Source organism: Tauraco erythrolophus, chromosome 1, assembly GCF_009769465.1.
Source record: "Tauraco erythrolophus isolate bTauEry1 chromosome 1, bTauEry1.pri, whole genome shotgun sequence".
NCBI classification, from domain to species: domain Eukaryota; kingdom Metazoa; phylum Chordata; class Aves; order Musophagiformes; family Musophagidae; genus Tauraco; species Tauraco erythrolophus.
This window is the reverse complement of record NC_141465.1, coordinates 34,165,765-34,237,853: the sequence shown is the minus strand read 5'-3', so window position 1 is coordinate 34,237,853 and position 72,089 is coordinate 34,165,765. Positions and strand designations below refer to the sequence as shown.

Here is a 72,089-nt window from a genome sequence, read left to right as displayed (position 1 = left end):
ACTAGAATTCTACTTCCTTGCCATGTAGCAAGGCTTGTTATATTTCTCTCCCTGCCTGCCAATGGAATTATACTAATTCTTAGAAAAATCCTTCAGTAAGTTATTTTGACTTTAAAATGACTTATTGACTACACTTGTGGATATTTCTTTTATTCTAATTTACTTCTAAATATATGCAGGTCCACTTTTTATTATTAATTTCTAATGTGCTGTTCACATATCTGGGAGAAAAAGTTTATGTATTTGATAAAGGACAGGAGAATCTTTGTGGTTTCTAAGGCTTGAAAGAGTATGGATATACTGATTAAAGCAGTATATAGTGGCATTTTTTTTTTGGTGAGGAATTTTAGTTTGTGCTTCTCTGTATATTATTACTTTTCTCTCAATTTCTTTTAGAAAATCTAAGTAGTCACTCAAATATTTCTAAATCCAAGGAAAGCTAGAGACAGTTTAAAAAAATCTGTTCTTGGCATATGGAAATGTTTAAGTCTTTGTTGAGAGGACTGCATCTGCGCTGAATTCAATAGAACTAATACAGTAATTTGTACTTCTGTTCCTTGCATTAAAAAAAATTACAAAGATTATTCTTTGTTCTCATCTCAATTGGCAAATGATCCAATGGTATATTTAACTTTAAGCCTGTAAATACTTCCATTGGCTTTGGTGATATGACACAACCCTCTTAAAGCTAAGTACACACCTGAGTGCTCTGATGAATCAGAAGCAAGAACAACAAAAGTGTAAGGCACTTAGCCTGATCTTGTGCTCCTTAATTCAAAGTTTCCACCAGTTTCATGAAGATTTTGTTCCAATAAAGGCAGAAGAATCAGACTTATAATTATTTACAGGTAAAATACAATTCCTGACTCAAATAAAAATGTACAAATTCAAGGAAGAAATAGTTATGTAAGAACAGAAGAAGATATTTTGGGGATTTTTATGTTGTTTTCTTTTGCTTTTAATCAGCAGTCATTTAACTCAATCTGATTTATGGCTACATATGCCAAAATGAAGTCAAATATAAGGATTTTGCTTTCCAGAATTAAGCCCCCAGGCAAGAAACAACAGCTGGAAAATGAGTGTGTTTGTCTGAGTTTGTTTGTTTGTTTGTTTTTTCTTAACAAGAACTATATTACCTCTTAACAAAATGTTTTTCAGCAAGTTCCACCAGTTACAACAGGCCTTTCAGAAATTATGTTAAATGAATCAAGTGGTCTTGGAGAATGACTTGCTCAAAGATAAATACAGAAGTAGATTTGAGAAATGTGAATGCAGAGAAGATATTTATTTTCCAAGTGACAGTTTATAATCCAGTAAAATTATATAATGCTGTTCACTCAAAAAGAGGTAGGCTTCATAATGCAAGTTTCTAAATGAAGCCAACAGAATTATTTGGAAAAGCAGAAAAGTGGAGAAAAGAAAAAGAAAAATCGGGTTTGTATCACTTGTATTATCAATTTTAATAAAGTAGAAGTGATACAGTAGAAAATATAACATGTAGTGCCAAACCTTGTCAAGTTAACAAAAATCTTTTCATTGATTACACTATGGTTTCTATCAAATTCATTGTTAACTATAAAAAATTTATTTCTTTTGATAGATAATTATACAGTAGAGAAATACTCGCAGCTTTTCACGTTGTCAGGAATGAAAAACCAATGGTTGGAAAAAATGACATGTATTCTGCTTGTCATCTTGCTGTCCTTAATATATATTTGTGTATTCTAGAAGAAATGTTGACTGTGTTCAAAACACTGACAACGATACGGAAACTTTGAAGTGCTTATATGAAAAAGGTGTCAATTCTTTCCTTAAAGGATGGATGTGTCTTTATGGTTGAGGGGGTTATTTTAAATGTTGTAACCAAGCCTGACTGAGGTTGCACAGTGCTGTATCCCTCAATTTATTCCCCACCCTCCCTTTGATGAAGGACTGTATAATCCTGTAAACAACTCATCACAGTGAACAGGAGAAGTTGTTTCAGGAAATCTGGTGAGATTCAGGTTGCAAACCTGTATCGCAAGGAAGTTACCTCTGTCCTTGGCATACATCCTTCGGCACCGGGTTGCTGATTTTTACTGTGCACGTAGTCATCCTCTTAGAAACATTAAACATTGCTTTCAGGCAAGGGATATTAGTTGGTAGTAAACAGATAATACCAGTAATGGGTTTTAAGAACTACTGTGTACAAACTAGAGATTACCACTCCTGGTAATTTTCATGTCATAAATCTAATGTGTTTGAAAGTAAAATGAACAAAAATGTCAATTATCATCATAAAAATGTAATTGAACATTAAAAGGAAAAAAACAATGATGAGTAATATTGATTTTTTTAAGGGTAGGCTGAAGGACGCACCAAGCAATCATCCACATACAGTGGACCAGGCAACTGGTCTTTTGGAATGGTGGATTTCAGAAATTAATGAGTGGAAGGAATGCACGTGCTGTGATGTCTTTCTTCACTTGCGATGTATGTTTATTTGGAGTGTGTATCTGTCTGAACTGGTGGATGGGAAATGGTGTCACTAGGCTGGCGTAACCTTTTCACACTAGGAAAAGATCTGACTTGCTTAGTTAAATGTATGTGTTGCCAGGTTAAGCAGTGCCTGATAGATGGGAAGGAAATACAACAAAAATTACAAGGACTGGGTATATGCAAATACCTGCAGGAAGGGATGGTGAATAACTATTTATGGAAAGTGGCAGAACTCTTTAAAATTACCTACCTGACTTTGGAGAGATGAGAGAGAGAGATACAGAGAAACAGTGCTGTGACCGGGAAAAAAGCCACAGGAGACTGGAAATGTTTTGTTTGACAAATCCCTAATTACAGTTGTGATGAGAGAAACAAGTAGCAGCATATTAATTCTACATGGAAGGTTTTGCATAACTGCAATGCTAGCTTGAAAGATTTTTTTAAACCTCATTCTTTAGAGTTGAAAAACATCTTTTTTTAGATGGTATGTTTATTACCTTGATAAACAATAAAATGCTACCACAGCAATTACCTTGATGATAAAGAGTCTGTAGACAGATACTTCCTGCATTCATTTCCTACCCAGATAAGTTGCCAAAATCAGGGACTACCAATACAGGAAATGCTTTCAATAGGAACTTCCTATCTGTTAATATCTAATTCACTGAAAAGATCTAAGCCCTTCTTGTTTGATATAAGGGTAATGTTCTACCTGTCACTATTTAAACATTTAAGCCACAGTATAACACATCTGCTTGTGTAAAAATTTAAGACCAATGCTGTTACACTGGACTATGAAATATCAGGGTTTTTCTCTGCAGTGGTAGGAGAAGTGGTCCTGCATTTTACAATACTGCAAATCAGGATGCTTCAAAATACATTGTCATTCCATCAGATGAAGAGCAAGCAACCTCCTTGCGGTTACTTTTGCCTGCAGCCTATCCTTATTTGTATGCACCACCAAATAAATTATACATTTCACTAGCTCTTGAGGTGGATTTCTCCCACAAGTAGTTCAGAGCATGTTCTGGATATATTAAAGAGTCACGGCCAGCCCTTGCAATCCACAGTGACATACGTATGCCACCAAAATGACTGAAACAGAAATTTTGCCTCACTGTACAGAGAAATAAAACCATGACTAACCTGTATGTTTGAACTTCTGCTAAGAAAAAGAGAAATCTAGAGCAAAAGACAAGTAAACAAAGACAGAAAACCTCCATTGATAATTGTAACTTCAGGGTAATTGCTTTCAGGCACATGAATAGAACGAATGAGGATTTGTGAAATCTGAAATGAAATTGGCCAAAAGGAAGTCAGAAGTATTTGGCCAATGGCTTGACTGGGGCCAGGCTTTCACTCAAGTTATTCAGGAGCCGAGCCCAAATTTTGTGCATTGTTTTGTCAGTGATTCCACTGGATTCATTCCAGGTTTCTGCCACTCTGACTGAGATCAATATCTTGGCCTTTCCCCATAGAGTTGAGTAGCCCTTTGCTATTGTGGCTTCATATATATTGTGCCTTTTCATCTGTGAAGAACAGATCCATGTTCAGTTATCTCCTCAGACTACTGGGGGAAAGGTAGTTGTTTAAGTTCATGTTGTGGTCTAACAGGTTGGGAATCTAAGATTGGATTTACAGACCCCTCTAGAGACCGCGGTGAACGCATCGCTTGGAGCACTGGCTGTCAGATGGGAGAGCCGGTCTTGTGGGGACCTGACTCAAAAACCCCATTACCTGGAGATGTATTCTGCAAGTTGAAGTTTGCTTTGAGAAGTAATTTCCAAAAGACCAGAGGTGAAGAAACTCTGGGAAGTTGCCCCTTGGCTTCGGGTTCACAGGAGTGTTGGGTAAATACACATTCCGTCCTGAAAGCAGTATTCCTGGGACATGGTTAGCCAGCTCTTATCTAGTTACATACATTTTTATTATTGTTAGTCTTTGGCGTATTCACATCAGCTTCCCTCATGCGTAAGGTGTTCCCTTGGAAGTGCTCAAAACTGTTGCTTTTTACTAATCAGATCAACTCACTAAAGTGGTGGCCAGAGACATTTTTCACATTATTTCCATACAGCCATTACCTTTTAAAAAATTCTCCTGTGATTTGTCATCAAGGCACAGTTACATGTACCATTTTCATGGAATTCAGAATCTGATTGTTTAGTCTACGTAAAGGGGGAAAAAAAGAGAGGGATCCTGTGCCTTTAATGTTGTTTATAACAGTTGGACAGAGCTTGTCAGGTGAAGGTTAATTGCTCTCCAGTTAAAGCAGTTCTCTGCACAGATGGGTTATCAGGGCTGAACACTCGTTACAAGATTAATCTCGTTTCCGACAAGACTTCCCTTTCCTTCAACTGATTTTTGCTCAGCCATTGGACCTGTCACCAGCCGTTAAAAGAAGGGTGGGTTACCTCTGGGATATTAATGCTTGTGTGCAGTGAAACAATACAAAGTGTGTGTCATATCGGTAGGGAACATCTTTAGGAGACAGCACATTTCAGTGCTGTTCTGAAGGTCGAGATTCATAAACAACAGAAACAATCAGGAACTTTTGTATTAACCCTCGTAATGAACACAAACTCCAGCCGAGCCATCTGTAGGCTCCTTTTTAATGTCTGTTCTCTTCTCAATGTGGTATTTTTTAGTTCTGAAGGTGTATTTTTGTTGAAAATTTTAGTCAACAAAATAGCCGTTCGAGAGACGTGGAACCTGGGACTACGCTTCTTTCCAGTCAATTAACCGATGGATGTGGCCGCTTCAGTTAATGCTTGTTTCAGCAAGAGGCAATATATCATGATGGCCACTCAAAGAAATTTAAACTTTGGGAGTTTTGTCTTGGGCTCTACAGTTGAATTTTCCTCTTTCTCTGAGTTGGAGTAAATCAGAACTGTATCCACTATAGCCAGTAGGGTACGGAGGTATAAGATGGGTATAAAGTGAGAGGACAACCAGTCATGTCATATTGCCTTATTAGCCAAGACTGCAGCAGATCTGCCAGTCCATGGTGGTCCTGAACAGCTGGATGGGGTGAGTTCAAGGACGCTATGGCCTGAACACAAAAGTGTCGCTGGACTTTTGGGTTTATTTCAGGAGTTCTGATGCGACCAAAATAACACAACTTGGCAAAAAATCTCTGACTGCCAAGTTTCTTCCGTGTAGCTTTAGTCAGTAAATTCCAAAACACTCAACAAATATTCAAGGCAACAAACAGGGTAGATCTTATGTTTCCTTGGAGTTTCCTGTCCTGGCTTCAGATCAGCGCGACCCTGTCAACGGTGCTGAGTCTCTCCATTGACTTCAGTGAACTTTGAATCAGGTTGGGCTGCCCCAGCCAAAAAATCAAGCTCTGTGGAGGGTCGCAGGCAGCACAGTATTCATTGAATGGTTGTTGTAGATGTGATCCATCAACCGTACAGATGTGTGTTGAACTGAAAACAGCTGAGCTGTTCCACTGATGTTTTAGATTAAGGATGTGTTAACGTGCCTCATAGTGCTGGGCTCTGCAATGGCGAGGTGATGGCCCCCGCTTTTTTTTTATTAAACTAGTGAGACAAATCCAGCACATTTTATACACCTGTAAGGACAGAGGTGTCTGCATGTGTGCAGCATAAGACAGGTTAAGTAGTAAGGAGACTTACGTCCAGGGAGACATCAGAAAATCATGTTATTTCTTCTGATTTGAAGAAAAAAATATAGGAAAAGGATGCAGAGAGATAGATCATTGTCCTTGTCTGATAGATACACAGCAAAAAAGGCATCCTTGTTCCCATACATGGGGCTTCTGTATAGTGAGAAGAATAAATTGATATGCATTGTTAGTAATATTGGTCAAAAATCAGGTATTCGCCTGAAAATATTTAAGTGAGGTCGTTACTGAAACTTTATTTTTAATATATGTTTTATAAATGTTTAGCAAAATGAACAAATTATCTGAAAAATAGTTTGTTAGAAAACTTCTGTCTACAAGCTTCTGTCAATTTCTTAATTATTTCTTAATTTTCAGTTTTCTTCTAATTGTCAGAATAGTCTAATAACTTTATTGCTGAATTCTTAAGGTTTTTTAAAATACTGATGAGATTTAAAATAAATTTTCCTTTGATTTAGAATCCACAGGTTTTAAGGAAATGTACTCGCTGCAGTTATAAAGCTGAAATGAAAGGTAGACAGGAATTTAACCTCTGGATGTCATACTCTTCAGCAGTATGCATTCAGAGCCAAAGAAATTCGAGTAAGTGGATTCCATTACTGGTTCTAATAAGATAGGAAAAGTGCATAGTAAATCTTTACAATCCCAACTAAATCATTGGTGCTTTATGCCAAAGAGGCAAGTTCAGTAGAAAGTTTTTAAATGGACCAGGTTGAAATTTTTTTTAAAAAAGGAACCCTCGTGTTAGGTTGTTACATCTCTGCTTAGATACTTGAATAAGGAACTTGATTTTCCAAGCTGCTAATCAACTTGAGAGTTCCCGCTGTTTCTGCTCAGTGAGACCTTGGATGAATTTTTGAAGGCGGACTGCTTACTCACAGTTCTAAGTGTTGTTATGACACTTACTTGCTTTCTCTGAAGTGAAGAAAACCCTACTTCGTCAATACTACCTTTCCAGAGAGTAAGGAAAATTGAAAGTGGTTAGATCTTTTTTTCCCTAGGAAAAGTCTTTGTTTAGTAAAATAATGTAATTGAAATTTGAAGAAAGACAGTCACACAATATGAATTTGGGCAAAGTGGCTTTGCTGTACTTTTCTTTCTTGTACCTTCCTTCCAACCTGTAGTTTTAACCAGATGAAATGCTAGAAAACTGCCGTTTTTCAAAACTTCTCCTATATTTTCTCTCTCACAGAGGCTGGTTTTGTTTTACAAAGTAGTAACCATTCCCTTTTAAACTCTTCAGACCTTTTGTCTGATGCTGTTGTGCTAGATTTTTATGGGTGTCAATGACATGCTTTCAGACAAAAGATTGCCACTAACTATTGCTTCTCATGCAATGCTGTTGCATTTTGTTTTCTCACTTAGGATGGGAAATATCAAACTACATCAAACATTCCATCTACGAATTGAAAAACCGCTTGGTGGGCAAGTGTGTTGCAGATTTGACAACTACAACACCTTTTTTAAAAAAATGCATTTAAATAGATGTCTATAAAATGAATGTGTAAATTGTTGACTTTTAACTCATTCTGCATGAATTCTTTCTCCATAATGTTGCCCAGATTAATTTAACATGAATCTTAGCTGTCTTCAGATTCACTTTTTTTTTTTTTCACACGTCTTCATCACATACTTAATCTAATCTTTTAGAACCCAGACCAGACCAAATTCAGTTCCAAGTATGTTTTTCTTCTGAGCTTGGGCCTTCATAGTGCTGTTTTCCTCTTTTGTAGAGATTTTGTTCGTCTTCAATCTCTGTCAGTCTCAGCTGCTTCTTGGAGGATGAGGTTCTTGCCAACTTTCTCTATTTTTATCAGGAGTCTTGTAATGTTTAGCAATTTTCCTAAAGCACAATTTTTAAAAATTATATGAACATGTGAAGTCTTCAGTTTTCTCTGAGAAAAGACTCTCTAATACTAAAGAACCTACCCTAAAGGCTTAAAAGCCAAGAACCAGACCCAAAGTGCATCACTTTTAAGAACTCTCTATTTCTGAGGCCTGACTTAAAAACTTTGATCACTTCATGTAAGAGGGCTGAACTTATCACAGGACAGAAACTCTGCAGAAGAACTACACGTAACCCCTTGGGCATTGCTTATCTACTTCTTAAGGGGCTGCATGTGGTGTTAGTACCGCTTAGGTCTTGACCTCATCCTATGTGCAGAGGTAGATCTCGCACAAAACGAATACCTTATGTAATGCTCTGATGCAGATGAACACTCAATAACCTGGAATTTTCGGGTGTGCTTTTTAATTAATAAAAATAATGAGTCAAACACATTTCTGGTTATGTTTCTAGCTTGTAAGCTGGGATTCAGATGGATTCTTGCCATCAGATGTCCAGTGTTAAGTACTGCTGAAGCGACAAAGAAATATATCTGGCAGTCTAACTTACTGGAGAAATATATTTTCTGTATAGTAACTGACAAAAGCTTCAGCTCATTTTTTAAAGCCTGAAAATATCCAATGTTTCTAATATCACAAGTAAAGATAACACACCTCTATATAACTTAGTAGCAATTTTCTCTCCAAATATTGCAATTTAGGAGGCTTGAAAGCCTTTATGACTCTGGAGAGGATCAATTAAGGAGGGTGATAGGTTGCTTGAGAAAGATCAGTGTTAAGTGATCTGTGAGCCCCAAGGCAATGTTTTCCTTTTTTTTTTTCTCCCTAACTTCTCTTCTATTCCTTTCTTTAGTGAAAAGAGGAGGACTTAAGGAATTCAGAAGACTGAATTCGAGGGAAAATGTTGCAAAAGGTTCTATATTAAAGTTTCAATGTGGAGAGCAGTGGGATGCAATATTGAAATTAAGGTGACAATAATGTTACGATTTTTGTGAGTAAAAAATATTCTGAATTCAGAATTCACAAGATGATATAAGCTTAAAATAATGGAATTTCAGGGAATAATATATATTATATTGTTCATTTTCTTATTTGCCTTTTAAACCTTGAAATGAATAATTTTTTAGCTGAAATGAAAATTTAGGTTCAGAGGAACCTCAGGTTCAGTAAGATTATGAAAGTTGGCAGCTACTGTTGTTAAAAAGGAATGGATAACTTGATAACTCCTCAGAATTAACTCTTTGTAAATCTTAGTTAGGTAAGATAAGTAAATAGAATTGGAATGATGCTGAAAATGGAACTTCTGAGTTTGATAATGACACTAAAACTAGATGCTGAGCAGAAGCAGGAACAATGCAATTTGCTTCAAAATAATTTGCAAACTACCGCATAAGCAACTGAAGCAATAATAATCAGTGCCAGTCAGTGCTGAAAAAAACTAAGTGAAAGGTGGGAAAACAAAATCTGTCAAGGAAGTACTTTGAGTCATGAAGTATCCTAAGGAGGACAAAGTTTTAGACTTTTTGAAACTGTCAGCTTACTGTACAAGGGACACTAGGAGAAAAGAAAAACAAATTCATTGTGCTCTGAATTTTCATGACAGTGAGTATAAACTGTAATCTCCAGTACTTCAGAGACCATTTGCAATCACCACACTTGTGTAAATACATGAGAATGCAGCCAAGCAAAGGAGAACAGAGACCCAAACTTCCAAAAAACTCTAGCTTTGCAAGCAAAGAAGTCCTATGCGAAACATCACCAAAATTTCCTGATTTTTTCTGTGAATTAGGCAAATGCACAGAGAATCCAACGCCCAGAGTACGAGCTAAAAATTTGCATTTGCTTTTACAGAACAGTGGGAAGTTGTAGAAAACTGTGTTGTGCAAAGACCCTAAGCTTCTTTGACTAAATATGACTGGGCTCAAGCAGTGAGCTCTTCTGCACCCTTCAGCCGCAGCTGGGCAGACATGCTGTGCTGAGCCCACTGTCATCCCCTGGGACATCACCACTGCCGGAGTGGATGTGTTGCCCTCTGCCACAAGGAAATGCCTTACTTTCCAGGCAAGTTGTGTCATGGCAAAGACTTAGCAAATGGCAGGTCAAGTCGTCTTTCGGTTCTAGGGGATGCGATGCCCATGGTGGTCCTTGCACAACTGTGGAAATAACACGTAAGGAGTCATGTATGAACATGTTGATATCTATCCATTCTATTCCAGTCTATTATCCAATGTGCCTGCTAAATACCAAATGCTGATTCTACCTTTTTTTAGGTGACAGAGGAAATTTAATGCTCGTGATAGAAGTGTTCAATTCTCTGACCTTCATTACCCTTTTTCTCTCTTTTCTTTTTTAGTATTCCTTTCTGATTTACTTTCTAAGCTTCCTAGAGCCTGTGGGTTTGCTGATCAAATGTCAAAGCCTATCTCTAAACTAAAATGAATATTTTTTTAAAGTTAGTTTTGTACACTGCTCAAAAAAAACCCCACCTAATTTGTCTCCATATATTGAAGTCTTACAGTGCTAAATGATAGATAGTCTCTCATAAAAATTGTAACCACTGTAGGTATCTTCAGCGCACCAAAGTCCTCATAAATGTCGCCTCGATTGCCTCTGATTTTCTCAGTTTCTCTGGTTGACTTTGTTGTACTCCATGTCTTCCCAATGCTCTAGCCACCAGCAGAATCCTCCAGTCTCGCAGACTTCAGCCTATTTTTTAATCATCCATATTCTTTACTTCTCTAGATTTCTTTGATCTCCTTTAGGACTACTTCATCTCTTCCTGTGTTTTGTTTTTCACTCAGATTGCCCTTTCTCTGCTTTACGTAAAGCTCGGTTGCCCTCAACTTCTAAACACATGTTTCTGAAGGACAGAGCTGATTTCACACTCTTTGTCTCCTGCCTCTTCACACAAACATCTTACACCCCTTTCCACCAGAGACACAGCTCATCTGACTCTGCAAATTTAGGTTTTGTTGAAATGCTTGTAAAATTATCTTGCTCATATCGGAAAATCTTTCTGTCTGAATAATGAAAATAAAGGAGGAAAAAAGTCCAAAACCATCATATTTGTATAATCGGTAGCCTGCTAATTACTTCTGTTGTTGCTGGCTAAGTACAGGACATGTTACCTTTTTTAATTCCCATGTTGTATGCCCATGTATGTGGCAAGAGTTATGTAGCACAGATGAATCAGAGCAAGTTTTGTACAGGCATTATCTGATGGCTAATGACTCGAGCAGAGGACTGGAGGGAGGCTTTTCAGTGACATCCACAGATCCACTAGCATGACTTGAAAAAATCAATGTGTATTTTCAACAACAGGTGCTTTTTTCCAGGTTCCCATCTGAGATGCTTTCATTTTGATTTTCAGAGCTTTTCTGTTTCCCACAGAATTGGCGTCGTTACCAACCTTTCTGCACTTTTAATCTGGCGTGAAATGGGACACTATACTACTCAGATGCTAAAATTTCATAGGCTGCCACAAAGCTCACTTAATGCTGAGGTTGTGCTAGTGCTTTGAGAAATACTTATACATTAAAGGTAGGTAGCTCTTATTTGCAAATAGTTCCATTCATGTCAATAGAAGTGCTCATGCAAAAGATCAGTGTGGTATGCAAAATTTTTAGCTACCAAGTTTTAAAATTGTAGTGTAGTTTTCATTGCAAGAATAGAGGATTTCACTGGCACCTAAAAAATACTATAAGAGCTAGAAAAATATCCTCAGGGATTTCACTAGAAGTACAGAATCAGGAACTCCGAACTTTGAAAACCGCATAAATAAGAACTGAATTTTCGAATAATTGATTAAAAAAATCTTATTTGTGCATAGGACAAATGTAATATTTAGTGTATTCAACATACAAAGCCTATTTGTAGAAAAAGTAGAATACAAGAAGATGGGGCAGGAATTTTAAATGTTTCTAGCAAACTTTTTCTCCACAGTTGTGACTGAAATCTGAAGCTTCAGAGGGTAATAAACAGCTTTAAAACATGCCTGGTCAGTGATGAAATACTCAACATGAGGAAGCAAAAATCTTCCTGCGGCCTTAGATCTGTTTTCCATATTCTTATAAAAGAGTTGGTGTCTGTTTTATATTTCATTCTTACTGGAAGTACCTTATAAGAAAGTTTTTGTATATTTCAAAGGTGTTCAGAAGAGTCAGTATTCTCTTAATAAAACCAATTATGTGTTTCTGTTAACTCTGATGGAGCGAAATTAGTTCACATCGAACAATAACTTTGTTTTGGTAAAATGAGTGTTGGAAATCCTCAGCAATCAGTTTGTATTCGGCTGGCTGCAGAATTACCGTCTTGAGAAATTCATGCTTTGAACAGATGCCTGGTTCAAACATGGGTACCTGGTGCTGGGCACCTGCACGTATGCGCGAATCGTAATTATTTGCTTGACTTGCAAATGTATTGAACACCCACAACTGCAAAAGCCTGTGTTTCAGGTGAATTGAATAATACGTTAAGAAAACTCTTAAGATTTTCCTTGATCAAACTCCAGTCTTCAGTCTCTCAGGCTTTCAGAGGGAAAATGAAACATAAAAAGCCCACCTTCCTGCTCTCATGTCAAGTGCTCTTATCGACTTACTGTTGCCTTTGGCTTACCTCAGCTGTTGGCAGTTCCTGACAGTATCAAAAGCCAAGCCCCAGCGTTGCAATGGGACAGGAGGACTCTGCACACGAGGGATGAGAGCTCTCTTACCTTTGATGGGACACACTGCATAGGGAATTTGCCGAAACAGAGCCTGCAGGGATATTCTCTCTCACCCAGCACGTTACCTATAGTGGGGAGGATGGGAGGATGACGGGAGGGTGCAGGAGGGCACGGTCAGTGCTGCACATTGCAGTTGCTCCTGCATATTCTCCACACTGTGAGGCCCAGGGATGGCTCTGGGCCGTCAAAGGGCATCCAAAAGTGGGGAGATCTCTCCAGTTTCCCCCTTACCACCATGATGTTGACACAGAGAGGGAGATGAGCTAGAGCAGAGCCAGAGAAAGCAGCTGCAGAAGGAGCCCGGACAGGGACAAGTGGTTTGTATGGTTTTAGCTGGACTTGCCTCAGACTGTGCTGAATAGTTCTTTGCTTTTCCTTCCCCCTTCCTCAGTCTTTTCTCTACACTTCCACTCCACTTCTTGTCTGCCTTGCAGAGTATCCTTTCATTTTCTGTTATCTTCTATGTAGCTGATGCAAACCGAAAAATAACCTCTGGCACAACTATGACAGTCACATTGGTCACGCCATGCACTTAACTTGTGCTTTGCATCTATTTTCCTCACCTTGTGTCCCTTCTGTGTTAGCTGCAAGTATTTTGTGACACAGTCTATCTGCTGCTTTGCCTTGGTTCAGTGCCCAAGATAGTGGAGTCCATTTCTTTCTTGCATCTAGCACTGCATAACATTTGTGGTTAGTAAATGCTATTGAGGCATTTTTAAGGTCCTTTTTGCTGCAGTACCATGGCAGTTTTGAAGTTTTGAAGTGAAGACAGTAGGGAGTCAGCACATCGTGACATGAGTGTTGCCCCGTATCTCCTTCTCTGTATAGTACACCTTTCATGGTAATGCCAGGTCTTGCTGACACATGGCACTCTTTTGGACTGTGGATTTTAATTGTAAGTGATTGCAAAGTCTATGTTTTTGTATCTTTTATCAACTGGAAAAAGGAAGAAACCACATTTTTTTTCACTGCAAAAGCAGTGTGTCCCTACCCGAAGATTTCAAAGCTGGTCAGATTCTTGATTTAGGGAAAAGCCTTCCAGTTGTTGTGTTTCTTTCTTACTTGCGTAACTGTCATGGACAGCAAGGCTGAAATAATTTGTTCCGTACTTACTTTTATTCCTTCTTTCTGTCTTTATGTCCTTGTCAAGCCAAATATGGAGACAGGATTTAAAAATGGCACATTGACATTTAACATTGACTTTTATCTTATGTGTCTCAATAAGTGACATGCATTATACCTGTGGGAGTTTAGTGTATGGTTTTTCTCAGTTTACGGAATGCCGGGAGCTTTGGAGATTGCTCAGGGCAGTCAGAACTGAATCAACATGATCTTCTGGTTTTCCCTTCTTACCGAACGACATGTATCATTTTGCTTTATTTAGTTCCTGCTTTCATTTTATTAGATTGCAGAGAAGCATAAATGATGTCTGTTTACATTCCTTACTGATTCAACTTGAAATTATGACCAAGTATGGCTTGACTAGTCTATAAAAAGATATGGTAGTTTCTGGCTCTCAGATGTATAAAGGTGTTCCTGGAAGCTCAAAACCCGGAGTGCAAATCAGTTAGCCTTCTCGATGATTTTGAAACCTCAAATCCTTTGAAATAGTTGGCAACTTGCCGGTTGCATATTTACAGTTACACAACTCTTCCTCTCTGTGACTTTTAAAAGTTCCTCCTTCCTTTTTTCTGTAAGTCCTTTGGCGGCATCAAAACAGCCTCCCTCCCCTCTCTCAGCCTTTCACCTCTCCCCAGCCCTCCCCCCTCTAGCTCTCTCTCCTTGCTATGGCACATTGTTCTGTGGAAATGGGTTGTTTCGAGTTCACACTTTGTTTTCCTGCTGTTTTTCTGGGAAGCTGGACATGGCACAAAAGATATGGGAACAGCTTGTAGGAAATGGGTTTGTTTGGGGAAACAATAAAAGAGAAACAGCCTACATAACTCTCCTGTATATTTGAAGGCATAGCATACAGTATATAAAGACATTTTGGAGGTCATTGAAAAATACAGTCAATATCAGAGCTGCAGGGCACGGTTTTAGTAAGATTAATAATGTTTGGAATCACTAGTTAGAAGAGATATTGCTACAGGGAAAAACTGCAGGCCTTTTCTTGTCACCACATCAAAGATCGCCACATGCATTTTCCTTTTCTTCTTCGCATCTACAATTAAAAATGGGCCACGACCAGTTTCTGCTGTATACTAGATTCAGCAGAAAACATGGTCGCAGAGCCACAAGTTGCATGATAATGTTAAAGGCCAAATTTGTGAGGCAGTTCTCCTAAAGAGGGAAAAAGAATGAAAAAAGTTGAAAATCTGCTAAAATAATTGTCTAAATTCTGTAGTTTTAAATTGATGATTTTGTTTAGAAAGACATTGCTTAAACAAAGTAATAAGAACTCAATTTAAAAGCAAAACCTTAGATGTAATTAGGATTAAATTTTTTTTGAGTGTCACAAAGCAGATTTTTTTGTGTATGTGAGGGTTTCATGTTGTTGTTCTATTTGTTTTGTTTGGGGACAAACAAAGAACATTCACTCCAACCTTTGTCTGTTGTAGATATGAAACAACGTTTTTCTTCTGATCCGTTGATTTGGCTACTTCTTCAGCTGCAATATATCTAAAACCATACCAGTCTCTTTGACTGATCTTGTAGTTAATGTTTGAGTTAAACCAACAATATCCTTACTTGATACTTGTTCAGCAGAGCAGGTTAAAGATGCTTAAACATAAGCACACGCCTAACCTTATTGCTATTTTACTAAGCGCTCTCCTGTGGTAATCTTTGCACACACAGAAGTGACTTAATACTGTGACATTCAACCTCATATTAATTTCATTAGTCATGTTTTGTGGCAAATGACTAAAATAACGTGTGCTGAAGTAGGAATCAAGATATTCATTATAAACAATTATAGGAAAGTATGTTAGGCTATACACTGTAAAGGTTATCATGACAGGAAGTCATATTTTAAATACACAGTGGGCATACTTGGAAAGTTCATTCTGGATTTAGAAAGATTACCCATCTGAGCGATATTCCATACGCTGACAAAATAGGGAATACCATGAGAAGTGTATCATACTATGTATGTATATATTCAATGTATACATGGAAGATCCAGAATAAAAGGTGGCTGAGGAAAAGGAAGCAAAATTAATATAAACAAAGGACTTTCTGTTACAGTATTGTGCAAAGAGGAGGAGCAATTTTTAAAAAGCAATAACAATTTTCATTTTAATTCCAGTTTTCTAATGCTGAGAAGCAAATCAAAAATATCAAGAGAAGTACACTTGGAAGTAAATAAAAACATCCTTACAAATAAAGATGACTTAAGCAGTGTTTGCAAAAGCTATCGAGTAAGGAAATTACTTTAATAAATGTCAAATGCAATAAGTGTTTTTTAAATAGGAAGGTGAGAATTTCAAAAGTGTATGAAGGTGAACATAAGGGAGCATCTGAGACCTTGTCAGCCTGACGCAGCAGGGAAGAGAATCTCCAGCTCTAGAAGGTCCCTGAGGAGGAAGCTGAGCTGCAGGAGAGCAGCTCTGCAGATGCCCGAGAACAGTTCTCCCTCCCTCTCTCTTGGCCGATTGACGTGCCTGGCTGCTGGTTTGAGGGGACCAGCCAGATTTAACGATCACACACTCAGTGGACACCCTTTTGTTTTCCTACGATTTCTTTGGAGTAGCTAAAATTACATTTGTAGCTAAGATCCCCCATAACTGCAGTCTTTCCAACCAGAAAGGGAGCGACCTGGTCGTGGCACACACGTGTGTGCACGTGCACAAACGCCACACGCAGAGGCACGACAGGGAAGTGATGAGTCACCCAAAAGTTCAGCTCATGGCCATTGTCCAAGTGTTATTTCCCTAATGCTGTTAGGCATTCATAAAAACCAAAGGTTCATTGGAAAGGAAACTAATTTGGATGCTTTTTTCAGTTTTACCCCTACTATTTAATTCTTTCATCAATGCAATGGCTGTGAAGGTCTTTTCATTCCTTCCTATACATTTCTCAGCACTTTGCTGATGAGTTTGTGTTTGGTACATAGTATGCCTTAGAGAAATGTATTTTAAAGCCTGAATTATTTTTACTTTAAAATTTGTTCAGAGATTGAGGATGGGATTATCTAAAAATGTATGAGTGTACATATACTTATGTGTATATATATATAATGGGCAAGTGAAACAAATATTAAACTTGGTATAAATGTAATGTATAATCTGGTAGTTTTGGCTAAACGGTAGGAAAAAGAGCTGCAAATGTTACCCTGTTGTGATCTTTTGAATAAGGCAGAAGAAAACCACGTGGTACCTTTACGTTAAGAATTTTCTCAATAAAGTTACCAAAACCAGAGTACCAGGGCAGTTACTGTGTTCAAGCAAAGCCTTTAGTTCTGGACAGATGACTAACTCCAACAAAAACTCAGTAATTCTTGAAGACATCCCATTCAAACAGCTGGGGCTACCCATGAAGTCAAAGATGTTAAGAGGAAACATAGAAAGGACAGGTTTACATGCCTAGAATGGGATTGATGTCTGTTTTTGAGCACCTGTTTTGGCCCCAAGACTCTTTCCCAGTATCGTTTTGATCTATTAGCAGAAGTTCATAGCAGGAGTGGCATGCAGCCTCAGTTCACTTCCGATTGGGCTGTGGGCCACTTTACAAACCTGCCATCTGTTCTGCCAAGCAAATCTTTTCTTATAAGAATGCTGAAAAAAACCCCAAATGTTTATATTTTTTAACAAAGTAGAAGGTTGGCTGCTGCTTCAGATTGATAAAGTCCTATACTAGAAAAGCAGGATAGAAGCAATGGGCTAACCCTTGGCTGAGGCAGAAATGAAAAGGAGTTTTATATCCAAGTTTTCCCAGTTTTCTGTACATTTTGAAGCCCTAGAAGTTAACAGCCGAGCATGAAGGAGGAAAAAACTTAAAGCTTTAGAAGTTCATAATGGACAATACTATCAAGATGAAAAGGAAGAAAAGTCTATTGTATTGACTGAAAAAAATAGTCATTCAAACTTCAGTGTTACAGCTCTTTATATGGATGGAAGTGCTAAAATAAGCATACAAAGCTACAGTTTCGTTTAAAATACGTATACAATATACAATCTGCAGGATACAATTGTATTGTTTTTAACATTGGTGAGTTAAGGTTGACATAATCATTCAGGCATACATATTCTGAGCCCAACCGATCATTGTGCTGCTCCAGCCCTGCAGCCACCTAACCCCGTTCATTCAGCTACTGGTGCAGTACGTAAAACTTGGTGTTCCCTCAGCCATTAAGCAGTTCACCAGCACTCTACTCATGTAGAAGGACAAACGGAACTGGACTCATCAATGTATAGCACTACACTGTCTGCTTTATTCTCTAGGATTTTTGATACAGTCTTGTGAATTTTGAGGTTTGCTTTCATTCAGAAGCCTGGTGCAGTTATTCCATGGTTGTGCCTGGGCAGAGCTGCTTCCAAGCATACACCTCTTGCAATCACTCAGGCATTGAACCTGCACTGGAACGGATGCAGGTCGGAGGTTTTCAACATCACATTTGAACAAGCCCACTGCATTGCTTTGATGGTGGCCAGGGCATGTGTATGAAAGAGTTTCCTATTTCCATTGATTAACTCTTGTTTTGGAGCTAAACTATTCATTTGCACTGTGCTGTCAGATAAAGGCTGCAGGTGAAATAATTGACTGTGAAATGGCAGCTCTTTAAAAGAGATGCTTATGGACACTTCCTGGTCTCTGGAAGTTAGTGGTTCATCAACTCTACTCGGTGTGATAATTTTAGTGTGGGAGATAAAGGGTAGTCCCAAATGTGCTGTGGAGCATGGCGTGAGGGAGGTATGTTTTGTAAGCCGAGACCCATTTTCAGTCATTCTTACCAAACTTTCCCCGTCTGCAATAGTGGAATGGTGATCTTTTTTCTTATTTTATGAAGTACTTGGAGACCTGACGTTGAATGCTTCATACTACAAATATTACTCTATGATGAAAGGAGGTGATAAAAATAGCTTGGGCAAAAATAGGGTTTGCTGACATTTCAGGAATGGTAGTCTATATATTAGAAATGATGATAAAGCACTACAGTGTACATTTGAATTTATAATGTCTCAGAATTTGTTCATTAAGACACAAAATGTTAAACCTTTGGGCTTAGCCATGAGGCCTCTTCACATTACTAGTCCTAGTGAAGCCAGGAGAATAACTTACACAAATATGGCTGCAGGATCAGTCCTTAAACATCTGCTGTTGTTTCCCAGAAATGAATCTAGCTTGCAGTTTCATAACATCATTTTGATGGATGCTTGGTTATTCCTTTTTTCAAGTGGGACTGCAGCAGTGGCTCTCCTTTGGTTCCAAACATCCTTTGTATTTTTCTCAGCAAGAGGTGAAGACACCAGATAAGTGGCAGCACTGAGCCTGTGTTTGGATTAACACGAACTATCCACGTGCTCTCTGCAAATAGGTGGAGGATGTTAGCTGAGCTGGCAATAAGATTCGCATGGGTGGAGGTGAGGACAACATCTGCCTTTCCTATCTTGTACTTGCCAAGGCTTTTTGTTGTTCCTGAACTCTCTCATGAATATAGTATGCGGATTTTTGTCTGATCTAATGAATCCAAGACTCAGAGATTTAGAAGGAAAACGTATTCCAGATGTGGGCTGCAATTCCTGACTCAGGTGACTGCATTTTAAGTAGTAACCTTTTCCAGTATGTTCCACACACCATATTGAATATCTTGTGAAACCGCTTCTTTTGCGAATGGTCAGAAGAGAGTTGTAAGAGCATCATGATTAATAAGCTATAGCAACGCTAAAACATCAATCATTTGTCTTTTATTTCACTGGTTATTGCTGGATGCAATGAATCCATGGCTCAAAGACTTGGCTTTAAAGCAGGACTGCAAATTCAGGCTAGAAGCTATTTAAGCAGTTCAACCACAGCTTGCTTTATCATGCAGCGATGCCTGTTGCAGACATGAATGTTGTGGAGCTTCAGACTGGAAGAATGCCCGCTGCTCTGCAAGGTTCTGATGTCCAGCCTCACGTGTGCTCTCTGTTCCAGCATGGAAATTACGTTCTTGGCCTGCTTGAAATTAGGCTTTCAGTCCAGATAAACAGCTTCCTAGAGTGTCAGTCTAAGGAAGAATAGAAGAGTAGGGAGTGAGAGGAGTGACGGGGTAAAGTCTGGAGCAGCTGTACCAAAGTGCATACTGTGTGCTTAGTTGCGCTTTTACATGTTCTTTCTTTCATTTATGTTTCTATGTAATTCAGGTACACACAATTTCAGTAACAAATGTTACCAAGTATACAAGGGACACTGAGCTCTAAAAAAGCATTGAGAAGCTTAATAGAGCTAATTGCGTGGTCTTAATCAGAACAATCTTCCCTCAGAAAATGCAGGTCCTCTCCAAATGTAACTGTTTATTAGAGTGTTTTAACATCTGCAAAACACACGCCGATGCATTATAATTCACCCTTCTAATAAAAGTTTTGGTGAAAGTGTTCATATAACAGCTTTTTGTCTAATTTAAAATGAAAATAAGTCCCAGTATGTCAGAAATCGTTGTAGAACAGAGAATTAATTTTTCTGACCAACTCTAGACATCTGACAAGTGATAGGAAACAGCCTATGTCTAACTGGATTGTGGCTGTGAGGAGCTCTAAGCTTGTGCTTACATATGTGTTATCATGAAATCAGATTAGAGAAGAAGTAGAAGTTGTTTGCATTAATGAGAAGAAATATCATAAAACCAGTGTAAAAAATATATTATATAAATGCAATGACATATGGCAAAGATAATTAAAAGTTCTCAATGGCAATGTTATTGCAAGTCCCTCATAGTCAAGGGTAACAGGTCAGTTTTGGAGTGTGGGAGTGCTGACTCCACAAGATGAATCCACAAGCAATAAATGCATTTCACTGACTGCAGCGTCTCTCAACATGTGAAGGTTGTTGCTGTATTTGTGTCTCCTCATGCATCCTCCTCTTTACGTGCAGTTCTTGCTCAGTGTGCTACTGGTTTGTGGCCAGTGTTTGTCATTATAGATTCACAGAATCATAGAATCATAGAATCATAGAATGATTTGGTTTGGAAGGGACCTTAAAGATCACCTAATTCAAACCCCCCTGCCATGGCCAGGGACACCTTCCCCTAGCTCAGATTGCTCAAAGCCTGATCCAATCTGGCCTTGAACTCTTCCAGGATGGGGCATCCACAACTCCTCTGGGCAACCTGTTCCAGTGTTACACCACCTTCATTGTTAAAAATTTCTTCCTTAGATCTAAGCTAAATCTCCCCTCTTTCAGTTTAAATCCATTGCCCCTTGTCTTATCACTACATGCCCTTGTAAAAAGTCCCTCTCCAGCGTTCTTGTAGGCCTCCTTTAGATACTGGAGGACTGCCATAAGATCTCCCCAGAGCCTTCTCTTCTCCAAGCTGAACAACCCCAGCTCTCTCAGCCTGTCTTCATAGGAGAAGTGCTCCAGCCCTTGGATCATCTTCGTGGCCCTCCTCTGGACTCGGTCCAGTAGCTCCATGTTCTTCTTCTGTTGGAGGCCTCAGAGCTGAATGCAGTACTCCAGATGGGGTCTCACAAGAGCAGACTAGAGGAGCAGAATCTCCATTGTTGTCTTTAATTACTTCTTAATTATGATCAAGCTTTAGGAAAAAAGTCTTTGTCCTTAGTTCATGACATTGCATATAAAGGACAGGTCAGCTTATGTATACTTCTCATGATGGGAACTACTTAAATCACATTTCCTGTAACTTCATATTTCGAGGCCAAGTAATCTTGCATTTGATTAAGTAAACACCTTTGTCCTGATGACTTTATGCCTACTTTAAAGGCGTTGCTGTACTTATTGTTCTACAAATTTGTCAGTCTGTTCTTTTTTTTTTTTAACTTATCAGTGAAGTATAAGTCAAAACCAAATAGAGAAGACATTTTGTTCTTTTATCATTAGTACAGAAAGTCCAAGTGAGAAGCCAGGTTTTGCATAGTTCAAGCAATTAAAAAATAAGAAAAAAAATCTTAATGAAGGAATAGATTCTTATGTTCATGTTTTGCTGGTAATGTCATGAGAGAAAGTATGTGGAGAAAGGAAGATGAAATAAAGAAAATCAATGGCTGATATTGACCTCAGATAATATTACCAACAGCTTTACTTAACAGACTTGGAGGAAAGACCTTTCCCACCTGCCGCTGTGAGCAGTGTGTGTTGCTTTCCTCATGTTTCATGGTACATTACCCCAGACACTGGTTACTAGGAATGAAAGGTTTCGTTTCTGAGATGTCATGAGAATATGTTATTGTCATGCAAAATCCAGGAAGATGACCTATCCACTACTAAAATTATTACCATAAAGGTACAAAACTTGACAAGATTGAAAGGATCCTTATAATAAATCTAATTTACAATATTTATTACTGTTTACCTTTCTTTACTTTATCCCACTTACTGCTTGATGTTGCCAAACTGCTCCAGAAACATTAATATGGATGAGAAAAAAAGATTAACATGTAAATGAGTAATGAAAAGTGTTTACTAGGAATAGAACTGGCATCCATGTGTAAAAAAGCCTTGCAAAGGGTTGCCATTAATAGTTTTGTCTACGTTTATATGTGGCCAGACCATGCAACTATTCTTTATGATGGTGGATGCTGACAATTTTTATATTACATTTGGTCAAGGAGGTTGAATTTAGAATTATAGCGGAAAGCACGTTTTTCAAGTCCCTGTATTTAAGAAAGAAATACCCATACTGCTTTCTGTCAGCTGTTAAGTACAGTAGTTTGCTGTTAGAGCCTTCCTTTCACAGCTTACATAGGGTTAAGGCTTGAAGACTTTGATTAGTGAAGTGAACTCAAGGAAAGACAAGATGAAACGATGCATGCAAGGAGCAGCTGAAGGACATTTTCTGTCTCTTTTTGGAGATACCTAATTGTGTAAGTTATCAGACATTGTTGTATAGCTGAGAAAGGCTTCATATTTCTTCATGTTGTTTCTATGTTTTCCTGCAGTATGAGTTTCACATGAGATTATATCAGGTTGTATTAGCTCTGATTGTTCAGCATCGTTGTGTCTTGCAAGGTCAGTGGATTCAGAAGTTCTTCAGTTTTTAAGATCACTGAGAGGAGGAAAGGCAGTAGTTGCCATAACTCAACACACAACTCCCACCCATGTGTTGGAGAAAACTTTTCCCTGTGCTTGAGTATATGCAAGGATCACATATATCACTTGTAGCATTTGCTGGTAAATGGACGTCGATGGTCCTGGCTGCGTTTGAGGGAGAGGACGGTCGATATGACTGCCTGAGTCCTGGCCGTCAGGAGGAGTAGCAGAACAGATGCTAAACATAGTTTCCATGTTTCTCACACTGAAACCTCAATCGCTTATGTGTGAGAAGAGAGAAAAGATGGTTAAAGAGGAAGTAAGGCTAATTCTAGTTTAGACCATGCTCTCTAGTTATGCTGATTCCTTAAAATTATGCAAAAGCTTAGATGGCCAGTTCAGCTTTTGTAATGTGCTCAAGGGAGGGGTGATACATGTACTACTGTCCTTCAAGACAGGCCAGCAAAGATCAGTGAGGACTTTGAGTAAAATGTCAGAGATATTCACTATCGTAGAGTACCCATTAATAAGCCTTCCACATAAGGACCGACCCCACAGCGTGCAAGTTGGCAGAAACTCAGTTATTCCTACAGAGCTTTTACAGACCTGTCAGCATGCACTAACTGGTAACTAGCAGGATGGAGTACAGATGAGTGTTTGCTATTAAATCAGAAGAAAACTCTAACTAGCAAATGATGCTTTTTTTGTCCATGAATAACTAGTAGGCATTTTTCCCTGAAATGTGAAGTCTGAGTCTGTCTCTTGGGTTCATTTATGTTTGTCTTGCATTTGCCATAGTCTTTTAGATATTCACACAGCCCTTACTAATTGGGCTCATATTTCCAGCATTTGCTGTCCTCCTCAGGAAGTTAATATGTGTGTACTTACACTCCTTGTGCAGCGTTATAGGCATCCATAGCACAAGGAATATTTACTGTCATTAGTAATGCCAATAAACAGAAAATCCTTTTTTCGTTGTTGTTTACATTTATGCTTACTCCAAGTATTCATGAATTAACTTACATTAGGTGGAGTCATGTTTAATAGAAACCAGAAGAAATTTGCTTTGTTTCACTCGCGTGGAGGAGGATGGGAAATATATCCATTATATAGTGTTCAATGCCTGTTTTGAAAAGGTCTATTAGTAAATGGTTTACAGAGTAAAATAATATGCTGCCTGTTGTATTTGTAATCTTGTATCCGCTTTCTCCTGTATACTTCACACTTTCGTGTATTTACTGGAGCTAGCTCTTCCAAAATTAACATTTCATTACATGTTTTTTGGCTCATGTATTAGCTCTACAGTGGGGCAAAAAAGAGGGAATTGTGCAGTAAATAGTCTCAGGCGTGAGACGTGTTGTGATCACCTGGCCAGGCTGTGCATTTGTATATATATTTTTTTCTTTTCATGAAAAACTCTCATGGATTGTTGAGAAAGAACTTTCTGTTTTCCTTCCAGTGTAACGTTTTCTTTCTTTATAGTTCTTGTGATATGATCATTGCTACTTTACCATCCAAGCACATCAAGTCCCCCTGCTGTCTCTCAGTGCAGTGTAACCAGGGAGTAATATTTTGGGAAGCAAGGGACTAGCAGCCATCTCCTCCCACACCTTGAAAAGCAGGAGCTGTCTGCAGGCTTTCCCAGAAATGGCTCATCAGAAGCTTCAAACCACCACCACCAGCAGTTTTTAGCAGGCCAGAGACCCACAGGAGTCTCAGAGGCATGGCAAAAAGGAGAGGTGTTATTCTGGCATTGCTTCTGTCTTGCAGAAGCATGTTCACACCCCCAGAGCCTCAAAAGGCAGCAGTTCTGTAGCTAGGCGCAGGTTGGGGGAAGAGCACAGAAAGCAGAGGAGCTAACTGGGAAGTTAATATTAGTGATGATAGCCTGATGGTGACCTTTGCACTCAAACAACATCTGAATAGCGGTAATGAAATGGTGCAGATCGCTGTCTGAATTTTGCATCCTGGCCGTGGCGGGAAGCATTAGTGTTAGTGATTCAGTCACGAGTCCTGTGGCATTTGAAGGGCTGCTTGAGATCCCGTTTCCGAAGTCCAGAGATTAAGGAGTGATCTGGGTTTTCATGGGAAGTAATAAGAAGAAAGTGATGTTCCAGCCCTTGTGGTTGCAGAGAAAACTGTGAATATTAACAGAGTGCGCCCCGAGGGCTCACAAACCAGGCAAATAAAAAGAGTGATGACCTCCTTAAAAAGAACAAATACAACTGCTGATCTTTAGGGCAGTCGCGCTTTGGGTTACCATTGATTTATATACCCTTATGGCCTGTGTTCACCCTGAACAGCCTGTGAAGAGAGGGACGTTCCGTGGAGGGCTGGTTTTGGAGTAGCAGCTCCCAGAGGCTGTGCGATGCTTCAGGCCACCTGGAGGGTGGGAGCCCAGAGCGGGTCCTGTGGCCAGGGAGCCTCCGCTCAGGCAGAACGGGTCCCTCTGGCAGCATCAGCCCTTCCCGTGGCTTCCCAATGGGCCCGGTGGGCACACCGCCCATCTGAGCCGGGCACAGGCACCACCCAGCTTCCGTGACTTGGGTCCAGGTAACGTGGGGAAGGAGTCTCTGCCCATACAGGTTTATGGCGGTGGGGAGACTGGGCGGCCTTCGCTCCCTCTGGCGTCTGTCCAGTCTCCAGCTGTCATGGCAGCCACCCCGCCACTGGGGGCCCTGGCGAACCCCGCTGCCCTCGAGAGCCATAACCACAGTGCTGCCGCAGTGAGGGAAGGTGGCTGGGGAGGCCCTTCCCACAGTGCTGGAGTGGGATGCTGGCCAGCTTGCCAGGAAGAGTTGCTGTCAGAAAGCGAGATGCAGCCAGTGGGAGCAGCATCCTCTGAGGGCTCGTGGTGGGCACCTCCGCCAAAGCTGGCTGCGAACGCTAGCAGAAAGAGCAGGGTCCTCGGGTCGGAGGTTGTGCCCAGCTGCGTCTTGGCTCCCTGTCCAGAAAGGACTTGGCCTCAGTCACAGAGGAAGGAAGAGGAGCTCCCAGTGAGTCAGCAAGGCACAGCTTTCAGTCATTTCTTGCAGGCACACGTCAAGTAGCAATGGCAGCTTGCTTACGCCCCCAGCAGATCTCACCCTCCAGATCCCTACTTTGTACATGAGAGGCCGGAGCTTCGCTGCCCATCCTGCCCTCTCCTCCCTCCCAACTCTTCCTAAACGTTTTGAAGCATGTGTTTGTGCATCTTCTCAGTCACTAGTGGGAAAGTCTTCCCAGGGGAGAGGTTGTTCTCCCACCATATGCTGATGGCATGTCTGGCACCATGAGTCCTCACCTCCACCAACAGCAGTGACATGTCTAAAAAGTAATGAGCATTTAAGCAAGCAACCGACTGTTTGTCTTCTTGTGAGATGTACAAACCTTTTTTTCCTCAGGGAATATTGTAATGTTTGCTCTGAAACACAGTCACACTGACTTCTCTGGTTTACAGGAAGCGTTATCAGTGGTGAGTGAAGATCAGTCCTTGTTCGAGTGTGCCTACGGATCGCCGCACCTTGCGAAGACAGAGATGACAGCCTCCTCCTCCAGTGAATATGGGCAGACATCAAAGATGAGTCCGCGTGTTCCCCAGCAAGACTGGTTATCGCAGCCCCCGGCCAGAGTCACCATCAAGATGGAGTGTAACCCAAACCAGGTTAATGGGTCAAGGTAATAAGGCTAGTGTTTACCATGGCTCAAGTACACTTTTTCTTGTCATGGGTATAGCTCAGTTGTCTAAACCTGTGAATCTAGCACCATTTTAGATGCCTCAAGATATTCCATCTTGCCACCAGCTGCTTTCCCAGAAGCCTACAGGTCTCCTGTACATTGTGGGTCACACCTGCCAGCACCGTTCAGGTGTTACAGAGGGTCTCAAACAGTGCTACAAGCACAGTCTTCTCATGAGCTTGTGCAATACCTTTCTGTGTTTCCTCTGACTGTGGATAATTTTAAATGTGAACGTGCATTGCACACTAGGTGAAAGAGCATATATTAAAGTTAGCAAAGTACCACTTTGCTGAAGTCTGGTGCAGCACTATTGATCTATCTAAGGGTGTGACATTTGGGATCTCATACTCAATGGAAGTTGTCAAAATACTGTAATTTGGGCAGTTGCCTTTGCTCTGAATATAACCAAACAGAGAAGCATAGGAAGTAAATTCTTGTAATGGCAGAGGGAGTGAGTTACTGATCTTTACTTTCATATTTACTGTAAACATAGTGCCAAAAAGCATAACCATGGAGTCGGATTTAAGAAGGGCTCACACTGAAGAAAAAGCACATATATGGAGGGAAGCAGGGGACTAGAAAAGAACAGGAAAAGAAATTACTCAGCTCGGCAGTAGCCACAGCATGTCAGTGTATTAATTATCGTCTTGGGACTTTTTTTATGAAAGTCACTATGAAGGAGAATTGTATCGATTAAGCTGAAAGAGTAACGCAGTGGATCTGTGAATATTGACTGGTAGCACTTCGAAGCATAGAAGCACTCTATGGGATTTTTTCCATCTGAAAAAGCACAATGAAGATTTTTTTTTTTTTTCAAGGAAACTATCCAAACAAGTGCTTTCCTGTTTAAAATGCCTGACTGTCAAAACAATTTTCCTTTGGTGTTGCTGAAGGGCAGACGTCCAGAGAGTCAGTTGCTCCCAATTGTTGGTGATGTACCAGGGGGGGAATCTGTGTTTCACATCTCTCTGTCACAAACACCTGCCTACTAATCTCATCTCCCAGCATCAGTTGTTAAGAAAAACCTCAGCCATGGGCACTGTGGTTACTGTTCACACTTGCTGTGCTAACGTGGTGAGCACCACAAGCAGGGCAAAGTGGTTTGACAGCTTATCACACCTACGCTTCTCACTGGTAAGGATGAAAATTGTGCTGAAGTCAAATTAGAATTTCCAGTGAAAACTCAAAGATTTGAGATACGTAGAAATAAATGATGAACTGAAGTTACAAAGAATTAGGGGAAGTCTTCTTGTAAGCCTGCTTATTCAGAATTTATCCACAACCAATTTCAGTGAGCTTTTTCTTTTTTTTTTTTTTTTTGCTAAGCAAATGCACAGATATTATCACAAATGGAGTATTGATTAAAAATCAATTTCACTTTTTTCCTAAAATTACCTCTAAGTATTTGTGCTTGCATTTCTGTAAGAGAACTGATCACAGTTTTTCTCAGTGTAAATTTCATAAAGTGCATTAGAGTACATACTTAGTGTTAATTGTTACTGAGATTAGTGGTAATAATTTGCAACGTTGCACATGACTAAAGTCAGTCATATACAGAGTCCTACTTTTACATACTCGCAGATCTTAAGGAAGAGTCTAGATGATATAGATCCATTTGAAATTGTTGGTCAATCACATTTTTAAAATAATCAAGCCAGAATCCTGAATTTGCTGTCTTGGATTCCTGAAATACGTAACTAGCCTGAATATTATAGTTCAGTTTGTGAATCACAGGTATTTGTCTGTTGCTATGATGGTTGAGGGACTCTTATTAGATGAAACCTTGTCCTGTCTAATCCTTGTTAGCAACTCTGGTAAAGGTTATACTCCGATTTAGGAGGTCAGGACCCTTACCAAGACTGAAATGTGTGCCTGTAGTCAGATTAGCTCAATGGGGTCTCCAGGCAAACCCATATAGCCTGTGGGTGAGAGCACAGTACTTCTACACGCCAGCATGCCCCAAACCAGTGGAGACTGGTAGGAGCCCTGATTTGGGAACATAGACAGCTCTGGGCACTAAAGCCCCTGGCTCTGGCAGGGTCTGCCTTGGTCCAGAGAGGGCCAGACACCCTGAGGCACCCCTGCTATTGTGGAGTGTCTGGGGAGGCAGCCAAGCTCTGCCATGCTATCCAGAGAGGCCTGAAAGTGTCACTGTGAATGGATGTGTGTTTGGGCGTGCAGCTGGGACAGTGCCATCGCTTCTCTCCTGGGGGCTGTGTCGTCGTTGGGTAAACTGCGCTCAGTGCCTTCGCTTCTCTCCTGGGGGCTGTGTCATCATTGGATAAAACCAGAAATAACCCAGGGAGTGAGGAACCACAGTGCGGCCACCAGCACAGTGTGTCCCAGCTGCAGAGCAGGAGTTAGGCTCTCCATCTCTTGCTTGAACCTGCAGTTCAAGTGTTGATGCCTGCCTGGCAGCCTGACTGCAGCAGGCAGGACAGGACAGGCTTGTGTTCAATGTATTTTACGTCCTGATGGATGAGGGCATGCACTCAAGTTGGGAGAGCTCGCTGTCCTATCTCCCAAACCTAGAGTATGTTCACCTTGTATATGTGAACTCAGAATACTTTCCAGGGATGGATGCACATTCAGAAGCCCTGAATTAAACAGGCTGTTTGGACATATCTTCGTAATGGCTATCATTTTTCCTTTCTTAATGCTACTTTATATCAGCATGTGCATGCATTGAATCTCTTAGGGTGATACTTCGGCTACCTGCACAGTTGATAGGCAGAAGCTGATCACTCATTTAGGCTGCCCGAGTTGCTCTTTGCAAAGAGAGGTATCTACCTTTCCTTTGGTGGTAGCCTGGTCTCTGCACTAGCTGCAAAAAATGTTTGTGCATCTAGTCTGCATTATTACTAGCAGAACAGGCATCTACTTTTGCGAGGATATATAATCTGAGCATCAAGGGAATTGTCTTTAATTCAGTCTTTTTTGATTAGTCACAAGGCACATTTTTGATTCATACTTTCCAGCAGAACTACTAATTGTTACAAAGAGGTGGCAGCCAGGAGTTGCCAAGGCATCTGGAACCCCAGTGACACACTTTTGCACCATCCTGACCACGTTTACCAGCATTATAGAAGTAAAGAGACAAAAAGAAGAAATTTTGTGTACCTCCTCTCTAATAAAATAATATTAGCTCTACCTAGTCCATTATTAGGTCTTGGAGTTTAGTGCAAATCAGCTGAGCAGCACATGAAGACTAAGTTCTTCATTGTTCTCTGGACAGCATCACTGAGAGGTGCTTGATGTGGCCGTCATTAGAAAGTGAACAGCTCAACAGTGACCGTTCTTTCCCAATATCAACCAGTGTGTGAGCTGGCACACGGGCCACGCTGCCCAAAGAGGCTTTACAAGTTACTGCTATGAACCACAAAATGTTTTTGATCAGAACACTGGTTTTCTAAAGGGACCATTCTGGATGAAAGTATGGTAAGAAATGCAATACTTTCTACATTGTATTAAAAATAACCTGCAGCATTGGATGCAGGGCTTCATTTATTTATCTTGGATTTGACAGCCTCCCCTATTGACAGAACAATGCAGAGTTGCTAACTGGAAAAAATGAGGAAAATTCATACTTCACTGCAATTCCTAAGATATGACGTTATGCTGAAAAATAAACAAAGAAAAATAATTTATAGACTACCAAAGATAAGAATAGATTAACAGTACAAAAAAAATTTCATACATATATTTCATGCTTGTACGTAACACAAAAATAAAACATTATTATTGTAATTAACATGCACTTTTTATTTCATCAGAAAACTATTGCTTTATAACACATGCCTGAAAAAAGAGATCTTAATATTACACTTTTAATGGAGAATTAATATTGCCAAGTAACAAATATAAGTATGTTATGGCATTTCTCAAACTCAGGTACACGTATGCATAAAATATATGTAGTGTTAATACTCTGGGAATTGTAAATCTTCCTAGCATGTGATATTCCTGTCAGTTGTAGAAAAAATCATGCATCACTCAAGCCCTGCATAAAATGGAATTACTTATCAGTAAGATATTATTGCTAAATAATCATAACAAATATTATTGCTAAATAATAACAAAAACTATTCTGATATATTGACTAGTTCTGTCAATATGGAAGCCACTATAGGTCAGTGGGATATATGCATCTCTTACAAGTTTCAAACCCGTTTTTCCTTACTGAGATCCCACTAGGCCTTTGCCATTTGTATGTTGATGTTTCACTGGTTTCCTGACAGATCACCTGCTGTCTGTCACACACATAGTATCAGGCACAATTTATATGTGCAGATGAGTGGTACTCTGCCGTTCTGCAGGCAACTTTTCATTTTCTGCTCTGCAGAAGCCTTCCCCACCCTGCTCATTTGCAGTCCCTGGATTTATTTCCTTAAATGAAATGCTCAGTTCTTAAAAATGCATCATATGTTAAAAATTAACACATGCATTTGGTATGGAGCTTGGAGCTGCTTTTCATTTTTGGTAAAACCGTGCATTCTCTGTTTGCACCCATTTTAAAATCTGGGTTGGCCCAAAGGAGTCTAAAATACCACAGCCAGGCTGCCGAGCCACAGAAGTGCTACCTCTAGGATGTCCAGAGTATCCTCTGTAATCGTCTTCCGACGGGGGATCCTGGGTCTGAATGGTATGGTGTAAAAGGGATGCAAAACAGGCTGCCAGACCCCACGAAGTGGTGACTAGAGAATAGTTAGCTTTACGGTGTTTTGGTGTCCGGCTCTCCCTTCTCACTGTGTTAGGCTGCTTCCTGGCCATATATTCTGTTGTCTGTAAGGGGGTATAAAATTTTAGGAGCGTACTAGACTTCTTACACATCAACAATTAAGTACGTACTCAGAACAGAAATGCACTCACTCTGCTGGGACTCTCCTTAGATATACTTTGGCTGTAATTGCCCTACATTAAATCTCAAAACATAACAGTCTCAAAACTGGCATTCCTGTGAATAGCAAAGAAAAAACATTAGAATGAAATTAAAGGGTTATTTTCAGTATGCTGCAGAGGGATTAGCTACACAGTTTTCTTTAACAATAACAGTATTTTTAAAGCTAAACCCTGCTGCACAGCACCAGAAAATATAGCCTAAGGGCCTACCTTAAATCAAATAAAGCAAGAAAAGTTTAAATTAAAGCTGTCATTTACCTTGCTGCTGTTGCATATATAATGCAGATTGTCACAGGTGGTATCAAACTGAGTTTCTTGGAATCCATTATGTTGGTACAGCCATTATATTTCTTCCAGGTACATAAATCTAACAAGACCTTTTGTGCCACCATATAGTCAATCTTTTCACCTGAATGTAATAATATTATTCCATGCTATTTATTGCTTTTGAGTCGGACCAAAAGATTCACCCTGTTACAGTAAAGTGCTATAATATAAATCTGCATATGCCATACTGTTACTTACTTTTCTGTTTATTGTTCTCTACATATTTTGTCGAATTAAGTATGAGGAATCCTATTACAATGAATGAATGCGATTCATGTTACGTGTTTAGGGTGAAATTCATTCCTGTGGACATGCTCTCATGAGGCCCTGGGTACTGCTTAAACAACATTTAAATCCTTGGATTTCTAGTGGTCTCTGCATACACTCACCAGTGGGACTCCATCATGCCTATGGGTGAGACGATACAAAGGTAGCTTGGAAGAACTACATTTACTGGTAGGTAATCAGTCTTTTTAAAGGAGACTGAAGTGGAACATAGAGTCTTATTCAGGCCACAGATAAATTTCACTTGCCGTGAGCAGTGTGATGATTTCATTGAAAAAGCATTTTGAAAGTTAGCTGCAGTGGAAGCACAGCAGAAGTTTTCCAACATCAGCTTGGCTAATACAGAAGTTTTAAAGAAATGCCAGAAATAATTAGTTGTCATTAAGATTTAATCGTGTGCAAAATGTTGTTTTAAGTGCTACCAATTGTTGCTCAAAAGCCATTTGAGAATGAAATTATCACTTAATATATCTTTTGTGCTGGGTCTTTTGGGAAATACCGTTTTTCTTTGCATGTTACTGTTCTAAATTTTCATCAAAGAGCCTTTGTACTAACCAAGTTGGGTGCATCTGACACACAGGAGAACTGTTCAGAGTCCAAAGTGACCTAAATCTTTTTTTTTTTTCTTTTCCCCTTGATGTAAACTCTCCAAAGTGGTAGCTGTTTTGTGCTATACAAACCAACAAATTTGAATGGGTAGCACTTGAGGTACTTTGCATGGTCCAGCCATGTGCCAGCTGATGTGCCTAGCCACTAAGGAGGGTGCATTTGTTCATATGGAGCTCTGTATTACCACCACAACAGGACCATCGTGTTCCTAGGGTCCAGGCTGACGTGCTTTATTCAAGATGAGGCACCTCTGCATTATGCTTCAGTCTGTGGTATGATAACCAGTGGATCTAGTTAGAGCATTTGCACACCTTGCTTGTGGCCAACACATGGAGAAACAGAGTTGGTCTGCAGTAATCTCCCTGACATCACTTGTTTTTCAAGGGCATGGCTTTTTCCATTGCTGGAGCACAACCCCGCGGTTGAGGCTCAGTGCCGCCCCTTCCACATCTGGTGGCATACCACCGGCATGCAGCCCTGGTATTCTTGGTAAACCTCAGCTCAGACTAAACAACAAACATGGTCCAAAACCCATAGCAGTCAATGGGACTCTCTCCTCCATCTCCAGCAGGGCTCGAGTCAGCCCCTACGTCAGCAAAGCTGGGAGATCTGTCTGAAGAGGATGGCTTTCCTAATGCACTTACTGGGTCTGCTTATATAAAGTAATGTTAATCTTGGGTAAAAAGTCATGGTGTCAGTTATCTCAGGCTGATAATCTTTTTTCCCACTGGCTGGGTGGTTGGTGGAGTGGCTGCCTACCAAACTGGAAAAACTGCAAATTCAGGATCCTCTCCATGTAGGGCTTTATGTGTGACTGCTTCAAGAAGTTCCTCTTTGCTCTGAAAATCCACCAGCTTAACATTAGTGTGTGCGTGTGTGTGCGTTCATGGTTTGGCTCTGTTCTTGAGGCAAACATGTTGCCAAGGAGAAAAACAAATCCAGCTCACCCCTACCATAGCTACTTTTTGGCACCCTTTTAGGGGGTGCTGAGCTGGCAGGTGCTAGCTAAGAAGCTTTCCACTCTGGGATAACATGTTCATTTGTATTTGGCATGGTTACATTTCAGATTGACCACTGATGCTTAAATTGTGTGCTTAGCTTCAAGGGTTTAAGAGGGAGATGAGTATACCCAGAATTTCAAAAGTGCTAGGCGACGAAAAGCTCTCATATGTGTAGTGAAACATAAAATTAGTCTTCAAATATTGACATAGGACCCCACAAGAGTTACGATCACTGTTATTATTTATGACTGTTACTGCTTTATTTCCAGTACAGTATTTACTGTGTCTAGAGCGTTTAGAGCCGGTGGTTGTGGTGTTCCCCCGGGGCTGGCACGGCACAGACACTGTCGGTAGGTAGGTTGTCTCTGCCCCAGCGTGTTTGGAGAGGAGTCTTCTCCTCCCCTCCTTTATTAGTAGGTGTTTCATTTTGATCGGGGTAGTATCAGTGAAGGTGTTCAGTATTTTAAGTTTGAGAATAGCATTTTAAGATGAAGCAAAAGGTGAGTAGAGAAAAAGAAAAGTGGCTAATCGTTGACTTTACCGTTTCGCACCCGTCGACCTCACAGCCCGATAATGCTAATCATGAAAATCAGCAGACATTCCACAGACACGGGGGATTATGGTTTCCATACAAGATGTCACTTCTGTTTATGCCTGGCATGCTCTACTTTTCTAACTTTCTATACGATCCCTGCCCACAAAAGAAGGCATATGTGGTTTGGGAAGGGCCCTGTCTCCTGGTATTTCATACTTTATGAAACCACAAATACAACAGTCTTACAAGCTCTTGAAATGAAATACAATTTGAGAAATGTAATCCATTACCATTATAATAGAATTTCTATAAAAATAATAAAAGAAAAACAAGAGAAAATAGGTCCTGAAAGTTATAGGCCAACCGGGAAGTCGTTGTGGCTTTGGCCTAGCTATCACCATGTCAGACTTCAGCCTTCTCCCAGGCAGCAATCTAATTGTAAATTATGTATATACAGAACATCATTTCTTAGCTTTGGCTTTTAGTGACCCCCTTCCCTTCTTTCCCTTTCTTCACTCCAGCCTCACACATAAGAAATATTGAAGTGTTTGCACTAATGGAGGAATGACAACGTGCAGTCAAACTTAAACCAGCTGTTTCCCCACACTATGAACACAAAGAGCCAGCCCGGTAATATTTATAGCTTGACTGGCCTCTAGTGAGCCAGACGCTGACTGCCTTAATTTGCCGTGATGGCCTTAAGGCTTGAAGCAGCTGTGGACCACAAGATAGCTGGGGAAAGTTAAGCGTTAAAAAAAGAAACCCAAAAGATTGTTTCAATTAGCAAAAGTTATTGTTTGATTGAAAATGAAGGGCTACTGCGTATACAACTCAATAAACAAGCATCTTTTGTTATGCTTACACAAAGCCAACAGCGTTGCACGTGTTGGCATGTGATGTTTGCTTTCTCCTTTCTCTGGAGGATGGAACTGGAGGCACCTCTGTGTGTCACACCGTGACATCTCTGAGCAATCCTGAGCCAGCCCCAAGCAACCTTGAGCACCTTCTGAGCTCAGGACACCCCGCACAGTGGTGTCTGCCCCTGTTTTGGATGCTGAGGGAGTGCATTATCATGGGGCTTCCCCAAGCCCATCCGCACTGCAGCCCTGGTCTGTTGGGGCTGTTGAAGACCAGTTTGGTTTACTTATGTAGCCCAGCATGAAGCAGTGCACCTCCATGTCTGTATGGCCCAATGAGGACTTTGATTTTCCTTTTTTTCTTTTCTTTTGTCTTCTTAGGACTGCTTTCGACACTCACCTTTGCTGTAGCAAAGATAAACAGACTGTCACTGTGGCTTCAGCATCAGCTTAAGCCAGCTTTAGCCAGCAGCGGAGGTCCCAAGGGGCTTCCCTCCCTTCCACAGACCTCAGCAGCTCGCTCCCACCCTGGCTGTCCGCTTTGCTGTGGGCAAGCATCGCCTTCACACAGCCACCCCATGTGGGTGGTGGAGTGACTCAGGTTATAGCTAAGTGCTGAGTTACTTACCCGCCCACCCATTTATTTACTTGTTTGCTGTACTTGCTGGGAAAGCAGCTCCCCAGCCCAGTTCACTCAGCAGTTGCACGAGAGCCTGTGTGAGCACCCCAGGGATATTGCGACCTATGTGCATTCTCTGGCATTTTAGTGCCTCTTTTATGCTGGAGTCCTCTGCGGGGAATTTTGCACTGCTTTCACAAGAAGCCTTGGAAGGGGCAATAAACCCTCTGTTTTCTTTTCAGCAGGTTAAGCATGGTGGTGCTCACGCAGCAGATGTAAGGGCAGGTTCCTGCAGAGGAGCAGAGCGCTTGGTGTGCTTGTGGGGCTTGGCCTGGTGTACGCACAGAAGAAGCCAGGCAGCCACATCCAACTATGGGTGATGAGCATGTGTGGTGGACACCCAGCTCTATCAAAGCAATTGTTGGGGCCTCTGACATCATCACTGAAAGTGCTTTTCAGGGTCTTGCATGGCACCCATGGAGATCACTGTTGGTCCAGGGGAGCAGCTCCGGGGGCTCTGCAAAGCTGCAGGTGCAGCCACGCTCCTGCTGCAGTGGCTGGGGAGCACAGGCTCCTTCTCACCAGAGAGGGTTGGGCTGTCCCCAGTGATTGCTGCCAAAGGCAAACCCAAAGCGGGATCTGCAGGACCCCTCTTTGCATGTCACTGCTGTGGCAGCTCTCAGCAGATGTGAATCCCACTGATACATGAAGAGGAAGAGAGTGCAGAGAGAGGGGTAGGGAAGAGAGTTTAGGGCTGCAGCTGGGTAACCCTTTGAATTTATATTGTGGACTACAGTGTTAAGAAACAGCAGTGTACCTCAGAGTAAGAAATCTCAGGGAAGTTTTGGTTTTTTCTTCATGGGCCGCTTTCTCAGTGACAAACTGGTTTTGAGGGAGAAGCGCTGACCAAATCCACTACAACTTGAGTTGTTGCAGTGAATGGAGATGAGCCCAAGCATGCTTTGCAATACACTCAATAAGAATTGACCTTTACATGATGTCGTTTTGGCTACATATAAATTTGCATATGCTGGCCCAAATTATCTGAGGGAGCTGGCTTTGCAGAGTTCTCCCTCTTGTATGTAAGGACAAGGTGAGAACATCACAGGCCTGCTGAGGCCGCTTCCCTCTTTCTCAGATCATTGGCATTACAAAATGGGAGAGGAGAGGTAAGGAAAGGAATCTGTATCCTGTAGGACAGTCTTATGGTTTGCTCACTAGAGCATCACAGAAAAGAAGTTCCTGATAGCTCAGCGTGTCCTCTGACCTGACCAGCCATGGGACCATGCATGGAAAACTTATCAAAGATGTCCTTACACTGCTCTACTCTCTTGAAACCCCTTTTCTATAAGTAGCCTCTGTAAAGAAGTTATCCAAGCTGTGGTTATTAAATAAACTTGTGAAGATGAGTAGATATTTGGAGAATACAATTTTTCTTATTTATTTCCCTCTGAAATTCAGAAATATTAAATAGAGGAGTTTATATTATGGGAATGTCACAGAGATCATGTGAAATTTTGCTGATTCCTAATGTGTGTTTCTCTGATACCTTGTGTTTTAACACAACACAGGTGTTTTAGGTCACATGGGGAAAATAGTAGCATAGTGAAGAGGAAAAAATGTGTTTCATACACTTATTTATGAACTTACATGTACTTTCATCAGAGTCAATGGTTGGCAAAACTCCAATCAGCTTCAGTAGGAGTGGGTGCTATATTTAACCATCAAATCAGCTTGATTCTAGGTAACCCTGGATAAAGGTGAAGCTTCCAGGTCCAAGGACCCATGGAGAAATACTTTCTTCAATAGACATTTATCAACAATCAGAGCTGAATCAACTCAGGACTGCTTGAAGTGCTCTTTGCTAGCATGATTGTAGTCTTTCCACTTTTTTTTTTTTTTAATTATTTTTTTTTGTAAATTCCAGGTGTAACACAGTGTATTTACCAAGGGTAAAAATAACATGCAGCTGTGAAGAAAAACATCTTGGGTTTCATTTCAGGCCTGGAGCTGAGGATGAATCACTGCAAAGCTGCACCCTTTACACTGGGCACGCTTTCTGAAAGCTGCTTTTCCACTGCCCCTGCTCCCTTGGTGGTTCAGAAATAAAGCAGACTCACAGAAAGTCCTAAAAAAAGCCTTTGCAGACAATCATTCTCTTGTTGTTCTGGGCACTAAAAATACCATTTTCTAGTGTCTACTTGCATTTTCAGTTTTGCTTTCTATACCGTAGAAGTCCGTTCCAGCCATTTGAATTAAGCTATGATTCAGTGGTATGCATAAGCACACACTCAATTTGAAGTACCTGAGTAGTCCTGTTAGCTCCCATGGAGCTACTTTCATGCTTGAAATTAAGCATGGTCTTAGGTTTGCTGAACTGGGTATTTGCTTGTCCACCCAGTAAGCTAACAGGACAAAACCCTTGACCATCTGCTTCTGGATTTTAATGAAAATTTATGACTTGTTTGTGATCTTCGTCCCCACCCCCGTCTGTTTATATTCAATCAGAAAACCAGCTCAGAAGCCCTGTCAGGTTGCCAAAAGCTGTGTGCTACTACTGCATCTCTCACATCATTTAATGTTCAGTGTTTACTAGAGTGTTTTTAATGCACAATTACCCGCAGAAGTGGTATAGGCTAATGCTGATGTGATATTTCACATCAGCAGCAGGACTTTGATGTCCCTATATCTCAAGTTCCTTTTCACAGAAAAATGAAATAAAATAACTGCGCCAGTTAGGCCAAAGGATGCTACTAGCTCTCTGTTTCCCAAAAACATCCCTAAAAAGTCAGTGAATGGGCCTAATCTTTGTTTCTTTTGTCTTTGTAACATAACCGACCTTGGGGGTCAGGGTGGGCATCTACAGAGGTATAAGGGCAGGAGCTGGATGATGTTTCCAAATATATGTGATTTAGTATGCAGACTCACTTATGCATATACACCATTTGTATTTGTTAAAGGTAAACAGAAAAAGCCACCATTTTAGTCACAAGCATTCATCACAAAAGCTCTTTTTTAACATGTTTACATCCAAAAGAAAAAGTTACTTTGTTTTGCTTAGCTCTGTTTAGACAGAAATAAGCTGCATCCCAGAATTATATTTAGAAGTATGTAGTGGGATAGAAAAGTTAAACCCGAGAGAAAAATGCACAAGTATTCTGGTTCTGAGGGCAAAAGATAAATTCACCACCACTCAATGACAGGCAAGACCATGTGCTGACTGTATCTTCCCTTGTGGTTGTTATTCGGTCTTGTGGCTGACAAAGCAGCTGTAGGACCTTTATAGAGGCAGATTTTATATGTAACATGTTCTGCAGCACCCAAGATATTTTATACCTGAAAAACGTATGCGAAGCCAGCATTTCCCAGGCGACATTCAGAGCCCTGTTCCTTCTCCTAAAGATGACAGTCCCCATTGAATGGTTTCTGTGATATATTTTATTTTTAAACTGAAAGCCATCAGCAGTTAATTTAGTTTTAATACATATATTAACACAACATGGTAAAATTAGTAGTAAAACTGCACAGGAAAAAACTGATATACTTAAAATATATTTTCAGTGTTTAAGATTATTTAAGTGTAAGTGTAAATCTTTTCAGCTTTAAAAGTACTAGTTATTTTTTAAAACACACATTTGAGAATTATAACTGCGTTAGTTCCTGAACCATGGTGGTGCTGAGCAGTCAACACAACCGAGTCACATTGGATAAAATATCTGCCACATCCTTTTGACGTACGTTGAGCAGAGAGTGGTCCAAACTGCGTAGCATTTTTCCTTTTTTGCCCTCAGGCAATAACAAATCTCTTCTGGGAAAGCACCTGTATGGTGACCATTCGTGGGCTTCCAGCCACATTGCTGCCCAACACTTGCAGCAAGAGCTGAGATTTCCAAGCTGGGGAGAGCAAGAGGCACTGGGTGAAACATATTTGGGGAGTGGGGGGCAGATCCTGAAACACGCTTCCAGAAGTCTTAGGTCCTTGGAGGGTCTCTCAGTTCTCCGAACTGCAAATTAGTTGCTTTGCAAGGAACTCAAATGAAGCATTGCAACCTGACTTGCTGCTTGTTTAATAAGACCATAGTACAGTTTCAGGAGTTAAATGGCAGGACTAGAAGAAAGCTTGTTAGTAATGTAGCACCACTAAAGAAACCAAAATGCAACTAACGCCCTCCTTCCCTTGCCAACAGCCTCTATATATTTAAAGGTATTCCCTGTGGTTCTGTTCTTTGTTTTGATTTTTGCAACAATTTTTCTCTCTCTGATGAAACACATTGTAGACATTAAATTAAGGGACAAATATGTCTGCGTCTGCCAGAAAGAAAACTGTGATGCAATTAAAATGCCATTAGGGAACCCCCTGTGGGATGTTAAACCTAAAGACTCCATTCAGAAAGCAAAGCCAAAATTAAAGAGGCGTCTGGTTGCAGATCCTCTGCAGATTTCCATTTCTTGACTACAGTACCATGGAGACTGTGCTAGTCAGGAGCTGAAAGGTTTTTCCAGTCATGTGTGTGGCATTTTGAATCATGGCTTTGGCAAATGTGCCTTTTCTGTAGGCCATACGTAGAAGTGTGTCTACATTGCGTGACATAAAGTGCAACTGAGCGTGGTCCAAATGAAGCAATGACAGCAGTGGAGACGGGAAGCTGTCCAAGCATTGGAAAAGCCTTGTCCAAGGCTTAGACAGTGACAACTAATAATAATTTTCCCTCAGAAAGTTTGCATTAAGAGCACCTCTATGTTTGGAGAGTTGTCTGTGAGATGTTTGGAGAGAGAAGTGCAGCTACTTGCAGCCATCAGGCTCAGCAAGCTCATGAACAAGCCTCCGTTCTAGCCCAGTCTCTGGAAATAAATCGTTAGTGTTTATATGTTTGGAGACATGTAAGAGCCTGATCCTTTGAAAATAAAAATAAGTATATGGTCCGTTGAGGCTGGTCATTTTTTCTGAGGCAACTGAAGAAATGAGCAGAGTCCTTGGGTGGTAGGTACTGAGTTTTCCAGTGACAGCCCAACCCTGGTGCTCGAGTCTTGTTTTTTCCATTTCATTCAGCATGATTCTTTGCTGAGGATATTAGTAGGGACTGGAATAATAATAGAAGCACACCTCTCTTCTCTGTCTAGGAATTCTCCTGATGACTGCAGCGTGGCAAAAGGAGGGAAAATGGTTAGCGGCTCAGACAATGTTGGGATGAACTATGGAAACTACATGGAAGAGAAGCACGTTCCACCCCCAAATATGACTACCAATGAACGAAGAGTCATTGTGCCAGCAGGTTAGACCCTCTACACAAAAGTTCTGAGCAAAATAATGCATTTCCCCTAAGTCTACCGACATTATTTAGGAAGATTTGGAGAAAAGTGGCAATGTGGTACGGGTGGTCAGGAAGAAAAGAACAATTATTTCCCAGGGTTATTAAGAGAACGAGCTGAGAAATATTGTAGCGAAGCCACCTCCTCAACCTATTTTTTGCCATTTCAGCAGCAGAACTGGCTGATTACGGGCCCTCAGATCTTATCTGACTTCTCTAGCTCCTTTTAGAGTATTTTACCTTAAAGTGGGCAAAATGAAGAGCCACTTCCATTTCCTAACATCATGGACTAGCTGGGTGCAGAGTGTGTGGGAGAGAGAAGGGATCACTGTACCACATGATAGCCCTGCAAATACCAAATGCAGTCCGGCCCTCAGCACGCTAAAAACACAATAGCTACTGTGAAATCAAACAGTGCATGAAAAGCATTTATCTAGGTTATCCCCTGAGCCTGGGTGGTATAAAACATTTTAATAAGCAAACTGACAGCTCCACTGCAATATAAGAGCACAATTGAGAAATTCTTGGTTAGCCTTGGCAAGCTTGGTTGTGGAATTCACCAGTTAATTGAAAAAGAAGGCATTCACTCCCGTCCTCCAAACAAACCTCTGCTGGAAGGTTTGTTGCCTTGGTTTGCAAAGAGCTAGCATGCCTGTTTCCGGAGTTGAAGCCTTAGACCATCATGACATATGTGGGTGTTCATAAACCACTGGGTATACACAGCATAGACACAACACCTGCAACCTGCAAACAGAAGGGAATGTTTTGCTGCTAGTTCCTCTCCAGCAGAGATGTGCCTATCTGAAACATTTCTGCTACTGCTATGTTGCTTAATATTCTTACAGTTTTTCAGTTGCTAAGATATGCAAGAGTACTGACTGTGGCCAATTTTGCAAGCTGTGATTATTTCAGTTATTTGTCAAGATACGTGTGGACAAATATGTTGCAGTCTCCTCTGCAATGGTATTGACAGTTCTATTCTGAAGCACAGAAGAGTGATGCACTGAATAAATGAAGTGTCTTGCCAACTGGAAGCAGACCACGCTGAAATTAACGACATTTGAATGTTCTTCTAAAACATTTGGCTTCTTGGTGGTTGTCACTTTTTTTCAGTTGTTTAGTAACCCTTAGTATGATTAGCTCGGCAAGATCTTTTTTTCTCAGTGTATTCCTGGAGGTGTGTTTTGAGGTGGATTTGAGTGACATTTAAGGAACAAGATGGTCACAGTCACAGCCTTGCTATTTCAAGGTCCCTAGAATAAATATAAGGGTAAAAGACAGTTGGTGTTGTTTGACTACCACATAGGCAGTGGCAATGTTTCGGAATAAAAAAGCAAAATTCACATTTCCAGCTGTAGTAACTTTCTGGTTATCATAAATAAGATGACTTAAAAACTATAGGCATAAGCAAAATGTTTTAGTAAATTTCCTGATGTTTGGTTGTTTACTTCAAACAAAAATGAATGTAGTTGTTGGAATTCTCTGCTGCAAGTGTGGGCAACCTCACCCAGACCCTAGATTTACCAACCAGACTTGCACTCCTCTAGTTGGCTGCATATTTCATACCAGATGGAGGGGTTCTTTTAAGTGATTTCTAGTGCACTTCAGAGAACAGAGGAACCCTCTGAAGCTCCAGAGGATTAAATATTCTGACTTGCAAGAGCTTAAAATACCAAAAGAAGCATAAGAAAAGGGGAGGAGCTAATGGGAGGAAGATTGGGAGTGAGCAACAGCATGACAGACTCTGAATAGTTCCTAGCCCATGGGAAGAGGTCCCCACCTCTTTCAGATCAGCCTGAACAACAGTCAAAAGAGAGGGAATGGCACTGAATTAAGCCACAGAAAAGCTATTTAGTCAAGTCCCAGCCCTTCCACAGACTTTTATGTGACCGAGTACAGCCATTTGACCTCTGTGTGTTCCGTTCTCACTCTTCCCGATATCACAGAATCACAGAGTCGTTTAGGTTGTAAGGCACAAACTCTCAAGGAGTTTATTTCCCCTTAGCTTTAATATTTTGTCTTCAAAAAGTATAAATTCATGGTAGGAACTGCCTTATTATGGAGATGTGCACTGCAGGTCCTTAGGCATTTTCATGTTGATGGGTGCTGACTGTAACTCAAGAAGAGGGAAAAGCAGAATGGAAGAGAAATAGAAGAGGAGATGTTTAGAGGCAAAAAAGAAGTTTAAGTTAAAATCAAGGATTCATACACGATTCTCAAAAGCACAAGGTAGTTGACCTTATGTTTTGCTAAAAATCTGGACTAGTTCTTGGGGGTTTTTTCCCCAGATGGTTTTGACAATGCTTCAGGTAGTTCGTAAAAACCCTTGCAGGTTTAGCAATGTACACCAGTACAACACAGCACTCTAGGAAAGGAAGTGCAGAATATTTTAACATGACCCACTCTAGTTTTTGAAATAAATAGCCAAATCCATGAATGCTTACTTAGTCTATGCCTAAGAAACAATACTTGTGACTCGAGTGGAAATTTCACTTGACTAAAGACACAAATTCAACAAGGAACTTTGAAAATTGTGCAGATACAAGTCAGTGCTGTTAGTGTGCTCTCGTAAATACTTTTCTGAATTGTATTCTCTGCATGAGGACAGGAGCCTATATTAACCTGTAGATAATAATTCATAAAAATAGCAAGAGAAAAGAACTAAATGGGAGCAGCAGCTCAACGGCAGAGAATTTGTTGTTAATAATCAAGGCTCACAGCTCTTCCTTAATATTTTTTCAAAGACAATTACTCTCCTTTCCCCGCAATAGGCCAAATTAATTCCTCGTGTATCTCCAGCAGTCAGTAAGCAGTGGATTAAAGTCTCTCCAGTTTGACTGTGGTCTACGTTTATTTTGTACTAGTCCAGTGCATCAGCACTCTCTGCCTAATTTTATGCTTTGTGATACCACCAGATCCTACGTTATGGAGCACAGATCACGTACGCCAGTGGCTGGAATGGGCAGTGAAGGAGTACGGTCTCCCAGATGTGGACATCTTGTTGTTCCAGAACATCGATGGGAAGGAGCTATGTAAAATGACCAAAGACGACTTCCAGAGACTCACCCCAAGCTATAATGCAGATATCCTCCTGTCACACCTACACTACCTCAGAGAGAGTAAGCTAATTTTCTGTTATGGTAGTGGCTATAATCAATCTGTGGTTGATATCAGTCTTAGATTTAACAGTGTGTGTACACTTAGGTGAGTTTTCAAATGTCTGTTGCAAATTTTGCTGTTGCTAAGAATGTAGTAGGGAGCCTGATCCAAAGCCTCTTGAGTTTGATGGAGAGGTTCCCGTTAATTTGAGTTGGCTTTCACACATGTTCATTGAAGAAAAGAGTTAGGGAATATTTCTACATCTCAGAGAAAAATCAAATTGAAACCCAGGATATACATCAGCATACTGTAGGAAGAAAATCATATGGGATTCAGTGCTAATGTTTTTTCTGGTCACATACTCATTTCTTTCCATTTTAATGAGAACGCTAAATGAGAGTGCAAACATTGATTCATAAAGCGAATTCCAGGCATGATTCTAAGGACTGACAGTAGTTTGCTCTACTCTGAATAGGATCAGGAAGATTTCACTGATTTGAATAAAAGTTCTGTAAATTCATGGAAAAAAGGAACAGTCCCTGAAGTCCAAATGCAAGTTACTTGTAGTGCATGGCTAGCATTTCAAAGGGAAAGAAGGGATTAGTGAATTCCTGGCTTGAGGGTTTTCATCTAAGCTTGAGGAAATTTTGCAGGGTTGCCTCAGTTTAAAGAAGTAAAGTGAATACGGTTTTTAAAGAAAAAAACAACAAGCATTGCAACACCAGTGCGGTGCAGTCTTCTCCACACGCACACTGTCCATAATCGGTCAGAAATATTATGCATTCATTATGTTGAATAAACGAATGCCCTTGTTTAAGCTGTAGCACACGTGCCTCTCTCCAAACTGCAGACTGAAGCTTCAGTAGACTTGCATTCATACAATCCTGTCAGGGAAAAATATGGTTTAAAAAGATAATTCACAATTTTTTTCATTTTGGTGTTGCTTTTTGTTTTGTTTTGTAGCTCCTCTTCCACATTTGACTTCAGATGATGTTGATAAGGCCTTACAAAACTCTCCACGGTTAATGCATGCTAGAAACACAGGTAATGCTGGCACTGCTCCCATTGCTATAGGTCATCTAAAAGCAGAGGATTCCTTTTCATGGGTTGCTTACTAAAAATGGAAATGGTAAATTAGGAGGGAGACTAGTATGTCCTCTCCTTGCTGTGTGTGTGAGTTTTATGCACAGACACACAGAAAAAAGGTGAGATCACATAGGGCCAGATGGTGCAAAAATGGTCTCCTTACTGGTAATTTCTTGTGTCCTACAAGAGAATGGAGTCCCTGACACATTGTACTGTCAGATCTACTCCACAGATCCCTAGAATGTTGGTGGAGCTCAAAAATGCTTCAGTACTTGCTTAAGTGCTGTGGGCTCTGAGAGTATGAATGGGGACTGTCTCCTGTCCCACGCACTATATATCATATAATTCAATAAAATTGCTATTTAGGCAGTTAGCTCACCTCATTTGTCAGCTATATGGGACTTAAGCTGGCAGCTCCACTAAGTTTGATGTTGTAATTTCCACTAAGTGTGATTTGAATGAAAAATTGTTTTTGTTAATATTCACTCTTCTGTTAATTCGGATCAGAAAAACATTGAGTGTAGGTAGGACAATACATGCCTCAAAAGCATCTGTCTTTCAGGATATGACAAAATATTTATGAAAATAATTCAGTATAATTTTTATCTTGCTCTAGCAGTTGTGCAACAGAGGATGGCATGGAATTATACATATATTATGGTATACATACTGATTAAAGATGTTTGGAATATTGCATGATCATGCCTGAGGGTATTAGTTACCTACAGTGACCAGAAATAACAATTCTTTATGAGAAATGAAAAAGATAATACAAAGGATAATGCAAAGGTAAAAAAAAAGAAAACCTTGGATTGCAGTGCCTCTTTCATATTTCATTTAGTTTTTCACTGTGGTAAATAACAGTGAGTTTCCTAGCAAAATTAACTAAATGAGAAGATGTCTCCCTGAGATTAGATGTTTGGCACTTGACATAAAGTCCTACTGTGGGCTGTAGGCCTGCTGCAAACCCCACCAAAAGCAACAACAATTTTTCTGTTGACATTGCTGGGGTTTGGAATAAGTCTTAAGTCTTTTTTAAAAACAGATGAACTCGATGGTCTTTTCCGTCTCTGACTTTCCAGATTCTAATTTTCCAAATAGTTTCCACATAAAGTTGTCCAAGTGTTGTTCAGCAGTTCTATGTGTTATCTTTTTCTATATGTGTGCACTGACAATGATATTTTGAAATTCATTTCACCAAAATGAGTTTGTCTGCATTTCTGTCGTAGGGAGTGTGAATAATATCATGCTAATCATCAGTATAAGGAAAATTAGTTGTTCTGGTGGCATAAGAACTTTGGAGTGGGATTTTCAAAGGATCACAGAAGAATTAGAAACAAGATCTTCTTGAAGTCAGCAGTAATTGCACAAATCCTTATGACCCTTTTGCATATTCCTAGAGATGGTCATTAGAAGTCTGTTGATGTAGTTAGAGCCATTTCAATGCCTGAGATAAGTGAGATGTCATTTTCTATGTCAAGGTCAATATTTTTAATTTTCTTACTCTGTGAAGAGAATGAGATTTCTGAGGGTCTGAGGGAAACCCAGTCGAAGTCTGTGAGAAGATTCCCATGGACACTAATAGGCTTCCACCTAGGCTTACAGTCTCTATTGAAATTATGAACCTGTTTGAGAAGTGCATGCAGGAATGAAGAGAAGGCAAAGAAGTTTTATTTCAGAAGATATGAAACCATCTGCCCAGGTGGAGGTGATTGTGGTGAAGGTAGAAGGGATTTGCTGAGCTTTACTGTCTCCTCTCTTAACGCAGATTTTACACAAACCTATATCCAGTAATTTGAATGGTTTTACACAGGTACAAAGGCTATATTGGAGTTTACTTTTATATGTAACGGTGCTAAGATAGAAGATAATTATTCATAGTCTTCATTCAGACACAATACAAGAGGGAAAATATCAGTGGGCTTAGGAACAGTGAAAATGAATCTTTAGGTGTTATGTTTTCTTCTTTCTCTTTAGGAGGTGCCACTTTTATTTTTCCAAATACGTCAGTTTATCCAGAAGCAACACAAAGAATTACAACCAGGCCAGGTATGAACAATGACCGCCTTTTGTATGCTGTGATCTTACTCATTTCATCTCTTGATGTATCTCATTCTTTTTCTCTTTGAACTCTTTTTTGGTAAACATTAGGCTATATTTTGGATACATACACATATTATATACATATATTTTATATATATATGTGTGCATGTATCATTGTGTAGAGTGAGATCATTAAACAGAGCAGTTCAATGTCTGTTTCTTCCACATATCTCTGTCTTTGAAGCAATGTTGTCTAGTGCTTAAAGCCCCAGAGAATCAGAAGATCTAAGCACTATTCACTGGTTCTGTTTCATTGTCCTAACACAATCATTTTTCAATGTGCTTCAGCTCTTTGTCTGTAAAATGAGGCAAGAATACTCTCTTTTATAATGCTATTTGAAGTATATTGGAAAAAAGTACTCTAAAAATGCGAGATATGTGTTTCTCCTGCTACCTACTGTTATTTATGTTTGAGGCAAATAAACCCCACAACATCTGATTGTGAGTTTAAGAGACTAAATAAGTAAAAGGTTCTAAAAAACCACATATCAGACATGGTGAAGTTCTTCATTTCAGCATTTTTATCAAAATCACATTTACAATGACACAAAACAAAATGCTTTATGTCAACATTAAAAACATCTTCCTGTGTTAACACAATTCCTTGTGGGAGTTGTAGTTTGGATATGGGATGTCTCTAGTCTTCTGTGTAAACTGATGTATCCAAAGAAAATATTTCCTACAATGTGATTTTGAAAATATTATTTTATCTTTTACAATTGTAAGTTGACAAACATCTTTAAAGTCAGAATTTTCACTGAGAGAGAAAAAAATGTTTTTCTACAGAAATTCAGTTTTGTCTCAAGACACTATTTTGTTGGCTTATTCCATGGCTTTCCTTTTAGTTAAATGTCACATTTCAACTAGACTGCAAAGAAGCTTTTCCATAACAAAGCGCCCTTCGTGTGAGAGCAATAGCAGACCCTGGGGACAATCACTTGATGACATGGAAAAGGTCAAAAATGAAAGGGGGGAGAAAATAATGTTAAATGGAAATTAGCCCAAATCCTGGGATGCAATTTGAGAGAAAGTAATTAAGCACTGCCATTGTTAAGGCACTACAATAGAAAATAGGAAATGAGCAGGGCTTGTAACAAACTGCAATGACAAAGGCGTATTTCTTCAGTCACCTTTACAACAGAACATGAGGTTTCAGCAAGTAAAGTAATACAATGAAGCTATCCAGAGCTCAGGAAGACCTAATATGGGTTTGTCTACATGTCTCATCAAACACGAGCATTCCCATCGAAGATCTGTCCAAGATAAGGACATGTTGTACTAATAACTCATGAATAAGAACAGATCCGCTTATCTAGGATAGCAACATGTTTATCAAGGCACAACACTGAACTAAGAACGAAGTTGGAATTTTGTGCTATTTCAAGAAAGGCTGATAACTTGATTTTTCTTTTAACAAGAGGGCGTAGTCAGAAAACTATCTTATGATGTGTTGAGTTAAAAGGTGAAACAGTTTTCTCACAGTACTAAATTTGTACCAAATGTATTTTAAGACTGCAAGTGCCATCGAGTACGAGCACAGCCCTCTCAGTGTACAGGTGTCTAATAATAATTTGGAGTCCCACAAATAGATGGAAAGGAGAGGAGAGCACAATGCTGGTAGTGTCAGTCTGTTCCTCAAATAGACTAAATAAATTAAAGGCAATTTGGTTGTGAATGTCACATTACACTTTATTTCCATTCGATACTTCACTTATTGTGCTTGGAAATGGGCAGAGATACATCTATTTTGCACAGAGCCGTTCTGTGACTGTTTCTTTACTTCCTAACTGGTTTCATTTCCAAACATCATTTCTAAAATAAAGCACAAGCACTGTTAGGAATCAAATCATCTGTAGCAACTTAATTGTACTGGGTAGGTACTGCTACCTTCCTGAGAACCTGGGCAGGCTACATAAGTCTCTTGTTTTGGCAGCAATTTTACCTAATGTGTTAAAGCCAGCCATAGAAAAGCATAGGCAACTGCAAAAGATTTCAAAGGGTAAACCAAACATTTGAATTTACTACATATACTTTATGAAGAAAGCTTTTACATTTTAGTTTTTTCACTGTTATATGCTAAAGCATTTAAATCAAATGGAAGTTATGATTAAATAACAGAAAAGGCAAATGAAAATTTAGATATGTAAACTTAAGGAGCTTGTCCCACAAAGCAGAAAGGAATATTTAAATAAATGAAGCAGGAAAAAAGCTCTCCACTTTTTTTGGGAAATACTATATGTATACATATAGATGTTTAACATTTAAGCATGTTCACTGTTTGCACATGTTATGGTTCTAAAGATCTGTGATGATACTTGAGCGTGAAAGGGAAAGTAAAAGAAAAGGAATTATTAATAATTTGAAATGACTAGTAGAAGAGAAACAAGTGAGACTGGCAAAATGCAGCAATCCATTATCCCAAAAGGCTGGATTCTCAGTGATGAGAGTGAAACCAGAGGGTGCATCTGAGGAAGAGAGCACTTGCAAGCGTGAGGAGTAATATCACAGGCAGAGCATAATAAAATGCATGATGGCAATGAGAGCCAGTGCAAACACAAACGCGTAACAGCGGTTTAGAGAAATCTCCAACATACTTTGTTGTCTCACATATCTCTGCCTATGACCAGATGGCAGAAAAGAGAACTCTCAAACTCATCCTATAAGGTTTGATCAATCTCAAGGGATGACAGCAACAGACTAAGAAAGAATGGCGCATTAAAGCAACTAAAGTCTATCTTCTTAAAAGACTTACATGGCGAGATTGGGAGGGAGTGGTACACAGTTTATGCTTAATCTGAGCTCTGACCTCTTGGGGGTCTTTTCCTGCAAGACTCTAGCATAAATTGTTCATGATGTGCAGTGTGTGTCACTTTTTGGTGTCCTGGGCTGAGGAAGACCAAAGGGAGTACTCTGAGCCTTTGGAAATGATAGACTCCATAGAGTATTTGTACCAGCTATTTCTGTGCAGTTCAGACATCTAATAAGATTAGGCACCTCTAAAGAGCAATGCAGAGGGCAATGTGGTACTGTTATTTTTAGATACAATAAAGATGATAAAGGTTTTAAAAATGAGTGTCCTTCCTATTTCAGTAATTTTTCCAGTCCAGTGGGTCCCCTAGAAATGTGTCCCTTATGGGCATAAACACTTTATGCCCTATCTGCATGAATCAATGTATTTTTCCTTCACAGATTTGCCTTATGAGCAAGCAAGGAGATCAGCATGGACGAGTCACACCCACCCCAGTCCTCAGTCAAAAGGTAAAAAACATCGGCATATGTCTAGCCTATGGGCATAATGCACATCTGGTGCAACCTGGGTAGTCTCTGAAGTGAACTGATAGGAGCTACCTCAGCATTCAGCTCTGGAGGATTTTTACCTGTGCCTTGGCTGGAAAGCCTGTTAGCTGTGTATAGGCAATACTGGCTGGAGTCACTGGAGCAGCCACATCCTTCCTTGAACTCAGGCTTCATCAGGTCCACGACCATATAGTTTTATAAAGCTAAATCCTATTGTGACCATCATTGAGTGGTGAGCAGCAGGAGTCCCAGGCCTGTGATCTATCACAGGTTTGGTGGCCAACTTCCAAACTGGAAAAGTAACTGCATGGGTTTTTCCATTTTCAGCTACTCAGCCATCATCCTCAACAGTTCCCAAAACAGAAGACCAGCGTCCTCAGTTAGGTGGGTGTCATTTTGTTTGAATTATGCCTGAGTGTGACGGGGTTTGTTGAACATGATGAGAAGGACAGCTCTTGCCTATCAACCAGAACCAAATTGTAACATCTGATACAATGCACTAATGGGATCTCCAGCTGGTGACTGCTAAATCCTCAGACGTGTATGAGCTGGCTCTACAGCCGGATCTGAGGTGAAGGCTCCCATGGCCATTGAAAATTGCTTTTAGTTTTGTTTAATGGCAGTGATGACCTTGCAGAGTGAAAAAGCTATTAAACAAAGTACCTACATACAGTTTAGGTACAAAGGTGGAAGGTAAGGATGTCAAAAGACACATACGCCACAGTAGTTGAAATGCCAGCAATTGAAAAATGTGTATGAGCAAAGAGATGAAAATGGATCGCAGTATACAGAAACCTACTTGAATTGGGCTCCTGAAATTAAACACGAAAGTTAGAATGATTCTCAGTCTATTGGGAAACGGAGGAGAAAGTAGAAGTTTATGAGTTTGTAGACTAGCGGTTTTGCAAAATGGGTGAATTTTGTGTTTTCAAAGCAGTTGATCCATGGAGTAGGACCTAATCCCTTGCTGTGAATTAGACTGTCTTGGACAGGTGGCTAGAAAGCACTACGGAGAGTCTGAGTCAGTTACGGCTTTTGTTAACAGTAAAAGGGTAGAAGTAGGAAATAAAAGAAACTTGGAGGATATTTGTAGTGCAGAAGCCTCTGAGCCTGTTTTTATCACGTGGATTTCAAATCATTATTCTGTTTTTTGTTATAGCTAAATAAGACTGTGCACATGATTACGTCTCATTAACTGATATGCATACTGCCTGGGAAGTATTTTACTGCTTTTTACCCAAATAGCATTTTATCTAATCTGGCCTTCCAACCATGAGAGTCTTTCAAGAAATATACTGATGATTTACGTAAGTCCTTAGGACTGTTTAATGGCTGTGTGCGCAAGCTGCACAGATTATTTAAGTGTATAAGGAATGTAACCTGATTATCTCCTTGGCTGTAAAACTGGTGGCCGTTTATGAGCAGCCATCCGGAGACAGGGCAGCCCAGAGACAGAGTCGTTCACCAAGGGGCTCTGGGCTGTGCTTGCAGCCCATTGCTTTGGCTTTTGTACTTCTGTCATGGCCTTCCCTTTTTCCTGTCGTACTTCAATTCGGGCCTAAATAAGTTTTCACTTCCAGAGGGAATCCCTTGAGGAAAACATTGAGGTTCTGTGCGTGTTGTGCGGCTGACACAGGCTCTTCTGCAAGGTTAATAGAGGGGATCCCTCTCTGGACTCCAGTGACAAAGAGGCATTGACCCAGCCACATTGCCTGGGTTCAGCCATGCGCTCACAGCCCTCTTCTGGAGTATCTTTTGTCACAGAAAGAGTTAGAAGTGGCCTGGGGAAAAGAAATGTGGCCTCACAAGAAGAGAGGCTGCTGTCCTTTGTGGAGGAGACTCTCACACCGTTACCTGTCTGTGCCTGTGGGCCCTGGCATGCTGCATGGGTCGATAGTACCAAAGGTGCCTGTGTGCTTTATGTGTGCTTTGTTTAAGAAGGAATCGGAATATTTCTGGGCCAAATTTACAGTGTTTCCGAACATGTGCCTGTACACACTAATACAGTGCAAAAGGCAAACGTGTATCCTTGCAGTTGTTCACTTGCACGCCCAATTTTATGGGAAAACATGCAAATGTTGTGATGCAAAGAAAGGAACCACTTTCCCCACTGTTAGACCTCCTGTCCCATCAGGCGGTGTACACTGCCCCTTACAAGGTTAAAAAATAACACCTGAAAGATTTGACCTTGTTGTTACATGATTTTAAATCTTTCTTTCACAATTTTGTAGATCCGTATCAGATTCTTGGACCGACTAGCAGCCGACTTGCAAATCCAGGTGAGAAGGGATTTTGCTGATTTAGGAGGATTTCTCTTCACTGCTAGTGTCCCCACTTCAGCTTTAAGTCCAGACCTGGAAGGTGATGTGACCAATTTTAGCACTCTTCAGTATGACTCAGTGGGAGCTGGTGATACCCAATGTGTTGCAGGATTAGGTTTCTAAAATACACAAGGGTGGGACTGAGGCCACAGATTAAGAGACGTAAACTCGTGTATCTTAATGTAGCTGTCTACATATAAGCTAGGTGTCTTATTTTCCATGATATTCGTTGGAGACTTAGTTAACATAGCTATTTGTAGCAAGCTATTCAAATCATTCAGAGTAGATGGTTACATGCAGTCAGTCAAATACGTTGTTAGAGGTATTTGAACCTCTCGTATCAATAGTTCACTTCAATTGCCTAAACATCAAGATTTTGTTAAGTGCTGTAAGGTATCCCATCTGGCCTCCAGGTACCCTTTCGAAAGGGCATGAGTCTCTTACCAATCTGCGTCATATGTATCCCAGATTCCGTTAATCCACAATACAATGCCATACTGACCTTGACAAATACAAAATTTGGGGATCAATAACCCAAACCAGCAAAAATATATAGGGGAAAAAAAGGCAACCATAATCTATTTACAAAGAATAATTAGGCTAGACACCTCAGAAATGTTTTCTCACTTTAAGAAGGCAGCAGGAGGGCGCATTGTGGACAGGGGCTTGTAGTGTATTTTAGCTAAAGACGAGCAGACTTCTTGGTGAGTTAATAACACTGATTGTGAACTGTGCAGATTTCACTGTTGCTGTTCTTGAGTCCACAGGACACACTGTGGCCATACACCACCATAATCAACATCGTAATCTGCCACAATGGATTGACGTTGTATGTTCCACTTCCTATTACCCTTGCTTTAACAGCCACAGGGCACAGTGTTCCTGGTTCCACATTGCAGGTCTCCTAAACCCCCAGTAGCAATGTTTCTTTTTACGACAATTGTATGGCTTTTCAAGGCATGAAATTGCCAAAATACTGATCCATTTCCTTTCACTTTATCCCAAGTGACATCAAGCACAGTTCTAGATTAGCTTACATTCTGAATAGTTTTGCATGGCATAGGAAAGCAATTAAGTAAGTATTAAGAACAAGATTTTCCAAATGGCTTAAGGCAGTGGGTTTCCAGGTGACACTGATCTTAACCGGAAGCAGGCACCTACCTCCCTTTAATTGGTTCATAAACCTCGGATTTTACAGTTTTGTCAAGCATCTATTTAATAGCCTTCCTTACTTTGGAAGACACTAACATGATCTGGATTGGGAAACTTTTTTAACATTCAGATATGGAATTCCAATACGCCATCATTTCTGTGCTTTAACGTATTTTGTGTGTTTATAAATTGGTGGAATTACTCTCTCATTAAGAGGAAATTGACAGCAACCATTTATTTTCATAGGACTATATATTACATTTGGAAGGCAAGTGTTTATGTTAGAACATATGTTGGATTGCTTATTCAAAAATTTGTGTTTTGTCCAGTGCTGAACTGTTTATTGATTTTCAAAGGCTAATCCTCTTGTTATGTTTTGTGTATTAAAACTTGCATGCCTTGCTCATACCGCGGATTCTTTGGTTGTTTGTTTACTTAATGCATGTTAATGGAACAGAAGAAATTCATTAAGGACAGTTTGGATAAATATAATCTAAATGAACATGGGTTTCAGTTGCACTGAAGTATAAACTGCTAATGGGTTTCAGATGCTACTCTAGCTTGATATTATAATTCGCTACTATAAGCTTTCTAAAGAAAAGCTTGTTTATTATACCCACATATCTGGTTTGGAAAAAAAAAAAAGAAACGCAACCAATTCCTGGTCAGAGAGGTACTTAGAAATTAGCACATACAAGCTGGTTGGCAAATTCTGCTGACATTGTGCTTGTGAAACACATTGCCTTGCAAGCCGCTTCAGCTGTATTTTGCATCATTTCAGTGCTGCTTTATTAAGAAATGCTAAGCTTTTAACATGAATATCAGTGGCAAGGCCCTTTTTGAAATCTACTTTCAATTGCCTAATATGGTAACATTTTGTTCCTATAACTCTGGGCAACACAATTCTGCAGTTGACAGCAGACTAATTATTTTCTTTATAAGATTAAATTGGAAGAGGAGTGAGAAAAAAACTACAACAACTTTTAAAGTCTTAACTTCAATAATTATTTATACTTGTTTGACCCAGAAAAATGACAAAAATGTATTTTATGGACCTTTTCACTGTTCTTGCAAATGTTTTGCCCTATAGTTTTATGCAGTGCAACAGCAAGCTAATAAGTTTCCATTCTGCGTTTCCCCAAATGCTGCAAATGGATGATATGGTTTGGCACAAGCCCAGCTTTCTCTAAACTTCTCCATTTTGTGTAGGCTTATTCCATAGCAGAGAACATTTAGTTGCAGCATAATGCTGTGAGAACAAGCAAAATGTTACACAAATGAAAGCTGTTTGTCCTGAACTTTAAAGATTAGTTTCCTAAATGAGCGCTGTGTTATTTCCCCATCAATTGTCTACGCTGAATGACATTAGGTAACTATTAAATCTCCGTGTAATGGCATTCTGCCACTCAGATGAGGGAAAACATGACACATTACCATTATCTGTGCTCTTTAGAATTTCATGAGACAGGGCTGGGAGAGGGGGGACTAGTTAAAAGTAAGAAGCAGGAACTGACATTGCAACATTTCCTAATAGGGTCCTATGTGAGAGCCTGGAAGAATTGATGTCTTAGCATTATTAGTTACTAGTCCTGACATTTCTATTTCGTTTCCCCCCGCAGGGAGTGGACAGATACAGCTATGGCAGTTCCTGCTGGAGCTCCTCTCGGACAGCTCCAACTCCAACTGCATCACCTGGGAGGGCACCAATGGGGAGTTCAAGATGACCGACCCCGACGAAGTGGCTCGGCGCTGGGGGGAGCGGAAAAGCAAACCTAACATGAACTATGACAAACTCAGCCGTGCGCTTCGCTACTACTATGATAAAAATATTATGACTAAGGTTCACGGTAAGCGCTACGCCTACAAATTTGATTTCCACGGAATCGCTCAGGCTCTCCAGCCTCACCCCCCAGAGTCATCCATGTACAAATACCCGTCAGACCTCCCCTACATGAGCTCCTATCATGCGCACCCTCAGAAGATGAACTTTGTAGCTCCTCACCCTCCTGCTTTGCCCGTAACATCGTCCAGCTTTTTTGCTGCCCCTAATCCGTACTGGAATTCACCAACTGGAGGTATCTACCCCAATACCAGGCTGCCAGCTGCTCATATGCCTTCTCATCTTGGCACCTACTACTAAGTGGGGAAAAAAGGAACACCAGAAAAAGCAAACAAAGACACTTCTCGCTGGGATACAGTCCCTGATGAATTGCAATGAACTCTATTGGAGTACACGAATTGAAAGTGCCTAAAGAGACAAGTGAAGGTTTGGCTGGGAAAAAACACATTAAAAAATAGATGTCAAAAAGACTCTTTTTAGTAGGGATTTAAAGGAGATATTCAAGAAGTATTAAGATACTGAAATGTAATGTATATGGGCATCGACTATGTGGACCAAACAACAATAGACTATTGTAGGTAAAAGCATGAAATGATAAGGAAAACCTATGAAAGCTAGTGGTCTTAAAAAGTTGATAAGCTTATGTGTAAAGTTTGATACCTTGCTAGTGCAAAACTGGGACTATACTACAGCAATATAAGGATAAGTCTATAGTGACCTAACATACAATATATGAACCATTACAAAAGAGGGGGGGGAAGGAAAAAAAAAAAAAAAAAAAGGAAAAACCTACCCGTATTTAAAAAACAGAAACATATCAACAAAAGAGACTGGTTTAGTGTGGAAGCTGATTTGGAATATAACAGCTTTGTTTTAGTTAATCGAATGCGTTCCATTCATCAGAGTGTTATCAGCTACTCAAACTGTGAAGACAACCCAAACTTTGAGATTCCTTGACAGTATTACAGGAACCCTGAGCCAAACATTGGAAATGAGAATGTGCTGAAGGGCAAGTGTATGATTGCAGATCAGAGGCCTGCACCTGACAGAGGAAGCAGAAAGGAGAAAGAGGAGGACAAAGGTGGTGAGAATGGGAGAAGAGAAACTTTACTGGTAGAGACTGAAAAGACTGAAAAATTAGTAGCGTTGGGACTATGAAGAAACACTTGTTTGGACTTGTGAAACATATTGCTCAGTATCATGCCATTCCCAGTATTACAGGAGGAACAGACTTGATTTTATAGTAATAAAAGATGTAGAAAAAGGGAAAAGGAGAAGAATTCAGAAACCAGAACATGCATCTCTTTTTTTTTAAAAAAAGCAAAACTGGAATTGTGTTTGATATTTAAAAGTTACCAGTTAGAACCTCATCATTATTAAGGGAGTTTGTTTTCTATTGGTTAAAGCAAGAGACAACCCCTGACTGCCAAAATCAGAAATCACCTGAGTATTTTTGTTAGGTGGGCGCCAGTTTTTCTTTATCGAGTCGCGAACGCTGTGCGTTTGTCAGAATGAAGTATACAAGTCAATGTTATTTTTTCCTTTTTATATAATTATTATATAACTTATGCATTTATACACTACGAGTTGATCTCGGCCAACCAAAGACACAAAAAAGGGACAATCAAAAATATTGTGGCCTTGAATTTTAACTCTGTATGCTTAATGTTTACATTATGAACATATTAGTACTTAGAATGCAGAATGTATGTAATAAAATAAGCTTGGCCTAGCATGGCAATTCAGATTGACACTGTAGTTTGCATTTGCATTTGCCTCTTTAGTGCCTGACATACCTATCACATCTCCTTCTCACCATGTTAAAATATGCTAGGCATTTTGTTTTAAAATTTTGTTTTGTGAAATCTGGCAATCATGAAAATGCAGGATCGAATAGGAATGGTTAGCCTAAGTTCAAAGTGGACAGGTGCTGTGTATCTTCTTTTCCAGACAGTCCTGCTAAAATACTCGCAGCCCTTCTTTAACACTGCCTCGCCATTCTTGTCCGGAGCTTGTTTTGCCCAGAGATTGCAACCATGCCCAATTCTTTGGCAACTTCATGGCCAAGATGGAAAATTAAGTCTAAAGGAGGCCTCTAAGAAAGAATACTGATACCCAGAAATTATCTTTTGTTGCAATCAGATTATGTGGCATAACCTCAGCCTGAGATGTATCATCTTCATACTGAATCATATGTGGAATTACCATGCCCCCTTGCTATTAATACATACTGTATCATTATTAGCAAATAAATTGAACAATGAATAACTTCCATTATTCCTCACTTTAGAGTGGAGTGTATGGTAGCTTGTTAATTCGTCACTGCAGTCCATCCTGGCTGTTTACAAAGGGCAGGATGTTTTCTTTCTGTTCTAGATTTAGAGGCTTCCCACACTGTACCCTGAGCCCCAAAACTACATCTGGTGCCTAATGGCATGACTCCATTTTTTTGCACCACCAGCTGAAGAACTGGTCTGGAAAATCAGCACTGACATTTATGAGTGGCTCTCCACAGCAGGCAGTATTTACTGCAGAGACCCCAGACAGCTCAGACCTCCGACTGTGTCCCTCATTTTTGCTGTTCTTTTGTCTCTTTTTCAGACAAAACGGGTGTGGTTTCAGGTTTTATAGCAAATGGTCTGCATATGTATTTTGTGGAGCATTAATCGGTGCTGTGCAATGGGAGCCTACTTGCCAGACTCCCGTGTTATGGGGAGTTACAGGATTATATCACTGATGTTTTGAGCAGTGGCATCATAAGCCTTGTGATCGTTTGGGAAACAAGCACTGTAAGTCTGTATCTCTTAAAAAGTAAAAACTCACAGAAAGGTTAGAAAAACTGAACTCTTGGAAAAGGTTAGTCACTCACTATTTTAGAAAGTTACGGCAGGCACACCTACATGCTGACTGTAAGAATAATAGTTTGCCTTTCAGTGGAAATACATCTACAGACTCTTGCTATCTGCTTCATGTGTACTTCCAACACAACTTACCAAATGGTAAGTGTATTGTTGAACCACCTTTTAATTAAACACTTAAAAATCCGGATAAAACAACCGTCTTTGTTTAGATTGGCAAGGACATGCCTGTAGGCCTCCAAAGCATCCCCAGTGCTCACAGAGCTGCCTGCAGGATTTCCAGATTGTGTTGCCTGGCTGCTATCATGTGCAATGGGAACAACATCCTGACATTAAAAGAAAGGGATCAAATCCTGGGATGGAGATGGAGTCAGAGCAGATGGCGTGATGCAGACCCCTCGTGACGAAGAGCAAAATCCTACAGTAGACCACGGGTAGCTCACTGGCAAACCAGTCCAGGACACCCATCTTAGAGCTACATATTTTCTCAAGACAAGCTCACAGCTTTCAAAGAGCTTTGGAAAACCTGGATTGTGCAATCCTGAAGAAGAAAAGGAGAATGAAGGATGGAGACACCTTACTGCTGCTGTATTGGGATGGGTGGCTCTGCTACTTGCAGGGCCTCCCTACCCCAAGGGCAGCAGTCATCCCATGGAGTCTTCCTGCTGGAAGACAAGGACCAGACCACCAGCAGAGGCAAAACAGACAGCGGACCCATGGTAGTGTCTCTGCTGCTTACTGCCTGCTACGTAGTCTGGCCTTGCTACTGGGAACCAGGAAGACCGGAGTGAGGCCAGAGTTTTAGGATCTGGTTCTCAGTTCAGACCATGACAAGGGGTGGGCCCAGTACAACCGAAATGCTCAGGGAAGCTGGGCAACTCTGCGTCCGTACCATGAGAGACATTGATGTGAGGCTCAGCCAGACCTCCAAGGCTTCAGCTGAACGTGCTGTCTGTTTGCCATTTAAGCACCTGAATGCATGGACAAGATGTCCCTGATGAGTCTGTGTATGTACAAGTTGGTGATTTTGGGAACTTTGTCCCTTTGTTCAAATTAGGAGTTCTTTTAAAGTCAGTTATCAGTCAAGTCTCGTTACCTTATTACAGCACTCTGAGGACTGCTCTGAAAGTAGAAGCTTGATTTTTCCTGAAATATAGAGATATACGTGTGCTTATTTTTTACTAAGAAATACACATCTGTCTGAGAAGCTACACTGTAATGTGGGATGTGAGGGTGAGAAAAGTTTTAAAAGTAAAACTAGGAAACTCAAATTTCACTGTTCTTGATCAAGGTATTTCCCCTGATATTAAATTGGTTTTAGTGAGCACATGAAAAATGCTTTTGAAGGATGTGTTTTACAACACTTGTATTGTGAGTCTTAAGGGAAGATTGACAGAGGTTGGGACAGCACAGCACCAACTGTACTGAACTCCTTCATTCCCCACACTTTCCACATTCAGAAAAGTCCATGCTGGATACCTCAAATGCCACATTTTTTAAACAGCCTACAGAAACACAGGGACCATCAGGGATTTAGGCTTTTATCTGCAAACTCTTCTTGCTCAGGCTGTTTCTTACACCAGCTAAGATCTAATTTTAAAATAAATTTTTGGTTACAGATGCATTAAAGAAAGGGAAAAAACACACTCTACCTTATATTATATGCTTGATGATCCCATGATCTTTTTCTGTGCCATCTTCTGAAGTTTTGATCACATCAGGGGAATGGCCCTGAGAATAGCCTCTGCTTACCTAAATTGTGGGTAAGTCAGAATGGCACCTCATCCATCCAAAGGATTCAGTTAACTCATCTCTGAATTTTAAGTGCCTCCTGGTGTAACACAAGTGCTTAGTTTCCTATCTGGTCAGTGGAGGGAGCCTTCAGATATCTTCACAGCAGATCCTGCCTGCCTTTGGGACCTTAAGAAGATTTGGTGCTACCATGGAGGCTCACAGTGGGCTGTGGCTAGTCCTTGGGCTTCACTGGGACCTTGCTGGCCATCAGAAAGATAAGCCCTTTCATGAGTGACAGGCAACCCAGTCAGGGATGCCATCCAGAGGGACCTTGACAGGCTGGAGAGGTGGGCCTGTGAGAACCTCATGAAGTTCAACAAGGCCAAGTGCAAGGTCCTGCACGTGGATCAGGGCAATCCCAAGCACAAGTACAGGCTGGGTGGAGAATGGATTGAGAGCAGCCCTGAGGAAAAGGACTTGGGAGTGCTGGTGGATGAGAAGCTCAACATGAGCCGGCAATGTGCGCTGGCAGCCCAGAAAGCCAACCATATCCTGGGCTGCATCAAAAGGAGCGTGGCCAGCAGGTCGAGGGAAGTGATTCTACCCCTCTACTCTGCTCTCATGAGATCCCACCTGGAATACTGTGTTCAACTCTGGAGTCCCCAACACAAGAAGGACATGGAGCTGCTGGAGTGAGTCCAGAGGAGGGCCACGAAGATGATCCGACGGCTGGAACACCTCTGTTATGAAGACAGGCTGAGAGAGTTGGGGCTGTTCAGCCTGGAGAAGGGAAGGCTCCAGGGTGATCTTATAGCAGCCTTCCAGTACTTAAAGGGGGCCTACAGGAAAGCTGGAGAGGGACTTTTTATAAGGGCATGTAGTGATAGGACAAGGGGCAATGGATTTAAACTGAAAGAGGGCAGATTTAGACTAGATATAAGGAAGAAATTTTTCACTCAGAGGGTGGTGAGGCAGTGGAACAGGTTGCCCAGAGAAGTTGTAGATGCCGCATCCCTGGAAGTGTTCAAGGCCAGGTTGGATGAGGCTTTGGGCAACCTGGTGTAGTGGAGGTTTCCCTGCCCATGACAAGGGGGTTGGAACTAGATGATCTTTGAGGTCCCTTCCAACTCTAACCATTCTATGATTCTATGATTCTATGTGGCAGCAGCACCTGGTGGAAAAAAAAACAGAACTTTCTTATGGTTTCTTGGTAAAGATAATTCTTCTTTTTTTCCTCTCACTAGAGTTGTCACATCCCTCGCTGTGTTGGGCTGTTTGGAGAATCCTTCCTCATCAGAGCTTAGCTAAGAGCTCATAGCCCTTAGGATTCAGAGGAGGCCACCCTCCAGCACCTGGCATTGCACTGAGAGAGGCAAGGGCTAAGGAGTCCATGAAGCCTCTGCCTTGATTAATTAGCACTATGGCCCTCCCTCTGTAATGAGCACTTCATATACACAAAGCTGGTCAAGGCATGAAGCTCTTGGCTATGCACTCCCTCATGCCTCTCACCTTCTGGTTATGTCTTGACCTCTGTGGAGACCACACGAGTGGGTCACACCAGGATTTCAGCAAGAGAAGACATGAAAATGAAGTCTGGGTAAGCCACACCATTTTCAAGAAGCACATGAGGCTGCTCAGAGTCTGTCCTGACTCCCTGCTTGTTTCCAGGCTTCAGCTGCAAACTCAAAATTGGCTTGGCTCCACCACTGCCTCTTGAGAAGTGTGACCACTCCTTCGAGGTACTGGCAGCTGAGAGTACATTAGATGCATGACCCAGTGACAGCCTTGCTTGAAGAAGGGGGACCACTTGTTGAGGTGGTTAATGAGGATATTAGGCCAACTGGGATGTGGAAAATTGTTTCAAAATGTAATGGTCATCATTGTTTAAAAAGGCACATATTTTCAACAAAACTAAATAAAACAACCAGGCTGCTTAGGCTAGGAATTGCCCTGAGATGTACGTTTAGATTACTGGAATGAGGACTTCTCAAAACCAAGCTCAGAAAATTTCTTGGGTTATGTACCAGAATCTTGGGCCATATATGCTTTTTAAAAGAATAAGGGGCAGAATAATTTTCTATGCACTATCCTAGAATATGTAGTGAGAAAATCTACTTGGGAAATATTGTCCATCACCCTCACTATTACAGAACTATTTTATATTGTGTAGTTACTGATGTTTCCTTAACCCTCTTCTCATTTGAAAAGGTCTCAACTTCAGGATATTTCCACCCATTCCCTTAACACAGAGGCTAATACATCTCATTATCAAAGAGTTGGCTTTTTTTCCTGCTATTTTTGTGTTTTGTAATTTCTTCTGATTACGCTCCCCATGCATCACACTCCAGAGTTTCTAGCTTGCCTCAATGTTGACGGCTTTCCAAATATTTGTAGTTTGTTATCACGCTCCCTTTGACTGGATTTTAGCCAAGCTTAGACGTATTCCACTTCACAAACCTATCCCTCTTCCTCTCTGATAATTGTTAATAGGCCTTCTTTTTTTTTTTTTTCTCTTTCTGTCTCTGCACATGAGCAGACCTGATGTCTCCTGCTGTCTAAACCATTTCTGACTATGACTTCTCTGACTGTCACCTCCTTCCTACTGGAGTCTATGCCTCTCCCCAGTCAAGCAGTGCTTTCAGCCTCACCTGGCTAAAAGGTCTTCCTCGAGGAGCTAAAAGACCCTTTACCCCTTCAGCTTGGAATGGACTTCCATGTTCTTTGTTTGGAGCAATTTCTTTCTCATGAACTGAAAAACCTCCCTCCCTCAGATCCCTCTACCAACAGACCACTAGGAAGGTTTTTCCAAACTATTGTTGTGAACTTGCTGCACTGATTCCACCAGCTCATCTCACCCAACTGTGCAGTGTTTATCTTGGCTCTGTTCTGTCTGTGTCCCGGCCAGGCTGAAAGCTGCTTCAGGCAGAAAATGCACATCCACAGAGCACCCAGCAGTGTGTTGTTGCTTAATACAAGATAATAATGTTGCCTAAAAAAGTGTCAATTTTCTTCATGATGAAGGTGTCATTCTTCTCCACTGGAAATTTGAAAGCTGCTCTGCAGAAAATGGATACAGGGTTCTTAAAACAGGCACGAGCACTTGGGCTAAATGATTGCCATGGTCCTTTTAGGCTTCAAAGCAGTCCTAAGAGGATATGAAAGACAAGATTTAAGTTTTAGTCATGTCTCACTCAATTCTTTCATATATTTTTGCAAAATTAGTTACCAGTTTGTATCATCAAACCAGCCATGTAGACCCCTTGGCCACCCGAGACATGAGTGCAGGACTGCCAGGAATGATACAGGGCTTCAAAGACCACCTTCCTGCACCCTCCTGGGGAAGAGCTGGAAGGCTTGTGAAGCTCTTCAGTACATCTGCAACAGCACTGACCACTGAAATGGTCGATTTTTAAAATAATGTCTCTTTTCTCTTGTGGGTGGAAGAGGGGTATGTTCACCTGCAGTACTGTAGCCAAAATACAAGGGGAAGAAAAAAGGGGAAAGTCAAAATATTCATTTGGTTTATGGTTGAAAAATCACCCCATGCTGTCTAGTTCCCAGAAACACTAGTCTGTTACAGCAATATATTTCAGTTTCCTGGGATGAGAATGGCATTCAGATGACCCAGCCATGAGTCGGATCCTATTGTGCTGCATATGGTAAATACAGATCATGACTAACAGATGTTGCTTTGAAGTGCTCATATCTTTAAATACACAAGACTAATAAATGCTGGAAGAGGCTGTATTTCTTACCAAGACTAGCTCAACATTTTCCATTTCAGCTCTTTCTTCAAGGAGGGAGGGTGGGACTTCTTTTCTTCTAACATGCTCTGAGGATAAATCCAGGAAACGTGTAGAAGGTGCTTGGGCATTGCAATGGGCTCATGTCCTGACACAGATAGATGGCTCACAGCCTGGCTCCCCAGGGGACTGAATTGTCTGCTGGTTCCCTGAATGACTGCTGGTTACGACTATGGAAAAGTGGCTCTGTACGGTTGTAAGCAACTTGTAAACCTCCCACCATGAGTTTCTGAGGAAAAGACAGAAAATTAGGACTAAAACAAGTGTCACACAGCCTTTGGAGCAGAACAAGGCTTGATTCTCAGAACAGGTGTGAAAATAAAGGTTGTTACTTCGGCTGTTCCTGGAAGATTAAAGTGGAGGAGGTGGCAGGAAAGGGGGCATACAACCAAGGATGTGTGGAAATGACAGAGCTATTACCAGCTGGGCTTGGAAAGGAGAAGGAAAACTAAGAGAAGGAGGCCAAAATCAAGACGGTAAGAAGAAGAAAAAGAGTTATGAAGTGCTGTCAGAGGGGGTAGCAAAGTGTCATAACACTGGCCCCTTTATTAGCAATGTCTAGAAGGGGATATAAGTGACCTTTAAGACATTCTTGCAAAGATTACTCAGCGCTAAGCGTTAGACCTGATTTGATGATGGTGACATGAGATTAGATCTGAGACATCAATACACAAAGAGCCAACCAGGGGATCAAAACACGGGCTGACAATGTGAAGGCAACAATCAAGGAGGTTGGCTTAGCTCAACCTCCCCTCCCCTCCCCCTTAGGGAAAAGGGAATTGCACGTGGTCGGGGGATCCTGGGAGGCTTCAATACCCAGGGAAAAATAACCAATCAGGTTATTTTCCTGTGCAGACATGGAAAGTGAAAGACAAATCTGAGGGATGTGGGGAAGGAAACAGAAACTGGATATCAAGAAGTTGACAGAAAGACAGGTGGAAGTGGAAGAGAAGGAGACCATAGAACGTAGGGAATTTAGAGGTTCAAGAGAATGAAAAAAGGCTTAAAAAGAAGGTAAGGTCAGGTTTAATTCAAAATACTGAGCCCAAAGGAGATACTGGAGAGCAACCGATGTGCAATTTTGTAAGAGGAGGCAGGTTAGTGCATCTGGGCTAAAGTAATAGCTGTAGCTGCCTGAGCCAAGGAGACAGAGCAGTTTGTAGATGTTATACTTCATTTCTCTGTCTACACTTACCACTTTAGTATATTTTCAGCTGACGTTTCATTACAATTTCCACAAACATTTCATGTCACGACTCCATTACAATGTAGACTGTGCACTGAACAGCTGTAAAATAGCCTTGCCAATGCTGGTAATTTGCACTGGGAATGTAATATCCAGTTCCAATCACTGATGAGTGCTATGCGAAATGAGCTAACCAGCATTTTTCATTTCTTTAACCACTTACCTCAACAATTAAATGTATTGCAATGCTAAATGTATAGTATATAATAAATCATTCCAGACTGTATAAAAGCATCAGACGATACATCTCTTTTGTTTTGTCATAAGCTGTATAAAATGCTGGCTTAACACTCTTGTAAACGACTTTGTTCACTCTTGTTATTTTAATTGCACACCAAAAAACAGTAGAGTTTCATGCATGCAGTGTCTGTCTCCTGCCATGTGCCAAATCCAATATGCTCTTCTTTTCCTTCTAGATGCAGATCACAGTGAAAGGTTTTATCATAGCAGTCTATGATGTTGGAAAGCAGTCACTGCTTTAATATTTTGGATGTTCCACTGTAACTACTGGAATAGCTCTGGAGTTGAGACATGGTAGATGCTCCTAGTTACCGTCGTATTTTCATTTCCCTGCTTTGGCTAAAAGCTGAGACGTTTGGTTTGTGGCTCAGTCATCTATTTCTCAAAAATGTCTGGTGGGCTTTATTGTAATTGTAACTGTGTTATAGAGAGTCATTGGGGTCTAACATGCCTTTTCTTCTTCAATTTTGGCAAAATACAACGTAAAAGTAGAGAAATTGGAAGAGCAGCTTTATTTAGTCAGAATACCTGGCAAAGTGTAGTTAGTTGACTGATTATAAGGTTTCCAAAAGACCTGAAGTAGCTTATGCTCTCAAATCTGATAGACTTGCAATGGGATTTGTGTCTCTCAGTCCCTCAGACATTTCAGAAATCCTTCCCTGGTGCTTTGTTGTTTAACAAAGCCACTATCATTCCTTCATTATGAATGACAGGACTCGAAGCTGGGGGCACAGCCCTGGGGGTGACCCACCCTCCAGCAAAGACAGCCATCAGGGTTAAAATGCCACCTGACAAAATGTTCACTGTTAAAGGAAAAATAACTCACCGAAACACTTTTCAAAACTATGATTGACAGCTTTTTGTTCCCATGGTGGGGCCTGGAGTGGTCTTGAAAAGAAAAAGAGCTGGACAATGTTGTAGATTTGGGATTGTACTACGAAGTCTACAGTCTTGGTCTGACACCTGCATTTTGATGCGCAAACGTGACCTTCTTTCCCCAAGCAAGCTCTCCCACACAGACGGAGATACAGGCCTTACGGCCGCTCTTGCATCTCAACAAAAAATGCCCATGCATTTTCTAGCCCATTCTGTGGGGCTGCTTGGGCCTCTTATGGCCTTCAGGGTAGTAGCAGCCAACAACTGTCTGGGCAGTCACCTGTTTCAAGGCTGTGGAACATCTGTAGGGAGAAGCTCTCCCACAGACTGTGAAGGTGCTAACGAGTTTCCTGAAAAATAATGTAATATGAGGCACTAAGGAAGGTCTGGGTGCTTGTGGCATTGTCTGACCACCAAGTGATCTGGGTGGGGTTGTGGTTCATGGTGAACCATATCAAGAATTGACAGGCCTCCAAGGAAGGAACAGCGCTCCTGTACCCCTGCTGGGCCTTGCATGGTTTATGCAATTAGCCTTACAATTAGGCTCCTGGAGACTCCCAGGCTTAGTTCCCTGCACCTCCTATAGAATGAGGTGACCTGAACATTTTCTAGGAGTGGTGCGGTTTGCTTGACTGTTGAAGTAAGTACAGGAGCGCACACTGGACTTAGCCTGCAAATACTTCATGCCTCCACTTTGACCCTCTCTGGTGTTATCCAGTGACTGAGTCAGCTCCTGCAGCTTGTCCTGTTGCTTAGCTCAGGCTCTGAGATCCAGAAACCATGACTCCAGTGACAGCTGGACACCCCAACCCATCAGTCCCTACAGGCAAGGTTGCTCACAGAGCTGTGGATGTGCAAGGCACCGGGCGTTTTTCTCTTCAGCAAGAAAAGAAAAAAAAACTGTTTTAAAAAATACAAGTAAGTGAATTTGAAAGCCGCGTGTTACTGGCAGCAGTATGCCCAGGGTGGACTGCTGGGGCTGGACTCCTCTGGTTGTGCTGGTGCAGAGCAGTGGACAAGGTGGGCTGCCAGGCTGAGACTAAACCCACTGCCACGGCCGTGCCAGCAGCCCCCAGCAGCCCCCTCAAAGTCCAGCATCTCTGGACTGAGGACAAAAAGCTTCATAGGCTGCCAGTGCATCCCATGCCAAGGGGCACTGGGGCAGAGGGATGCCAAGTTAGAACCTCCTGCTTTCTCCTCCTGCATGGCCACTGCGCTCCTCCCATGATGAGGTTCATCTTGGGGCACATACCTGTGGGGTTAGGACTTTGCAGGCGGTGATCCGCCAAGCAGCCTTGTGTGCCCCTCACTTGCCCCTGTTTCCCCTCTCCCTGCAGCCGTGGAAGAAGGGCTGGGTACCCTCAGGCACACATCAGGGCTTCCCACAGATGCCAGCAGAAGAATGTGTGCCTGCGTGCGTGTGCATGTGTGTAGTTTCCATGCCCCTTATGCTCCCTGATAAAGTCTCCCCGTGATCTCGTCATCCCCACACCAGTGCTCTGTAGTACTGAGTGATCTGCAGGGTTTTGCTAAGTGGTTTATGACCGGCTTTTGGGGGCCGTGTTTCACAGGTCATAATCAGTCTCTTTGTCCTCTCCCCTCATCTCTTTCCTCCTGGGCTATAGCTGAAGGCACAGGACATTTTCGGATGCCTTCAGATGCTCCCTGAAGTTTCTGTTTGAAGGTTTGGGCTGTGCCCCTTTCCCCAGCCTGGCGTAAGCTGCAGTGCTGAGCCCATTCCGCCCAGGGCAGCCAAAGGAGAGAAGGGCGTGGGGGAGAGTGGGAGACTCTCTGCTGCCCCGGCCTGACTTTACACTGCTGTTGCATAGCACCGCAGGTGCAACCCTGCTGCTCCTTCTGGCAAGAGCCTGCGCGTTTCTCGCTCCTTGGCAGGTCCCTGTGGCGTGGGTGACAGTGTGCTCACCCCAGGGACCGACGGCTGCCAGCTCAGTGCTCAGCCCCTACTGCAGTACTGGCCAGGGCCCCCCATAGCCGCTGTTGAATGCCACACTGACCTGCCTGGCCAGGGATGTGGTCCTGCTCGTGAAAGTGAGTCAGTCATCTCCTCAAGCTGCTGCAATACCAGGGACCCACAAGGCCCTGCACCTCCAGCCCTGCCCTCTGGACACATCAGCCTCAGCCACATCCCGCTGCCCTGGGAGCCAGGCACAGGGCTGCTTTCCTCAAATGGGTCAGGGCATATTCGCCGGTCAAGACATATTCCTATTTCCCCCAAAAGATGGCACTAGGATTCACCAAAAGTGAACCACTCGGCACCCTGAATATTTTTACATCTGTGAAAAATGCCACCAGGGCCCTCCACTGCAGTGCCCGCACCTAATGGAGAGATGGCCCCTCGAGAACATACAGCCATCATCACCTCCACCACCTCCCCAGGGCAGACCCTAGTAGCGCCCTAGGGTATGGGCAACAAAAACAGAGTGAAAAATGAGTTGTCACCTGCTGAGAGTACGTAGCAGGAAGGGATGTCTTTTGGTAGGGTGAAAATAACTCCCCTGCCCCATACATCCCATGGTTTATTTCTAAGGCAATGAGAAAAACAAATACGCAATATTGGAATTAATTTTCTTGTATGCTGACATTATCTGCTGTAGCAAAATTGACATCATTAGGATTTTTACTGAGAAGTTAATTATTTTTTCATTTGAGCAACACAACCCATAAACCTATGAATAGAAAGTCTGTCTGGTAATTTAGATCACATTTTAAGGATTTTTTGAGTGCAAATGTTTCTACATAATGATAATTATAGAAATATTCTCATGATTAAAGGAATAAAACTAATGAAAATAACTTTTGGTGAGATTATTTTTCCTTGCAATTTTTATAACATATTGAAGAAAGCCTTTTATCTGTCAGTGAAGCAATAGGGTTTTTGCCTGAAAAACAGTCCCCATTCCAAGATAATGGACTTTTTATGTTCATTAATGTCTCTAATAGAGCCATCACCTGAATAGCTGGGATTTTTCTTTTCACTAAAGCAAATGATAGTATCATAGCTCTATAAATGAAAAAAGTTAAAGCAGTCAGATGAAGGGTTTCTAAAGACAACAGAACTCCAAGGCTAAAAGTACTGCCTCAGTACCTTTAAAAATCAAGGCAGCCCCTTGTCAAGCAGCCTCCAAGGACTGCTGGGTGCCACAACTGCCAAAGCAAACAGTACTCATTAGCAATAGCTAGTTCAGCAGTGACACTTCTTGTAAGGAGGTCTTTTGTTTTGCAAATACTGGTGTATCCTGAAAGATAGATGTTTGATGCATGTGTGCTTCCAATTTTTTGGACCGGAGGTCAGCATGCAGTCACTCCAACTGCTAGCAGCCAGAAAGATATTTTTTTTTCCCCTGCATGTTACTGCCTTGTGTTCTTGTAAAGAACACAAGTGTGAAAGGCAGTCTGAAGGCTGTGCTTACTCCTGAGCTGAAGAGTCCATATGATAGACCTGGGAAAGGTGAGGTCCTTGCAATGCAGAGGGTTCTTCTAAGTACATAAGCTTAGAGGTGTCAGTTGAGCATGTTACTGTCCCTGAGCGTTATGCTATTTCAATAGTGCAAAGTATTGTCTGTATGTTCTGCTTATTGCATTGCTCACTCCTTTTGTTGGGTGGATTCAACCAAAGCCCTTCTGGAGGATGGTAGGTTGCTGCCTTTTGTAAACTCAGGAGACCTCAGGACAAAAAAAAAAAAAAACAACAGAATACAAAAACCCTCAAAAAAACCCAAAACAACTGCCCCCACTCCAACCCCAATCAAACAAAAAAAGACTTTAAAAGTAGACCCTGATTGCGGAAATGTGCTGTGTGAAGAGTATACATTTAGGGTACTTTGGAACAAAACATGTGGGCGTGGGGGAACCGAGTGTTTTAAAATGTCCTGACACTAGATGGTGCGGTGGGTTAGAGCAAGCCCCTCTTGGCGGGAGACCCTGTTTCAAGCATGTTTCGGGCCGTCCTGGGGTTTGGCAGTATGGTACATGCTTGTCAGCCTTCTCTCAAGGGGTGCCAGGGTCTGAAGGAGCCGTGTGGTTTCGGGTCAGGACGCAGAAATGCGCTCAGCTGTTTGCAGCTGTGCCAGCCCGCTCTGGCTCCAGCTCTGCTTCTCCACCGCTCGCTTTCATTAACAGCATCGTTGCCCAGAAATTACAGAAATAGCAAAGCTAATTACCAATATTAATCATCCCCGAGAGGACAGGAACTAACCTCTAGTGCCAAAATAGGCACTGGATTGAGCCTGGCTCTGCTGCAGGGACGGTTTCCTCGCAGCTTGTAAGCATGAGTCCAGCTGGTACCGACACTGGTGGGACGGGCCGTGGGTGCCACAGTTGGCATGTGTACGTGTGCGTTGCCGTACCAGGGCGCTGGCGCTTCATCTGGCAAGTGCTGAGATGCCACGGGGAGCCGTGGGCGCCTGCCGCACTCGCTGATGTCAACGGCAGCAAATGGGATTCGGTGCTTTGAGGATGGCTTGGCACCTTGCAGGCAGGAGGCTTTAATGTGGTTTCTTGGGTGTAACTGAAAGCAGCTTTTGGCCCAGAGCAATGAATATTTTTTGCCTTTGTAAATGCCCTGATTTTTGTAATCACGCTGTTAAATATGTCTTCTGGAGAGCCATAATTAACAGAGGATATATTTTAGTTACTTCTTTAGAAGCCATTGAGTATGATTGTTCAAGATGTGATTTGTTCCTCTTCTGCACAGATGAGGGTTTTTTTCCATCAACACACATGCCGGCAGCATACTGGGGGTCAGAACGACTTCTGGGAGGATTTCCTTTGTGACGCCATGGATTAGGCACATGAAATCCTACTGACCTGTGCTGAGATCTGTGATCTTGAGTCACTTGAGCAGTTTTGGTCACTCTCCCACTACTCCAAGAAATATTCTGAGCATAATTTAAACCTGTCCTGGTGTTTGATACTTACTGACTGACTAGACCTTCCTTCAGATATATGCATTAGTGGCCGAAAGTGGGACATAATGAGAAAACAAAAAGTGTCTCCAGTTGAGACGTTGTTTTATAGCTTATGAAGAGCTGAAAAGAAAGAAAATAAGAAGCATTATAATAACTGAGTAAAGCTTTCAGCACAATCCATCGTAACTGTTGTTCCTTAAATGTCTCTTTCTGTGGTCCTTGTGATGAAAACCTGAGCTTAGCTTCCCAGAAGAGTGAGGTTTCTTCTAGCACATGAAAGACATTCTAAAAGCTTGAGCTTTTAAAGACTATGGAAAAATAGGCATTGCAAAGATGCAGGAAAAAAAATAAGCTTAGGGAGGGAAAGACGTATAAGATAATGATCACAATAAAATGGTTACAAGCATGATTTCACCATCAGGAATGCTGCAGCAGGAATTTGAGATTTTTTTATCATTCATCAAGAATGACAAAACCTAAACAATTGGCTCAGGTATATTTTTTTTATGAACAAACAAGGCAAGTTTA

The 72,089-nt window shown here is 41.1% G+C and overlaps 1 protein-coding gene across 6 annotated transcripts; it reads left to right on the top strand.

Annotated features, from left to right (window-relative positions):
* The first annotated feature begins 26,322 nt into the window (after nucleotides 1-26,322).
* On the top strand, nucleotides 26,323-56,176 carry ERG (ETS transcription factor ERG). Of its 6 annotated transcripts, XM_009992687.2 has the most exons (9): nucleotides 26,338-26,477; nucleotides 40,791-40,942; nucleotides 43,894-44,097; nucleotides 45,041-45,121; nucleotides 47,141-47,212; nucleotides 50,456-50,524; nucleotides 50,891-50,947; nucleotides 52,795-52,842; nucleotides 55,656-56,176. In XM_009992687.2, exons 1-9 carry the CDS (start codon nucleotides 26,338-26,340, stop codon nucleotides 56,174-56,176), a joined length of 1,344 nt encoding a protein of 447 aa, XP_009990989.1. The 6 variants fall into 6 exon arrangements, with proteins under 6 accessions (XP_009990990.1, XP_086488254.1, XP_086464227.1 ...); XM_009992688.2 differs by lacking the exon at nucleotides 45,041-45,121 and having other exon boundaries at nucleotides 26,323-26,477; XM_086632128.1 differs by lacking the exon at nucleotides 50,456-50,524 and having other exon boundaries at nucleotides 26,323-26,477.
* Nucleotides 56,177-72,089: the final 15,913 nt, after the last annotated feature.

What these genes read in the sequence shown, in the direction of transcription:
- ERG (XM_009992687.2), top strand. Translation starts at nt 26,338, where the DNA reads ATGACAGCCTCCTCCTCCAGTGAATATGGGCAGACATCAAAGATGAGT. An exon ending in AAGAGTCATTGTGCCAGCAG is followed by an intron (nt 40,943 to 43,893) that starts GTTAGACCCTCT and finishes TGATACCACCAG; the next exon opens with ATCCTACGTTATGGAGCACA. An exon ending in CCTACACTACCTCAGAGAGA is followed by an intron (nt 44,098 to 45,040) that starts GTAAGCTAATTT and finishes TTTGTTTTGTAG; the next exon opens with CTCCTCTTCCACATTTGACT.